Raw genomic sequence first — 72089 nt, forward strand, 5'->3', positions numbered from 1 at the left:
ACTCGGGCCGACAGACCCTTTCCGAGTTCTCATCGGATTCAAGCTTTGGGCTTTTCTGGTGACATTTGGATGCGCTGGACCCGAGGTGGATGGAGGTGCATTTTTTTGCACCAGCACTTTCAATTTTCGCATCTCAAAATCACAGGTAAAAAGTCCTCAGTTTGGGTGCAGGAGGCTTGGGAAGCTGCTGGTGACCTGAACTTGAATAATGATAAACTCGCACAAATGCTATTGGTGAATGGTCAGGCGGTTTGCTTTGTCAAATAGCAGGGTGGAGCAGGCTCTGGAGTCTCATGATTATTCAACTAATTTTTCTGATGTTGAGTCAGACTTGAAAAAACAGTTAGAGATTGTTTTGAAGTAGGAGGAGTTGTTTTGGTTCAAGAAATTGAGTGGATCAATAATGGGGATAGGAATACAAATTTTTCCATACTATGACACTGGTTAGACAAAGAAGAGATAAAAATCAAAGCTCTAGAAGATGACGCAGGTATTTAATTGGCGAAGGGATTGTTAGGTTTTGAGGAGTAATGAATTACTGTGTTTGATTGCAGTAAGTTTACGGTAATATACTTTAAGAATACAATAAAATTTAAAATCTGTAGACCGCAATTCTTGAAGATTTCACTTAAGAACTATTAGAGAGACTAAAAGAAAAGAAGAAGTATTATATATATGAATTGAAAAACTCATCTATATTTATAAAGAATGAAAAGTTATGGCAACTTTTCTAGATAGACACATCTATCTATCTCTAATAGATACAACTGTTTGTATTAAAGATATATTTATTTATTAACAAACACCTATACAAATAGTTGTGACTGTTTGTATAGAATAGACACGTCTGTTTATTAACAGATATCTATACAAACAGTTGTGACTGTTTGTATAGAATTGACATGTCTGTTTATTAACAGACACACATACTTGTTAATAAACATATCTGTTTGTAATTAATTTACGAAAATTACAATACGATAATTATTTTATTTCACACATATACGTGCCAAGTGCCATAATAAAATAATATATATTGAATTTTATATATATATATATATATATATATATATATATATATATATATATATATATATATATAATTCTATACATATTTCACTCTTACCGTTCCTTCGCTTTCTTATATTTTAACAATATATGAATTCTTTCTCTCTATACTGTCTAACACACAAGCTATTTATAACAATCCCTCACTTAGCTTGTATTGTTAAATCCCATTATTTCATGCATAATGAAAAGTATCTTTCGATTTAAACTTTTCCTTAGTGTAAGTATTTCAAATTTCTAAAAAAACCATGGTAGCCTTAGTTTAAATCTAGATTCCTATTAAATAGAACTGAAAATACTACACACACGAATCAATTAGTTCGACTTAAAAAGTTCACCAAAATTTTAGCATGAATATGGCCTTGTGCTACCTCCTGTTTTCATGAACATTTATGTCACGACCCAACCTATGGGCCGGACCGGCACTAGGACCTAGGCCAACTTAAAGCCTCCGAGGCCCGTAGTAAGCCTAACTATTCCTTAACCCAACTCTAAGGCCCATTTGGGCCCAATTTCAAGAATTCAACTAGACAGAGTCCGGCCATAAAGTGGACCTTTCAACGGGGAGTTTTTGACTCACCCGACCTGTAAACACAATATAATCAATTGGGGAGCTCAGCTCCCTCATCCAGTCCAACAAACATGCATATAATAATAAATTTACAGGTCCAACATGACAATTATATTACAGTCCCCAAAATAAATAAATATTTCTAACACATGCGAAAATTCTAGGAGTTAATAGAATTACACAAACATTAATAAACAACCTGCGAAAGAGAAAAGCAGGTTAAACAAAATCCTCCTGTAGCCTGAAAAATAATGAACAGGAGTGAGCGTTCGACTCAGAGAGTAAAATATCAATTTTAACCATAATCTCTATAACTATTTAAAGCTAATGCACCATGTAGAGTGAAATATAACATTAGTAATATTTTCACATCATAACAGCAAAAAGGTAATTTGGAGTACTCACACACCCAGTAATATGAAATCATAAATATATGGGAGCTGATCCCCTATACAGCTCTCTTTAATCCAACCTGTGCTAGCGAAGAACTCAAGCCGAACTTTCGCTTAATAAACCAAATCGAGGTCTCAGCGAATAACTCAAGCCGTGTCTACCCCGAAGGACTGGGTCCCAGCGAAGATCTCAAGCTGTGTCTACCCGTCCTGTCTATAGCCAACACCACACCACACGCACGCCAACTCACGCACACTGCTCTAAATTACCACAACAACATCCATGGCACTTTAACAGTTATGAATGCAACATAAAACGTGCCTAGAGTTTAACTACATAGATATTTACATATAAGTGATGCATGGGCATGCTTGAACATATAATAATATCGAAATTATAATTAAAATTAATATTTTACTCACAGACTTGACAGTAGTCACTGTGGCGGCTGGGCGAAGGAAGAAGGCTGTCCTGACTCACCTGACAATTTTATTATAATTATTTAATAAATTTGACTCAATACAAACTAAGAAAAAGACCAAAGACGTCCTAAGTCGTGTCGAAAATCCGGCAGAGTCTCTCCTATACCTAGGACCTACCCAACCTATAAATGGGTTTAAAACATACTTCTATATCCACCAACCATACACCCACAACTCAATCATATCACACAGCCCCTCCTGGGCCCATCCAAACAGTCATCAATCACAATATGTAAAATTACAGTTTAGTCCTTATAATTGACCATTTTTGCAAAAACTACCAAAATAAACTCTAAAAATTCTAAAACGTTGCCTCGCCGTCCTTAGCAATATTACTAGGCTAATGCAAAAAGAATAATAATTTTCTAAGCTACCACGAATATTTTATGGATTTTTAATCCCATTTAAGTACTAGAAAATTACGAAAAAGTAAGGTTCGGGTTTACCTATGCCAATTCTGATCTCCGGAACGCGCTCGGGGCATCTGACAACGGTGGGGTAGCCAAAATCTCGATCCAATTTCAAGACTTTTTTGGTAGCCGATATGTCTGGCCGAAAATTCACAAACCTAGACAACTGTCGAATTTCAGTGAATTGAAGGTACCTACACGAAGCCCACAACACGAGGGTTAGTATAAAATTTTTACAGAATTTTCTAAGCTCATTTAATGCTTGAAAAAATACTTCGAAGTTTCGTGGGATCCACCGAAAAACGATGTCGAAAAATTTTGAAATTTATATTACCGCGAAGCTCTCGACGAGTGGAGCGCTCTGATACTCTCGGTTTTTTCGTGGGGTTCACGGTTTGTAAGAAATCTAGCCCAAAAGTCAAAATGGGCTAAAACTTCCCAGACAAAAATTGGACAAACTGCTTGATGGATTTTGGTGTTCTTGGTGTCTATGGAAAGCTCTCGAGGTGTAGATGGTGTTTGACACAAGTCCCCGCCTGAATTTCGGCTAGGAAGGTGAGGCATTGCGCGCGCGCAGGGGGAGAGTTCGAGCGCGTTTTCCCGCCGCCTAGGACGTCGGCCGGCCGTGGGGAGGCGATGGGGCGGTGCGCGGGCGAGGTGGGGTAGGCTGGGTGGCGGTGGCGCGGCTTGGGGGTAAGGGAGGAGAGAGAAAACAGGAGAGAGAGGAGAAGAGGAAATGCTCGCAGGAAGAAAAAAAAGAAGAAGAGGAAGCTGGACCGATTCGGCCGGTCTGATCCGGTCCAATTTGATTCGACCAGTTCGATTCAGGATACCCGAAATTAAATTTTTACTCTGCCTTGGGATCAAAAACGAGGTCCAAAATTTCGGAAAAAATTCTAGAAAATTCAGAAAAATCCATAGAATCCAAATATATTTTTAGTTTTGCTACGTGGTCTTTAAATTAATTTTTAAAAATTATCAAAGTTTTACATTTTCAAAAAATCAAACCCAATTTCTAAAATCTGAAAAATTTCAAATAATTTCCTAAAATTTAAATAAAATAAAATATTAATATTACTCACAAAATAATAAATTTAAAAATTTGGGGTGTTACATTCTTCCCCCCTTACAGAAAATTCGTTTTCGAATTTTACACAAGGCAGAATAAAGTACAGAATTACACATTGAATAGATAAGGGTACGTGCTACGCATATCCCGCTCTGACTCCCAGGTGCACTCTTCCACTGACTGACTCCTCCACAAAACCTTAACTATAGGGATCTGTTTTGATCTTAACTGCCTCACTTGATAGTCCACTATGGCTACAGGTTGCTCCTCAAACGTCAAGTTTTCTTTCAGTTCTACTACATCCGGCTGTAGCACATGAGATGGATCAGGAATGTATTTCTTGAGCATGGAGATGTGAAATACAGGATGAACATAGGTTGGGTGGTAAATCCAACCAGTAGGCAACTGCTCCAACTCTATCCGTAACCTCAAAAGGTCCAATATACCGAGGTGCCAACTTGCCCTTCTTTCCAAATCTCATGACTCCCTTCATCGGAGAAACTTTTAGGAATATGTAGTTGCCTACTACAAACTCTACATCCCTCCATCTAGGGTCTGTATAACTCTTCTACCTACTAAAACCTGTTTTCAATCGTTCCCTGATTAAAGGAACTATCTCTGAAATATACTGCACTAAGTCTACATCATGCACCTTCGCTTCTCCCATTTCCGTCCAACACAGAGGAGACCTACACTTTCTTCCATATAGTGCCTCATAGGGTGCCATCCCTATGCTGGAATGGTAATTGTTGTTGTAGGCAAACTCCACCAAAGGTAGCTGATCATCCCATTGACCTCTAAAATCCAAAACAATCATGCGAAGCATGTCTTCCAGTGTTTGGATTGTCCTTTCGGACTGTCCGTCCGTCTGAGGGTGGAAAGCAGTACTAAAGTTCAACTGTGTGCCAAGTGCCTCCTGTAACTTTCTCCAAAACTAAGAAGTAAAGTGGGGCCCTCTGTCAGATATTATGGAAGCCGGAACTCCATGCAATCTGACTATTTCTCGAATATAGAGTCAAGCATACTGTGCAATAAAATATGTGATCTTCACAGGCAAGAAATGAGCTGATTTAGTTAGGCGGTCTACAATTGCACATATCGAATTATATCCTCGCGTGGTACGAGGCAACCCAGTCACAAAATCCATAGTAATCATTTCCCACTTCCATTCTGGGATAGGGAGCTCTTGCAGCTTCCCTGACGGTCTCTGGTGTTCAAACTTCACCTTCTGATAAGTCAAGCACTTGGACACAAAGTCTGTTGTGTCTCTCTTCATGCCATTCCACCAATAGCTATCTTTCACATCATGGTACATCTTGGTGGAGCCTGGGTGGACATTGTACAGTGTATAGTGTGCCTCTTGCATGATTTCATTTCTGAGATTGTCCACATTGGGCACACATATCCTAGAACCTTGCACTAGGGCGCCATCATTGGCAAATCCAAACTCACCACCTTTACCCTGCTGTACTCTTTCTATGATCTTCATCAATTGTTGGTCTCTGTGATGGGAAACTCTAACTCTATCTCGCAGGTCTAGTCTTACTGAAAAATGAGCCAACAATACCCCCTCATCTGAAAGATCTAGGATTAGACCTTGATCCATCAACTCATGTACTTCCTGAATCAACGGTCTCTTCTCCGCTGATATGTGCGCTAAGCTGCCAGAAGATTTTATGCTCAAAGCATCTACCATTACATTGGCCTTCCCAGGGTGGTACTGGATGGTGCAATCATAGTCCTTCAGAAGCTCCATCCGTCTCCTCTGTCTCAAGTTTAAATCCCTTTGTTGGAAGATGTACTTCAAACTCTTGTGGTTGGTGTATATCTCGCACACTTCACCATACAGGTAGTGTCTCAAGATCTTTAGTGCAAAGACTACAGCCGCCATTTCCAAATCATGGGTGGAGTAGTTCTGCTCATACCTCTTCAGCTGTCTTGAAGCATAAGCCACTACTTTTTCATTCTGCATCAAAACACACCTTAAGCCAACCCTGGAGGTGTCACAGTATACGGTGTATCCTTCACCACTCATAGGTAGTGTCAACACAGGGGCGGTGGTTAGACACTCCTTAAGCTTCTGGAAACTCTCCTCACAGTCATCTGTCCAAATGAATGGAACATTCTTCTGAGTCAACTTAGTTAGGGGAGCTACTATCCTGGAAAAATCCTGCACAAAATGCCTATAGTAGCCAGCTAGGCCCAGAAAATTTCGCACCTCAGTGACTATTGTGGGCCTAAGCCAATTAGTTATAGCCTCAATTTTCTTAAGATCTACTTGAATGCCTTCACTAGAAATCACATGTCCCAAGAATGAGATGCTTTCTAGCCAAAATTCACATTTTGAAAATTTGGCATATAGCTGGTGCTCCCTCAAAGTCTGCAACACCATCCTCAAGTGCCACACGTGTTCTTCCTCGGTCAGAGAGTATACCAAAATGTCATCTATGAATACGATGACAAAATGGTTCAGGAATAGCCTAAACACCCTATTCATCAAGTCCATGAAGGCTGCTGGTGCATTAGTGAGTCCAAAAGACATCACCAAGAACTCATAATGGCCATATCTTGTCCTAAATGCTGTTTTGGATACATCCTCATTCCTGATTCTCAACTGATGGTAGCCTGATCGCAGGTCTATCTTGGAAAAGAATCTAGCCCCTTGGAGCTGATCAAACAGATCATCGATCCGAGGAAGTGGATACTTATTCTTCACAGTCACCTTGTTCAGCTGTCTATAGTCAATACACAACCTCAAGGACCCATCTTTCTTTCTCATAAATAGAACAGGAGCGCCCCAGGGTGAAGTGCTTGGACATAAAAAACCCTTGTCCAAAAGCTCTTGTAGTTGCTCCTTTAGCTCTTTCAATTCTGCTGGTGTCATCCTGTAAGGCGGCATTGATATGGGGTTTGTACCCAGCACAACATCAATGCAGAACTCTATTTCCCTTCCTGGTGGCAACCCTGGAAGCTCCTGAGGGAAGATATCCATGAATTCTCTGAAAACAGGAACATTTTCCATGTTGACACCTTCTACAGATGTATCTCTTACCAATGCCAAATACCCTTGACATTCACGCCTCAACATTTTTCTAGCACTAATTGCTAACACCAAATTATATGGAGCCACGCTCCTGTCACCATCAAAGCTAAACTCTTCCACACCAGGTATGTGGAAATACACCTTTTTGTTCCTGCAGTCTAAAGTGGCATAATGAGTTGCCAACTAATCCATTCCTAAGATTACATCGAAATCCATTACTGGTAGAGGAACCAAGTCTGCTGGGAGGATCTTTCCATCCCCTACTACTAAGCTACCCGGAAAAACCATGTCTACATCTATGTTGTCACTAAGTGGGGTAGCTACAGACAAAGGGCATTATAAAGTTGTAGGGTTTCTACCCAATCTCATGGAAAACACAGGGGAGACAAATAAGTACGTAGCACCCGGATCTATCAAAACACGAGTCTCATAGGAACAGACTAGAAGAATAGCTGCCACAACTGCATTGGAAGCCTGAGCGTCCTGGTGGGTCAGGGTGAAAACCCGAGCTTGACCCCTACCTTGGGTGGCAAAACCCTGATATTGACTTCTACCTCCTGATCTGCCTCCAAATCCATGTCCCCCTTGTCCTCGGCCCTGTTGGCCACTGAACTGACTACCTGCCATGCTGAAAGCACCATGATACAACTAACGAGGAACATTTGCAATAGAACCCTGTGACCTCATGTAACACCCCAAAAATATTAAATTTATGAGCATTTTTGGTATTTTAATTTTATTTAAATTTTAGAAATTTTTTTGAGATTTTTCGGATTTTAAAAATCGGGTTCGATTTTTCGAAAATATAAACTTTGATGATTTTTAAAAATTAATTTAAAGACCACGTGGCAAAACTAAAAATATATTTAGAGTCTACGTATTTTTCTGAGTTTTCTGGAATTTTTTCGAAATTTTTGGACCTCGTTTTCTGTCCAAAGGCAGAGTAAAAATTCAAAAATTTTGTATTTCGAATCGAACCGGCCGAATCGGACCATTCTTCTCTTTTTCTTCCTCCCGCGCGCGTTCCTTCCTCCTTCTCTCTTCCTCGCGTTTTCTCTCTCCTCCCCACCCCGGCCAGCCACCGCCAGCCTCACCGACCGGACGCGCCGCCAGCCTCCTCCCGGCCAGTGGCCGCCCAAACGGCCGGAAAAACGCGCGCGAAATGCCCCCTGCGCGCGCGCGTCGATTCAGCTTCCCCGGCCAAAATCCGGCCGATCCGGCCACCAATTAGACCGGGTCTTGTGTCTAAAATCATCTACTCGGCGAGAGCTTTCCATAGACACCAAGAACGCCGAAATCCATCGAGCGGTTTGTCCGATTTTTGCTCAGGAAGATTTTAGCCAATTTCAACTTTTTGGCTAGATTTCTCGAAAACCGTGAATCCCACGAGAAAACCGAGGCTACCAGCACGCTCCACTCGTCGAGAGCTTCTCGGCGACATAAATTTCGAATTTTTCCGACACCGTTTTTCGGTGGGTCCCACGGAACTTTGCAGTATTTTTCCGAGCATTAAATGAGCTTAAAAAATTCTGAAAAATTTATGTACTAACTCCCGTGTTATGGGCTTCGTGTAGGTATCCTCGATTCGCGAAAATTCGACAGTTGACAGTTCGCAAATTTCGCCGCATGCACTGCATCAAAAAGTCTCCGAATTGGACCGAGGTTTTGGCTAGCCCCCCATTGTCAGACGTCCCGAGCGCGTTTCCGAAGTCGAAATCGGCAAAGGTAAACCCGAACCTTGCTTTTTCATAATTTTCTAGTACTTAAATAGGATTAAAAATCCATAAAATATTCGTGGTAGCTTAGAAAATTGCGATTCTTTTTGCAATAGCTTAGTAATATTGCTAAGGACCGCGGGGCAAAGTTTTATAATTTTTAGAGCTTGTTTGGGCAGTTTTTGCAAAAATGATCAATAATAAGGACTAAATTGAAATTTTGCATATTGTGACGGATGACTGATTTGATGGGCCCAGGAGGGGCTGTGTAATATGATTGAGTTGTGGATGTATGGATTGTGAGTATAGAAGTGTGTTTTGAACCCTTTTGCAGGTTGGGTAGGTCCTAGGTATAGGGGAGACTCTGCCGAATTTTCGACACGACTTAGGACGTAATTGGTCTTTTTCTTTGTTTGTATTGAGTCAGATTGTATTAAATAATTGTAATATAATTGTCAGGTGAGCCGGATGACCTTCTTCTCCGCCTCACCACCGCCACACAGTGATTGTCGTCAAGTCTGTGAGTAAAATATTAATTTTAATTGTAATTTCACTATTATTATATGTTCAAGTATGCCCATGCATCACTTATATGCATATATTTATGTAGTTAAACTCTAGGCACGATTTATGATGCATTGATAAATGTTAAAGTGCCATGATGTTGTTGTGGTAATTTGGAGCAGTGTGCGTGCGTTGGCGTGCCTGTGATGTGGTGTGGACTATGGATAGGACGGGTAGTCACGGCTTGAGTTCTTCGCTGGGACCCGATCCTTCGAGGGGTAGTCACGGCTTGAGTTCTTCGCTGGGACCCTCGATTTGGCTTATTAAGCGAAAGTCCGGCTTGAGTTCTTCGCTGGCACCAGGTTGGATTTAAGAGAGCTATATAGGGGATCAGCTCCCATATGTTATAATTGATGCTACAGGGTGCGTGAGTACTCCAAATTACCTTTTTGATGTTATGATGTGAAAATGATGTGGATGTTGCATTTCACTCTACAGGGTGCATTAGTTTTAGATAGTTATAAAGATTATGGTTAAAATTGATATTTTACTCTCTGAGTCGAACGCTCACTCCTGTTCAAAAATTTTTACGGGCCACAGGAGGATATTTTGTTCTGGGTTAACCTGCTTTTCTACTTCGCAGGTTGTTTATCAATATTTGTGTAATTTTATTTACTCCTAGAATTTCCGCATGTGTTAGCAGTAATTATTTGAATTTGGTCTGTAATATTATTATCATGTTGGACCTGTAAACTTAATATTCTATGTCTGTTTTGATGGATTGGATGAGGGAGCTGAGCTCCCGTTTATTATTATGTTGATGAGTATGTGGAGGGTGAGCTGAGCTCCCCAATTGACTATATATTGTGTTTACAGGTCGGGTGAGTCGAAAACTCCCCGTTGGAAAGTCCATTTTATGGCCGGACTCTGTCCGTTTGTTTTCTTGATATTGGGCCCAAATGGGCCTTAGAGTTGGGTTAATAAACAGTTAGGCTTACTACGGTCCTCGGGGGCTTTAAGCTGGCCCAGGTCCTAGTGCCGGTCCGGCCCATAGGTTGGGTCGTGACACCTCATCTGTGGCTCGCTGAACATGGGGCATTCCCTAGCAAAGTGACCTTGTTGGCCACATCTGAAGCATACTCCTAAACCCATTATACAAGGTCCTGAATGTCCTCTTCCACACTGTGCACAAGGTGTAAAGGAGGATCCTAAACCAGACTCAGAACTGCTGTATCCCGAACTATGACTACTGCTGGATCCGTACCCTAGTCTGAATCCTCGAGATTTGTGTCTAAAACCACTCTTCTTTTTCCTACTTCTTTCTCTGTAATTACTCTAGCCTCCACTATCCGGAGCACCCATGTGGGGAACACCTAAAGAACCCTCTGCTCTATTTTTCTTTGCCCTTCCGCTATCATTCACAGCATAGCTAATCTCAATCTGTCTAGCTCGATCAACAACCACATCAAAAGACTGATCAGACATTATGGCCAGGTTTGCATACCTCCTGTCAAGCCCCTTTAGGAACCTCTTCACCTTCATAGTTTATGTAGCTATTGCTGTAGGGGCATACCTGCTCATGTGACACCCCTTACCCGTCTACAGTATATCCGAGTAAGATATGTCACACGGTGTACCGGAACACTCTATTTTATCTTAATCATTTTTTATTCTACCTTAATTTATTTTTATCATAGTTTTGAATATAACTTGTGAAATATAATTTATTTAAGTCATTTATTGAAATTATAATTTATTTGAGGTTCCGAAAATTTTATAGAAAATCCGGCAGAGTACCGGCTAAAAATGGAGAAAACAGTTCTTCGGAACCTGTGAAAAACACTTCCAATAATCATATCCAATCTTTCTCAACTCCAATAATCATCAAAATCTCAATATGTTTTTCAACAACATTTCCATTTCTCAATCATTCATCTCATATGATAATCATGTAAAAGTCACAAATAAATATTCACAAACACAATTTCCACTATATACATTAATACCAAAATACTTTACATAAGCTCAATTACATATGAGAAAATAAAAGTTAGTTACAAAATACCAAAATGAACCTAGTGTCCTACCTATGCACTGAAGATGGTGAGGTGACACAGACACTATGCAGAGCTGCAGGAGGTCTCACCCAGTCTGTGGTCTACTGGGCTCTCGGTCAGTATCTCCAGAACCTACACGTGGCAAAAGCAACGCGCTAAGCAATAATGCTTAGTGGTGCCAATAATAAAATAAAAAGAAATAACAGAAAATAAATATGCAGTGAATGTATCGATGTCTTACTTATTTTGTACTTGTTATATTCATTATTTCGTTAAATTTATCCACTTTCATATTTGGTTGCCCAAGTAACCTATCTTTGGACGATCGATCGATAAGCGGGTAAACCGCACTGCGTATCAAGTACCTCAGGCCGTCACACCATCGGTCACATATGTATCTCCAGGTGTGCAACAGAACAGCTAACAAGCTATAATAACATCAGGCACAAGGCCAAATCTCAACACATCTAAAAGCCATGAAATCACAGAATGGCATAATGCCATGTGCAGTACTGCTAACTGAACCCTATTGGCATGCCAAACTATCCAAACCAATCTTGTTAGATATACTAGGGCATTTGATACTTTTGAATTTTACAATTTTTGAATTTCAAGTTTTTGTGTTACTATTCCCTTCATTAGTCAACAAAAATGTTGACTTTTGCATAGAAAATAGGTACATTGGTTTTAACACTCCCAACATACCACATTTTACATTCAAAATTTGTTGGTATTGGATAACAATACCATTTCTAAGCTTAACATTAATGGAGCAGAATTTTCAGTTTTCATACCCTATTTTTACTGTTCCATTAGTTGCTATTTCTGTGGGAATTTGGGAAAATGATAAACATGAAAGTTGTTCCTTATTTTGTCTAGTTGAATTTCTTTTTTTGAATCACTCTATTTGGAGTTTTGTAGCTCAAGTTATGGTCCAAAAACCACAACTGGCCGAATTGAAAATTTTCAGGGCTGACCATATTTACAGTGCAATGAATAGTGACTGCAACTCAATTGTTGGATAGGTTCTGGTCATAATTTGGGGTAGGTTTCTTCATGAAAGTTGTTGTTCTATATCTTAGCTTGTTGCTGGAAAAATTTCAGGTCAATTGGGCCATTCTACAATGAGTTATGGCTAAATGAACAATCACTGTTCATTTGCTCATTCTGCAGAAACTGGTTGCAGGACACCCAGATTGGGGCAAATTTTTGGTCCATTTGGTTTGGTCTTATGGGCATAGTTTCTTCACCAAAGTTGTGCCATTATGTGTCTAGTTTCATGTCTAATTGGCCAAACACCAATTGAACCTCTACAATTTAAGTTATGGCAGTCCAAACAGGCTGGACTCAGATCCAAACCTGCAGGTCACCATGGGCAGCCCACCCATACACAAATGCCAAGCCTCAACTCACCTTATTCCCTCCTCACACACATTCAAATGGTCACTAATTGACCATTACAATGTTCATATACCATTTCATGAGCAAACCCTAATTTTGTTCAAGTCTCCAAGTTCTCAAAGTTCAATTTATGCATTAAACTTACAATTTCAACTTAAATCTTGTTCTTAAACATGAATTGAGTGAGAGAGAATAAATTGGGCACTAACCTTAGGAGGGAAGAATTTTCCCTTCAATTTCCTTCACTTTCTTTAATTTTCTTGGCAGCCAAACACTTTCCCAAGAGGTAAAATCAAGTTTTTGTGAAGAAGACTAGAGCTTTTATGGTGATTTTTCAAGAGACTTTCTAGTGAGAAGTTTGGAATAACAATGGTGAAGGGAGAGGAAAGGGAGAAACAGCTTAAGAAGATGAGGAATGCAGAAATTGTTTTCATTTTTTTGTCATTTTATCTCTTTTTAATTTGGCTTGTTGAGTTGTGATTGGTGGAGGCCTTCCTAATGACATCATGTGATGTCATATTTAGGTATTTCTTTCATTTTCTTTTCTTCTTTTTTTTTACTCATTTTCAATTTACTTTTTAGTAATATTTATTCATATTTTATGTTATAATAATTATTTACTTAACTGGACAAGTCAGCCAAAAATCATCTCTGAAGACGAAATGACCAAAATGCCCTCCGTTTGGCTTAACGGGTCAAAATTGTCTGTACCGATTGAAAAATTTTTCTAAATATTTTCTTGGCATTCTAATGCCATAGGAACCTCAATGACCCTTCTCTGGAGTCCCAAAAATTATTTTATGAATTTTCTCTAGGGTCTAGGGCTCCTAGTTGCGAGAACCGCAACTTCCCACTGGGTTACCCATCGCTTGGGCATCGGCTCATTTAACTTGGTTGTATTTTATTTCTGAAATTTTTTCTAAATTTTTATTATTAATATTTGAGTTAATTATGGTTCCTCACTTTAGTTTAAATATTTTTCCGGACGTTCTAGCTGTCCGAACTAACACTGGTCACCGGAACAATAGAATGTACGGAGTTGCTACAGGGAGGGTGTTACAACTCTTCCCCTCTAATTTAAATTTCATCCTCGAAATTTACCTGATGCAAATAGTTGAGGGAACTGTTGCCTCATCGTCTCTTCACTTTCCCAAGTTGCCTCTTCAACGTTGTGGTGCCTCCAAAGCACTTTCACCAATGGAATCTGCTTATTCCTCAACTCTTTCACTTCCCGAGCCAGGATCCGTATAGGTTCTTCTTCATATGTCAAATCCGGTTGTACTTCAATTTCTTCTATGGAGATGACATGTGAAGGATCTGAGCGGTATCTTCCTAGCATAGACACGTGGAATACATTGTGGATCTTATCCAGCTTTGGTGGTAAAGCTAGCCTATAGGCCACTGGACCCACACGTTCAATGATTTCATATGGGCCAATGAACCTAGGGCTTAACTTACCTTTTCTTCCAAACCTCAGTACTTTCTTCTACGGTGACACCTTGAGGAACACTTTGTCGCCAATCACATATTCTATTTCTTTTCTCTTCAGGTCGGCATAAGATTTCTGTCTGTCAGAGGCAACCTTCAGATTGGCTTTGATTAGTTTTACTTTCTCCTCAGTCTGTTTCACCAGGTCTGGCCCTACCAGTTTGTCTTCGCCCAATTCAGTCCAGCACACTAGAGTTCTACATTTCCTCCCATACAGTGCTTCATACGGGGCCATTTGGATACTAGCTTGGTAGCTATTGTTGTATGCAAATTCTGCCAGTGGGAGGTATCTATCCCAACTTCCCTCAAACTCAATGACACAACCCCTCAGCATATCATCAAGGACCTGACATATATTCCATGTTATTATTATCATTTTAATTCAATATTTGTATTAATTCAATTGATTCAATTGTTTACCTGGATTACTCTTTCTGATTGCCCATCTGTCTGAGGATGGAAAGCTGTGCTGAAGTGGAGTTGTGTACCCAAGGACTCATGCAACTTCTTCCAAAATCTCGATGTAAACCTTGGGTCTCGATCAGATATGATGGAAAGTGGAATTCCATGTAGTCTAACTATCTCACTGATATACAATTCTACTAACTTCTCCAGTGAGTAGTCAGTCCTAACTGGCAGAAAGTGTGCTGACTTTGTCAATCTATCTACTATCACCCATACTGCATCATACTTCTTTTGGGTGAGAGGTAGACCACTTACAAAATCCGTGGTGACCCAATCCCATTTCCATTCAGGTATGCGTATAGGCTGTAGTAAACCTGATGGAACTTGATGTTCTGCCTTGACTTGCTGACATGTCAAGCATTTAGTCACATAGTCAGCTATGTCCTTCTTCATACCAGGCCACCAATACTGAAGTTTCAGATCATGATACATTTTTGTACTTCCTGGGTGCATAGCATAAACACTGGCATGTGCCTCTTTCAGAATATTGGCTTTTAATTCCCCATTATCTGGTACACATACTCTTCCTTTGTAGTATAGACGCCCATCTGCTTTCACTTCATAGTCAGTTGCCTTCCCTTCTAGGATTTTTCTCATAATAGCCTTTAGCTTCTCATCTACCTTTTGCCCATCTAAAATCTGCTGTAACAGGTTTGGCCTCACTTGCAACTCAGCCAAAATAGCTCCATCTCGAACCAAAGTTAGACGGGTATTCAATGATCTCAAAGCCATGATGGATTTTCTGCTCAAAGCATCTGCAACTACATTTGCTTTCCCAGGATGGTAGTCAATTACACAATCATAGTCCTTCAGGAACTCAATCCATCGCCTCTGTCTAAGGTTGAGCTCCTTCTGAGTTGGCAAATATTTTAGACTCTTGTGGTCTGTGTAAATGTAGCACTTTTCACCATACAAGTAATGCCTCCATATCTTCAGTGCGAAGATAATTGCTGCAAGCTCTAGATCATGGGTAGGGTAATTCTGTTCATGTGGCCTTAGCTGTCTGGAAGCATAAGCGACCACCTTCCCATCTTGCATCAATACACACCCTAACCCATTATGAGAGGCATCACTGTAGACCACGAAGTCCTTTCTTGACACTGGCTGTGTTAACACTGGTGCCTCTGTCAACATAGCCTTCAACTTCTCAAAACTGGTCTGACACTTATCATTCCAGTCAAATCTGACATTCTTGTGTAACAACTTGGTCATTGGAGCAGCTATTAAGGAAAATCCCTTCACAAATCTTCTGTAATACCCAGCTAGCCCCAAGAAACTTCTGACCTCAGTTGTATTCCTGGGAGGCTTCCATTCCATCACTGCTTCTATTTTCTTGGGATCCACCCTAATCCCAACAGCTGACACTATGTGTCCAAGGAATGCAATCTCATTCAACCAAAAGTCACACTTGGACAACTTAGCATACAGCTTCTTTTCTCTCAGAGTTTGTAGAACAATCCTCAAATGCTCATCATGTTCTTCACTGGTCTTGGAATACACCAAAATATCATCAATAAAGACCACTACGAACCGATCTAAGTGTGGATGGAAGATACGGTTCATAAGGTCCATGAATGCCGCTGGTGCATTTGTTAGGCCAAAGGGCATCACTAGGAACTCATAATGCCCATATCTAGTCCTGAATGCGCTTTGGCACATCTGCATCCTTCACCCTCAATCGATGATACCACGATTCGAGATCAATCTTAGAAAATACTCCTGCTCCCTTCAACTGATCAAATAGATCATCAATTCTAGGCAACAGATATTTGTTCTTCACAGTCACTTTATTCAACTGCCGGTAATCAATGCAAAGCCTCAAAGTCCCATCCTTCTTCTTTACAAATAGCACTGGAGCTCCCCATGGTGACACACTGGGGTGTATGAACCCCTTATCAAGCAACTCTTGCAACTGAGTTTTCAACTCCCTCAATTCAATGGGTGTCATCCTATAAGGAGCAATGGAAATGGGTGCTGTACCCGGCAGTGTCTCAATAGCAAATTCAACTTCCCTTTCTGGTGGCAAACCAGGCAATTCTTCAGGAAACACATCTGGGAAGTCCTTTACTGTGGATATGTCACACAGATCTGGCTTAGCCTGCCTAGTATCCACCACATGTGCTAGGTAGGCTTCACAACCTTTTCTCATCAGTTTTCTTGCAGCTATGGCTGAGATAACATTGGACAGGAAATCTGTCCTTTCACCCACAACAGTGATCTCATTACCCTCAGAAGTTTTCAAAGAAATCCTCTTCAGTTTATAATCAACCATTGCCTGATGACGTGACAACCAGTCCATTCCTAAAATCACGTCAAACTCATGGAAAGGCAACTCAATCAAGTCTGCCAAGAATTCATACTCCTAAATCCTTAACGGGCAACCCTTGTACACTTTGTTCACTACCACACTGTGGCCCAATGGATTAGTGATCAAAATGTCTTGGTCACTCTCCCCTACTAGTATCCTCCTTTCTACGGGTAAGTTGATGCAGATGTATGAATGAGTGGATCCTGGATCCACTAATGCATGAACAGATGTATTGTAGAGGGAGAACATACCCCTGATGACGTCCGGGGAATCTTGCTCCTCCTGAGCTCTCATGGCATAAGCTCTGGCAGGTGGTCTGTTATCAGGCCTCTCTGCTGGCTCAGATGCAGGCCTCTGTGATGGTCCCACTGCCTCAGATTTGCCAGATTTCCTACCCCTTTGTGGTGCAGGAGCAGGTCTGTCTGCTTGTGTTAGAGCAGCTGTAGTAGTTCTGCGTGGACAGTTCCTCAACTGATGCTCTGTTGACCCACACCTATAGCAGTGCACCGCCACTCTCCAACACTTCCTTATGCCACTTCGTGCAATGTGGACATGCAGAAGATGCCGGGCTGGTCCTCAACCCCATCCCTGGAGAGCTGCCCACTGATGGTGTGGACTGACCTCTCCTAGGGGTAGACTGTGGCCTGGGCCCTTGAGACTGACCCTGACCTTGTGGCTGACCTGAACTCTGTGCAGGTGGACCCTTGAACTTCTTCCCAGGTACAGGAGATGAACTAGACTGCCCCGGGCCCCTCTTCTGCTGTCTCTCCCTTCTAATTTGCTCACATATTCTTACTTTTTTAACTTTTATTGCAGCTTCCACTAACTTGGTGAAGTCTGTGATTCCCAAGGCAGTGATCATGATCTTTATATTGTCATTTAATCCTTCTTCAAATCTCTTACACCTTTCAGCCTCATTAGGGACTATCTCCCTTCCGTAGCGGCTCAATCTGACGAATTCCTTTTCATACTCGGCCACTGACAGCTGTCTCTGCCTCAGATTAATGAACTCTCTTCTTCTCTCTTCCAGGTATACAGTACCCACATATTTCTTCTTAAATTCGGAGAGGAAGAAGTCCCAAGTTATTACTTCTAGCTGTACTTCATTGGACACCGTATCCCACCATTCATATGCATTATCTTGCAACAGAGATACAACAGCTTTTAGATTTTGCTCTGGAGTGCAGTGTAGTTGTTTTAAAACTCTGCCTGTTCTGTTCAACTAATTTTCGGCTGCAACAGAATCATCTTCTCTCTTGCCAAAGAAGTCCACTGCTCCAAATTTTCTCAATTTTTCCAGGTGTGATTTTGGTTGTGAAGGTGGTGGTGGTGGCATTACCCACCATTTGTTTGAAGAATTCGCCATTTGTCGGAACACTACTGTGGAGGCCGAGCAGACTCGCTTGAGTGGCGAAGCAGTTCTCCCCTACCCCGCCTCACCCTGCAGTGGAGCATGACTCTCCACTTCCTCCTCAACTGCCCTCTGAGATGTAGGGTCCATATCCTATTTAAAATAAGAAAGACAAACAGATCTGCATTAGTGTCACCTCGACTCTTACAAATACAATGCATGGTATGGACTCAATCTAGGCCCAGAAACGCCTAAACCGTGCTCTGATACCACTAAATGTGACACCCCTTACCCGTCTACAGTATATCCGAGTAAGATATGTCACACGGTGTACCGGAACACTCTATTTTATCTTAATCATTTTTTATTCTTCCTTAATTTATTTTTATCATAGTTTTGAATATAACTTGTGAAATATAATTTATTTAAGTCATTTATTGAAATTATAATTTATTTGAGGTTCCGAAAATTTTATAGAAAATCCGGCAGAGTACCGGCTAAAAATGGAGAAAACAGTTCTTCGGAACCTGTGAAAAACACTTCCAATAATCATATCCAATCTTTCTCAACTCCAATAATCATCAAAATCTCAATATGTTTTTCAACAACATTTCAATTTCTCAATCATTCATCTCATATGATAATCATGTAAAAGTCACAAATAAATATTCACAACCACAATTTCCACTATATACATTAATACCAAAATACTTTACATAAGTTCAATTACATATGAGAAAATAAAAGTTAGTTACAAAATACCAAAATGAACCTAGTGTCCTACCAATGCACTGAAGATGGTGAGGTGACACGGACACTATGCAGAGCTGCAGGAGGTCTCACCCAGTCTGTGGTCTACTAGGCTCTCGGTCAGTATCTCCAGAACCTACGCGTGGCAAAAGCAACGCGCTAAGCAACAATGCTTAGTGGTGCCAATAATAAAATAAAAAGAAATAACAGAAAATAAATATGCAGTGAATGTATCGATGTCTTACTTGTTTTGTACTTGTTATATTCATTATTTCGTTAAATTTATTCACTTTCATATTTGGTTGCCCAAGTAACCTATACTGGACGACTGGACTGGATAAACGGGTAAACTGGCACTGCGTATCAAGTACCTCGGGACGTCACACCATCGGTCACATATGTATCTCCAGGTGTGCAACAGAACAGCTAACAAGCTGTAATAACATCAGGCACAAGGCCAAATCTCAACACAATGTCAGAATGGCTAAAAGCCATGAAATCACAGAATGGCATAATGCCATGTGCAGTACTGCTAACTGAACCCTATTGGCATGCCAAACTATCCAAACCAATCTTGTTAGATATACTAGGGCATTTGATACTTTTGAATTTTACAATTTTTGAATTTCAAGTTTTGGTGTTACTATTCCCTTCATTAGTTAACAAAAATGTTGACTTTTACATAGAAAATAGGTACATTGGTTTTAACACTCCCAACATACCACATTTTACATTCAAAATTTGTTGGTATTGGATAACAATACCATTTCTAAGCTTAACATTAATGGAGCAGAATTTTCAGTTTTCATACCCTATCTTTACTGTTCCATTAGTTGCTGTTGCAGTGGGAATTTGGGAAAATGATAAACATGAAAGTTGTTCCTTATTTTGTCTAGTTGAATTTCTTTTTTTGAATCACTCCATTTGGAGTTTTGTAGCTCAAGTTATGGTCCAAAAACCACAACTGGCCGGATTGAAAATTTTCAGGGCTGACCATATCTACAGTGCAGTGAACAGTGACTGCAACTCAATTGTTGGATAGGTTCTGGTCATAATTTGGGGTAGGTTTCTTCATGAAAGTTGTTGGTCTATATCTTAGCTTGTTGCTGGAAAAATTTCAGGTCAATTGGGCCATTCTACAATGAGTTATGGCCAAATGAACAATCACTGTTCATTTGGTCATTCTGCAGAAACTGGTTGCAGGACACCCAGATTGGGGCAAGTTTTTGGTCCACTTGGTTTGGTCTTATGGGCATGGTTTCTTCACCAAAGTTGTGCCATTATGTGTCTAGTTTCATGTCCAATTGGCCAAACACCAATTGAACCTCTACAATTTAAGTTATGGCAGTCCAAACAGGCTGGACTCAGATCCAAACCTGCAGGTCACCATGGGCAGCCCACCCATACACAAATGCCAAGCCTCAACTCACCTTATTCCCTCCTCACACACATTCAAATGGTCACTAATTGACCATTACAATGTTCATATACCATTTCATGAGCAAACCCTAATTTTGTTCAAGTCTCTAAGTTCTCAAAGTTCAATTTATGCATTAAACTTACAATTTCAACTTAAATCATGTTCTTAAACATGAATTGAGTGAGAGAGAATAAATTGGGCACTAACCTTAGGAGGACAGAATTTTCCCTTCAATTTCCTTCACTTTCTTTAATTTTCTTGGCAGCCAAACACTTTCCCAAGAGGTAAAATCAAGTTTTTGTGAAGAAGACTAGAGCTTTTATGGTGATTTTTCAAGAGACTTTCTAGTGAGAAGTTTGGAATAACAATGGTGAAGGGAGAGGAAAGGGAGAAACGGCTTAAGAAGATGAGGAATGCAGAAATTGTTTTCATTTTTTTGTCATTTTATCTCTTTTTAATTTGGCTTGTTGAGTTGTGATTGGTGGAGGCCTTCCTAATGACATCATGTGATGTCATATTTAGGTATTTCTTTCATTTTCTTTTCTTCTTTTTTTCTACTCATTTTCAATTTAATTTTTAGCAATATTTATTTATATTTTATGTTATAATAATTATTTACTTAACTGGACAAGTCGGCCAAAAATCATCTCTGAAGACGAAATGACCAAAATGCCCTCTGTTTGGCTTAACGGGTCAAAATTGTCTGTACAGATTGAAAAATTTTTCTAAATATTTTCTTGGCATTCTAATGCCATAGGAACCTCAATAACCCTTCTCTGGAGTCCCAAAAATTATTTTATGAATTTTCTCTCGGGTCTAGGGCTCCTAGTTGCGAGAACCGCAACTTCCCACTGGGTTACCCATCGCTTGGGCATCGACTCATTTAACTTGGTTGTATTTTATTTCTAAAATTTTTTCTAAATTTTTATTATTAATATTTGAGTTAATTATGGTTTCTCACTTTAGTTTAAATATTTTTCCGGACGTTCTAGCTGTCCGGACTAACATTGGTCACCGGAACAGTAGAATGTACGGAGTTGCTACAGGGAGGGTGTTACAGCTCAGTTCCAGAAATTCTGTAGCATATTCATCTACAGACCTGCCATTCTACCTTAAGGCCTCAAAGGCCCACTGCTTTTGATTTCTAAAACTTTCTGGTACAAACCGGTTGATGAACAGTTCTACAAACTGAGTCCACGACAAACCCTCCATCTGAGGTAATATATAATCATTCATCCATTGTCTAGGCATTGGCCCCATGACATATTGTATACACTCTATAAGTCTTCTATTAGTCAACTGCAACTCTGTTCCTGCCTGTTTGCAGGAATTCAAAAACCGATATGCATCGTCTGACACATCATAAGTACCAAGCACCAACTTCTTGAAATTGATTATCTGTTTGTAGGGTTCCCCTCTTGGTGCGGTGGACTGCTGCTGCTGGGGAGGATGGACCATATACTGTGCCATCATATCGATGCTTCTCTGCAAACCAGCTAGAGTAGCTGCCATTGGGTCCATGGGACCCTGTGCCATAAAAGACTGATCCTGAACTGGTGGCAGCTGCTCTTCTACTTGAGCAGCTCTAGGCCTCCTACCCCGCCTCCTCGAGGCAGGTGCCTCATCCTGTGCCGACACCTTGTCAGGCACATCTGGTTCTGGTGCAATGGCAGCTCTCCTGTTTCTACGCATTTTCCTGAAATTCAGCAGCATTAGCCCACAAAATTCAAAACAGAATGTTACACAGCTCTATAGACTCATATTTATACATAATTATATGAAGCAGAAACTAGAAGCAAATATGACAATGCAAGACGAATATGGACCCTATTTTCCGCATGTAACTCCTAGTAGACTCTTCCCAACACTTTAGACAATTATTCCCTATGAATCTGGAGCTTAAGCTCTGATACCACATTTGTCATGACCCAACCTATGGGCCGGATCGGCACTAGGACCTAGGCCAGCCTAAAGCCCCCAAGGCCCGTAGTAAGCCTACCTATTCCTTAACCCAACTCTAAGGCCCATTTGGGCCCAATTTCAAGAATTCAACTGGACAGAGTCCGGCCATAAAGTGGACCTTTCAACGGGGAGTTTTTGACTCACCCGACCTGTAAACACAATATAATCAATTGGGGAGCTCAGCTTACCCTCCACATACTCAATATGTCATAAAAATAAATGGGAGCTCAGCTCTCTCATCCAGTCCAACAAACATGTATATAATAATAAGTTTACAGGCCCAACATGACAATTATATTACAGTCCTCAAAACAAATAAATATTTCTAACACATGCGAAAATTCTAGGAGTTAATAAAATTACACAAATATCAATAAACAACCTGTGAAGGAGAAAAACAGGTTAACCACAACAAAATCCTCCTGTAGCCTGAAAAATAATGAACAGGAGTGAGCGTTCGACTCAAAGAGTAAAATATCAATTTTAATCATAATCTCTATAACTATCTAAAGCTAATGCACCATGTAGAGTGAAATGCAACATTAGCAATATTTTTACATCATAACAGCAAAAAAGTAATTTGGATCACTCACACACCCAGTAATATCAAATCATAAATATATGGGAGCTGATCCCTATACAGCTCTCTTTAATCCAACCTGTGCCAGCGAAGAACTCAAGCCGGACTTTCACTTAATAAACCAAATCGGGGTCCCAGCAAAGAACTCAAGCCGTGTCTACCCCGAAGGATCGGGTCCCAGCAAAGATCTCAAGCCGTGTCTACCCGTCCTGTCCATAGCCAACACCACACTACACGTACGCCAACTCACGCACACTGCTCCAAATTACCACAACAACATCCATGGCACTTTAACAGTTATGAATGCAACATAAAACGTGCATAGAGTTTAACTACATAGATATTTATATATAAATGATGCATGGACATGCTTGAACATATAATAATATCGAAATTACAATTAAAATTAATATTTTACTCACAGACTTGAAAGTAGTCACTGTGACGGCTGGGCGGAGGAAGAGGGCTATTCCGGCTCACCTGACAATTTTATTACAATCATTTAATAAATTTGACTTAATACAAACTAAGAAAAAGACCAAAGACGTCCTAAGTCGTGCCGAAAATCCGGCAGAGTCTTCCCTATACCTAGGACCTACCCAACCTGTAAATGGGTTTAAAACACACTTCTATATCCACCAACCATACACCCACAACTCAATCATATCACACAGTCCCTCCTGGGTCCATTCAAACAGTCATCAATCATAATATGTAAAATTACAATTTAGTCCTTATAATTGACCCTTTTTGCAAAAACTACCAAAATAAACTCTAAAAATTCTAAAACTTTACCCCGCGGTCCTTAGCAATATTACTAGGCTAATGCAAAAAGAATAATAATTTTCTGAGCTACCACGAATATTTTATGGATTTTTAATCCCATTTAAGAAAAAGCAAGGTTCGGGTTTACCTATGCAGATTCAGATCTCTGGAACGCGCTCGGGGCGTCTGACAACGGTGGGGTAGCTAAAATTCTGATCCAATTCCAAGACTTTTTTGGTAGCCGGTCTGTCTGGCCGGAAATTCACAGACCCGAACAACTGTCGAATTTCCGCGAATTGAAGGTACCTACACGAAGCCCACAACATGGGGGTTAGTATAAAATTTTTACGAAATTTTCTATATGATGTGAAAATATTGCTGATGTTGCATTTCACTTTACATGGTGCATTAGCTTTAGATAGTTATAGAGATTATGGTTAAAATTGATATTTTACTCTCTGAGTCGAACGCTCACTCCTGTTCATTATTTTTCAGGCTACAGGAGGATTTTTGTTGTGGTTAACCTGCTTTTCTCCTTCGCAGGTTATTTATTAATGTTTGTGTAATTCTATTAACTCCTAGAATTTTCGCATGTGTTAGAAATATTTATTTATTTTGGGGACTGTAATATAATTGTCATGTTGGGCCTGTAAACTTATTATTATATGCATGTTTGTTGGACTGGATGAGGGAGCTAAGCTCCCATTTATTTTTATGACATTTGAGTATGTGGAGGATGAGCTGAGCTCCCTAATTGATTATATATTGTGTTTTCAGGTCGGGTGAGTCAAAAACTCCCCGTTAAAATATCCACTTTATGCCCAGACTCTGTCTGGTTGAATTCTTGAAATTGGGCCCAAATGGGCCTTAGAGTTGGGTTAAGGAATAGTTAGGCTTACTACGGGCGTCGGGGGCTTTAGGCTGGCCCAGGTCCTAATGCCGGTCCGGCCCATAGGTTGGGTCATGACAAATAATATTAATAATTTGAAAAGCATTGTACTATATAAAATTATAACTACATAGAATAAATATATAAATATATTGTAACTTACTTGATTTCTTATTATAGCAATAAAAGTGTATTAAATAATTTATAATTTACATATATATATAAATGGAAATTAATAACTTAGTTATAATTTAAAGGAATTGAGCTACTAATTAATAAAAAATAATAGAGAAAATTCAATAAAATTAAATAAATTATATTTTATAAATAAATTGCTACTTGTTTTGTCATATAGGCAAAAAGTTTATTTAGATCCTTTTAAAATTATGCTAAATAATTACATAAGTTCTTAAAATATTTTAAAGTCTAATTAAACTCTCTAACTTAAAAAAAAAATTAAATAAGTCGTTTAAATTCTAGAAATAAATTAATAAGTCGTTTTACTATTTTGTGAATAAATAAATCTTTTAACTTTTAAAAATAAATAAAAAAGACTGAACTATAATTTGTCTCTAATATAAATCCTGCCAATGTTGTACACAAATATTTTATAGTGCAAGGAGTTCTCATATGCAATCCTGCGATTTGATTTGCAACATCCTAGTAGAAGCTTGCTGTATCCTAAAACAAATTGATAATTTGTTATTTACTAAATGGGTCAATAAAATTATCTATAAAAGTTTCTTGAACCCACCATTATGTAGCAAATACCTATTAAAATATTACAAATTAGATATGTGGAATTGCTGATAAGGACCCTATAAGTTAAAAGATGAATGTGTACGACTTTGACTGAATTTATATTAAAGATAAATTATAGTTTAGTTTTTTTTTATCATTTTTTAAAATTTAAAGGACTTATTTATCCTTAAAATAATTAAAGGGCTTATTTGACATATTTCTAAAATTTAAAACACTTTTTTAATATTTTTCAAAATTTGAAGTGCTTGTTTTGACCCCAAAGTATTTTAAAAACTTATGTGACTTTTAACTCATATTTTAAGGTTAAAATAGGCGTTTCGCCATATAATATATGAAGAATAATATTAATTAATATTATTTACTAATTGTATTATAAAATATAAAAAAAATAATGAAAATTGAAAACTTCTTATTCCCATAACCACGTAAATAAAATTTAATTCTATCTTCTCCACACACATATATATATAATTGAAAATATATTTTTATTAAACACATGAAAATAAAATAATATTAAAATAAATAAAAATTTATTAAATGTATATAAAAAAGATAACTTTTAAATATTCAATGTGATTACTTTTTATAATATAATTTTAAATAATTTTATTAATTTTAAAATATATAATTTTTAAATTTTTAAATTTAAATTAAATATTAAAAAATTTATGAAACAAAATTTATAAAATTTTAACAATGAAATAAATATTTACTAAATATATTTAATATTTTTTTATCGTAATAATAATACTTAAAAAATAAAAAATTAAATAAAAAATAAAATTAAATATTTAATATAAAAAATATTAATTATTATATTTATGAAATATAATAATTTTTATATAATAAATATAACATAATAACACTAAATAAAAATTTATACACATGGCAACACAAGAGAGATTAAAGTTAAAAAATATTATTAAAATCACCCTCAAAATTAAATTAAGATAGATGATGGCAAGAGCACATGGCAAGAGCACTAGTGATGTCTTGTCAAAGTGTCAACGTGCTCACCCTATGCACCGCACTCGCTTATAATTCCCTTTACCATATGCTTCTCCAATAAAGCCTTTAAGCTTTTCTTCTTTTTTATTATTAATTACAAATACCTTTTAATTAATTATTAAAAGAAAACCACTAATGCTTGCTTTGAAAAAACACTTTAGTTTTTTTTTTTGAAGTTATTATTTTAGCTTTTGTATTATTATAAATATAAATAAATTTTAAGAAATTAAAGTATTTTGTGATATAATAATTTAAAAATTAAAAATTAACTAAAATTTAAAGTTTTTTTTAAAGATTTAGATTGATCTAATTCAAAATTTTGAACACTAAAATATAAGAATTTATAATTAAAATGCTAAAAGATCAAATCATAGGATAAAATTATTAATTTTTAAATAATAATAATGTAATTAATATATATATATATATATTTTTTTATAAAAAAAATCCTTTTTCTTGGAATTCCAATTTTTCATATAAATAATGAGGAATTACTTAAAATTTCATTAAAAAGTATATAATAATATATGTCAAGTCAAGAGAAAAGCATATAATTGGACTATTAGGATTATTAAATTATTTTTTCTTTTCTATAAAAAAAATGCTTAACCTCTACAAAAATAGAAAAAGGCACAACTCAAAATATTAATATTTCTATTTTAAACATTCTCTCATTTATTTTTAATATTATGTAAAGTTAGCCAAATTTAGTAATTACTTCTTTTAAGTTTAATTTCACACTCAACTTTGACGATTATATTACAGTTTAATTCTAATTTATATTATAAACAATCTATATATATAATGTATAAATAATTTTTAAAACAAAATATGCTTAATAATAATAATAATAATTTAAAATTGAATGTTTTATTTTGTTAATATAAAAAAGAATGAAAAAAAAATACATATTATCAACTTATATAAAAAAAAAACCATTCATAATTTTTAGATATTAGTTAATATATTTTTTAAAATATAAAATTATATAATTTTTTTAAGGAGAGGGGTTAAATAGTAATTTTATTAAAAAAAAATGGGATTAAAATAGGCGATAATGTGGTCACCGTCAATATCATGCTTGTTGTCCCCCATCTAATTACTTTCCTCTCTTTACTCCTTTAAACACTCCTGGGCAGGCGCGTGTACGACAGGCGTGACTTGAAAAGTCAAATTTAGTTGGACTTGGAGGAGCATCACAAAGTTCATTGCAGTCCAATCTCTTTCTTTCTTCTCACATGACCGACCAACCAATTTTAAAACTATCTATTGCTTAGTTCTGAACTATCGCTTCCCACCTCCAACCCAACGCACACGCACTGATTTCTTCATTCTTGGATTGGATTCCGTGACCGCCGTTGGCGGTGGACATACATCCCCACCTCACTTTCCTAGAATATTACACCCTTTCTTGGGTTCATGGAAACAGGCAACAACGCCAATAAGTTGCAGAAGAAGCACAAATGGTTCCTTTTGTTAATCTTTTCTCTCTTATTCTCTACTCTTTTGATTCTTATTACGATTACTTCTTCATCCACTTCTACCCAGTTTCTCTTTCGCCGCCAGCGTGGGAACACTAATCATCTCCGCCCTCGGTTTCCGCTTTTTGTGGAATCTAAGTTGCCTAAGCCTGTGGTTTCAGAAAGAACAATACCTCGTCTCGCGTATTTGATATCTGGGTCTGCAGGGGATGGAGTGAGCATGAAGAGAACGCTGAAAGTGTTGTATCATCCGAGGAATCAGTATGCTTTGCATTTGGACTTGGAGGCGGCGGCGGAGGAGAGGTTGGACCTGATGATGTGGGTGAGAAGCCAAAAGCTTTTTAAGGAGGTGGGGAATGTGAGAGTGGTTGTCAGGTCTAATTTGGTGACTTATAGAGGTCCTACTATGGTTAGTAATACCCTTCATGCTGCGGCCATTTTGTTAAGAGATGGTGGGGACTGGGATTGGTTTATCAATTTGAGTGCTTCCGATTATCCCTTGCTCACTCAAGATGGTATGGTTCTGGGCTTTTTAATAGTTGCTTTTTTAATCCCCTGCTTATTTTGGAATCGATGGTTTGATTCGTAAAAGGGTAGCTGGAAATTTCTTTTTTTTTTTCTTTTTTTATATTTTGTCTAATGGGTACTTTTCAATGAAGATAGAATTAGAAAGGTTTGAATTGACACATAAGAACAATTTAAGTTTTCCCCCCTACTTTTTTAACTGGTTTGGTGGTCTAGTTCTGCATTTTTTAGTGCAGTAAGGTTTTTGCTCATTGGGTTGTTCATGTTTGTGAATTTATCAGTGATACTAATTTTGCTAATTACCTGCATCATTAATGCTAATTCCATTTTTTGTGTTTTCTTTTGGATTGATTCTGTGGGTCAGTTACATTGTTACTAGCTGGCATTCTAAGCAATTGCCAACTTTGGTATTAGTACCACCAACCTTACTCAGTGATGCTATTTTGTTCTATTACTAATTGTCTGTATGTTTTTGTTTCAGTGGCAATGGTGGCCCAAATCCTTATGTAACTATAATTAACTAACAAAATGTCACATCATTTACCAGCTCTAATTTCCCCCCAATTTTATTTATATCCCTATGCATTTGATTTCTTGCTTCAAATTCACAACTTTAAAAGTGCAGCTGATTCTATCCTTCAGGCTGTGCATCTAGTTCTTTCAATAAAATTTTCTTTTATTAAATAAATAAAGCGTCTGCATACCTCTATTTGATTTCTAATGGTTTTAATGGGTGATTTTCATTTTTTTGTGCCACAGATCTGCTTCAAACTTTGTCTACCATTCCAAGAAACCTTAATTTTATTGAGCACACCAGTGACATTGGTTGGAAGGAGTATGTGATTCATCCATTCTCAACTTGTTCTTATTTTTCAGTTTTTACTGCATATCAAGTGAAAACTATGTAGTTTAATCTGCAATATTATGTATACATCATGCTTGGAGACGAGTTTTTCTTGTGCTCCACAGGTATCAGAGGGCCAAGCCTGTTATAATTGATCCAGGGTTGTATAGCCTGCAAAAGTCAGATGTTTATTGGGTACCAGAGAAAAGGAGTGTGCCAACAGCATATAAGCTGTTTACAGGTAAGATAAAGGACTAATGCAATGAATTTTATGTCTTTGGTGTCCAAATAACCAAAGCATAATTTCACTTCTAACCATTCAATAATTAAGCACACAAGGATGAATGATAGTCCATTGCTTATCTTGTCTTATTTGGATGATGTAGGGAATATTTATGAATTTAATCTCATTTTTGCGGCCTATTTGATACCTTGTAAAAATAGCATTTTTCTTGTTGAAGTTTGTTGTGGTTTTGAATTAAGGACATCCATGTGTACCAGTAAACTCTATTTGTTTCCCATTTTCTTGGTACCCTAGATGATGGGCCCTGACAAGCTCTGAGTCAATAATATAGTGCCCCTTTTGGAGTATAAACAGGGAGCCCGCACACCCACCACCCACCACCCACACCACCCACCACACCCCCCCCCCCCTCCCCGCCCCTGTGTTATTGTTTGCTTTTATCTTTGTGATATCTCCTCAATATGTGAAGTGTTTCACATCATATGAAATTTTGTTTTTAGTTTCAAGTCTCAACCACATTAAGTTTGTATTTTTTGCAATACAGATCTAGTTGTACAGGAAATCATGCGGTTGAATTTTCTTAATGTTCTAAGTGACAAGGTATACTAGAACAATCTCTATCAAGAAATGGCTGGCCAGTGAAATTTTTTAGGTGCAACTTGTTGGAGAGATATCATGAGAAAAGGCACAAATACCTAATTCATTTTGACTTTCGTACAAAATGCTGCATAAGGCACCAAAGGTCTGTTGCCATGTGCTTCCTCAAATTATATGCTTGTAAATGGTAAAGATATTTGCCATGTTAAGCAACTTAGTAACCAGAATAGAGATATTATAATTGCTTAGTAGCAGATATATGGCTAGGAACTAGTCATCTTAATACAGAACTATTAAGTCTAAAACACAAACAAATTTTAAATTGGATATCGAGTTCAGATATCTTCTAGGGAATTTGTGATGGTAATCTCATTCTTTTCCATTTTCCAACTTTTTGGATGCAACTGAATTTTGCTGCATTGTACTTAAAGTCCTGTGCTCAAAATGAATAATTAATCTGTAACCAAATGGATAATAATATGAAACAGAAATTGTACCAGGAAATCTTGATAAGTAAAGTCTACTCTAGGATTTTTGGTGTGATTATAGAAGGAGAAAACGATGTTTTACTATCTTCTTTTCTGCAAAGAGTTATCTCAATGGAGGAATTTTCTTTTAGACAGTACCTTTTTTTTTTCACCCTCCTTTCTTCGAAGGGTAGAACATTGATCTCATATTAACATTTTGTCAGTTTTTCCCATTGTGTTGGTAACATATATTTTTCTTTGAATTTTGTTTGGAGTTGACCTGTCATGGCCTCATGGGCACCTAACCCTATTTCTAACATAAAAAAAATGGTAAAAATAAGATTGACCTGATACTGAGTTTAACCATGTATTTTGATGATGAATTTCCTCAGGTTCTGCTTGGATGATGCTTTCCCGACCTTTTATGGAATATTGCCTATGGGGTTGGGACAATCTCCCAAGGATAGTCCTCATGTATTATGCGAACTTCCTCTCTTCTCCTGAGGGGTATTTCCACACAGTGATCTGCAATGCTGAGGAGTTCAAGAACACTACTGTTAACCATGATCTTCACTTCATATCTTGGGACAACCCACCGAAGCAACACCCACATTTTCTCACTGTTGATGACTACCAGAGGATGGTTGACAGCAATGCTCCATTTGCAAGGAAATTTGGCAAGAATGACCCGGTTCTTGACAAGATTGATTCTGAGATTTTGGGTCGCATGGCTGATGGGTTTGTACCAGGTGGGTGGTTCAGCAATGAAGGAGATGCAAATGGGACCATCCCTGATAATATCAAAACAAACACTACTGAACTTAAGCCTGGTCCTGGTGCTCAAAGGCTCAAGCATCTGATCACCAATCTTTTGTCTGCAGAAAATTTTCACTCAACTCACTGCATCTGACTTGGTGATATTCTGATGTCCAGAGAAACAATGACGCAGAAAGGCACCATTTTTACTTTGTCATTGATGGATCCTTTCCATTGGTAACAGAAGACTGCTAATGGGACAAATAACAAGACTATAGGAACAAATGGGTGAAGGAAAACAATGTGTCGTCTGAAGTACATGTTATACACATATTTTTGTAGCTAAATATACCTGGATAGGCCAAATGTATATCATTTATAAAATGTCAGCCATTCATGCTTTATCAATTAATTTGATCATTCTAATGTGTTTCTTGTTCTTTAGACGATCATTTAGAAGGATTGGAAAAATCTTCAAGCCAAAACTTAAAAAGTAGAATGCTTTTTGGGCAGGGTGGGATTCAAACCTCACATCTCCTTTCACCATTTGGTCTTAAAATTAAGGTGGTGACTAATTAAACCATCTTAATTGATTATATAATGGTGATTGAAGCTTTAATGTGGGTTATTTAATTTGTTTTACGTATAAATTTTTTTTCCCTTTTATGTACACCGAGCTGATGTTAACTGGAGTAATGAATCAGTTGAGCTGAAGGTTCGGTTCAATCTGGATAATTATGCTTATGATTATATCTGAGATGTTAAAAAGCTGAAGTCACAGAACCTGAGTAAATATGTAGAAGTTCTCTTTCAACGCGCACAAGAACGATAATCATGTAAGACAATAACAGAATAAACGTATAAATGCAAGAGGCAAAAACTGGGAAGTCTGAATAAAAAACTCAATATGCTTAACATGGTTCTCTCGATTCCCATCAGATTAACTACCATGTGGAGTTAAATATTCACAAAGCACTGATCTTTATGAACAGACTTATTTTATCTTGCTTGCAGTTGTTCTGCAATAAGAAGATACGAAATCAAACAAGTATAATATCCATATGTGATATACAAATTCTCGTCTGATACAAAAGTTGCATTCCACTCTCATGATCTCTTCACTTCTTCATAAACATGCAGAGATATGTCAAAGAAGGGGCAGTCAATTCAGACTGCTTTTAAATTGCATCAGAAAGCAACATCAAGCAAAATGTCAAAATTTCCCATGTTCACCAATTTGAAGAAAGAATCAAGCGTCCTATGTACTTCATTTGCTTTTGGATGTTCAATATCACCAGCTAGGAACTCTTCAACCACACCATTCAACTCTATGACGCTGCTCCCAGGCTGCTTCTTCACTCCTGCTTCTGAGATTAATTTCCTAACTCTATTGGCTCCCATCTCCCAGCCAGCTTCCTTATAGATATTGTATGAGACTAGATGAGTACCAGAATCTACTATTCCCATATCAGCTAGCTTTTTCCAAACTCTGTTTCCTACTTCAACATTCCCATAAATTCTACATGCACCCAAAAGGGCCCCCCACACATTAGCGTCCTTTCCCCCAAGCCCTCCCATCTTCTCATCTATAAACTTTTCAGCTTCCTCTACCATGCCCGATCTCGCCAAAAGATCAACAATGCAAGCATAATGCTCAACCTGAGGTTTAACCCCGTACACACTACCCATTTTTGCAAACAAATCAAGGCCATTTTTAACCATCTTAGCATGGGTGAAAGCAGAAAGGAGAGAAACGAATGTGGTCTCCGTGGGTTGAGTCCCACTAAAGATCATCCCATAAAACAATTCAAGGGACTTCCTTGCAACTCCATTCATTGCAAATCCAGAAATCATAGCATTCCAAGCTCCAGCATCTTTAATAAAAATACTCTTGAAAACTGACAGAGCTGAATCCACATGACCACATTTCGAGTACATATCAACTAATGCAGTAGCCAAGATTGGGTTAGCTTCAAGATTAAACCGCTTCACATAAGAGTGTACCCATAATCCTTGAGTTATAGCACCAAGATGAGCACAAGCAGTGAGAACACTAACAAGAACCGACTCATTAGGCACCATGTCAGCTTCTTGCATTCTCCTAAACAGACAAAGCACCTCTTTGAAGTCTCCAGCCCTAGAATAAGCCGCCATTATTGCACTCCACGATATCACATTTCTCTCCGGCATTTTCTCAAACAAATCTCTAGCTTTCTCAATGTCCCCCACCTTTCCATAGCCATCAATCATCCCAGTCCACATGACGACATCCCTCTTAGGACTTCTGTCAAACAGCATTCGTGCAGCTTCAATATTATGAACCAAAGAATAAAACTCAATCAACGAACTCACACCAAAGGGATCATTAGAAAACCCAAATTTCACTACATGGGCATGAACTAAAGTACCCATTAATTTGAAAGAAGGAACAAGAATCGAACACGCTTTAATCAAGGGCGGAAACGTGTAGGCATTAACGCCAAGGCCACAACTTAACATATCCAAATAGCATAAAATCGCAGGTTTTGGCAAATTTGTTTGAACAAAACCTCTAATCATAGTATTATACATGAAAGTGTTACGGAGACAAATATAGTCGAAAACTAAGCAAGCGTAGGAGAACAAAGAGGGGTTGTTGGAGGTGGCAGCAACAGAAAGGAGAGGTCCAATGGCAATAGGGTTCTCGGGAAGGAGGGTTTTGAGGATATGAGCATGAATTTGCTTCAGTTGGGTTAGGGTTTTGCATTTGCGTGAGAGAGAAATGACAGTGCTTAAAGGCTTATTTGTTGCAACGGTATTTTGGATCATCGGAAACTGGCGGCAAAATTCTTAATACGCCCGCAAGGGTGCTGATATCTGCTCGGCTATACGGTTGGGTTGGTTATACGACGTCGTTTCAATGAGTCCACTGTTCAGTCCTTCAGGGTAAATAATAGTACATTCTCCACCCTGTCAAAGTGCAACTTACGTAAAATGGAATCCAATGCCCATAGGGACGAGGATGACACTACACTCTTCCAAATAGTGTCCCACAACCAAGTCATCCTTATCAAACTCAGGATTTCCAGAAAATTACAAACTTTTGCCACACCATTTGCTTCAATAGCCTGGCCACAGATCAATTCAAATAAGATCATAAACTGATCATAAAATAACTACAATATATTTTATATAGTTACTTACTTGACCTGCAACGATGGGAAATTGTGGCCTTCTGTGAAGAGCGGTAGGATAATGTAGCTGGAAGCCTGGAACTGGCTCCACCCACAGAGCAAGATGTTCAGCCTAGAGCTCAAAGTCGGACTCTTTTGGTGCACCATTGTGGTGGGTCTTTATTGTATGCAGGGAAGAAGAAGCTAGCGGAAGAAGGTAGCTCGAAGACTAATGTTTAGAAGACAAGCCGTAAGCGTCTCTACGCTGCCTTCACCTTATAAATGTATATATATTGAAAAATTTTGTCAAGATTATAGCCAAATCAAAAGATTAATTACATGCATCATCAACCACGTTATTTAGAAAAACTAATGCAATTGACATATTTTTTAAATAATAAAATATCAAATTTTCAAAGTAAATTATAATATCTATACATTTCAGGGTTTTTTTTTTGTCTTTCAAATTTTATTGTTATTATATATATATATATATATATAAGAGAGGAGAGTTATAAATCAAGATCTTTCAGGTTGAGGATACATGTAATTATTATTGAGTTATACCCGCTACTATAAATCTCATTATAACTATGTTAATAACAATATTTCCGATAAATTTTAGGAAAATATTGTTTGCATTTTCATCTTGTAAGGTATTAATTAGTTTTATGTTATATGTGTGCATAATCTCATGGTAATGCAGCAATAAGAGAACACATTTGTAAATTATTGAAAATAACAATTTTTTCTTTAAATTTTTTTAGTAAGTACATATATTTTTTACTCTTTAACTTTTAAAACAACATAAAATAAAAAGACAATTATCAAGGGTAAAATCTGACATTACACTATTTAGTAATTACATTTCTCTATTTGATTGCAAAATAAAAATATAAGTAGTGTAATTTAGTGATAATTTTTATTTTAATATTTAATTTATTTATAATGTTAATAATAGTGGTAATAGTGGTAATAGTTGCAATAATTGGTAGTTAAGTGGCAGTAGCGACGACAGCGATAATTAGATGGTGGTGATAGTAACAGTTAAGTGATGATAGAGATGACAATTACTAAATAGTGATAACGGTGGTCAAGTGATGGTAATACCAATAGTAATAACAAGATGGTGGTGGTGGTGATAAAGTAGGAGCAGTAGTGGTGAACGAGTATTAGTGATAGTGATAGTGTTGATAATAAATAAAAAAACAAAATAAGTAATCATAATTATATTCATTTTTGTATGTATTGATCATTAGATTATTTTAAGTATAATTAATTATATTACGTAATCATCATTTCATTATGTTAAATTTTTTTGTATTACCAAATAACGTAATTAAATATGCAATGTTATTACGATTACATTATAACTTTGATTACGATATACAAAAAACGTAAACACATACCATCAATTTAACATTGTAACAAATAATGAAAAATATTTTTATCAAAAACATTTTCTTAGAAAAAATATCTCTGTGAAATACTATTTATTTTCCATGAAACAAATGAAGCCTAAGGAAGTGTTTAGTTCACCTGTTGGGTGCAGCTAATAGCTGATAGACACCCAAATAGGTAAATTATAGTGTTTGACAAGCTTCAAAAAATAAAGCTGATAGCTGATGAACAACTGATATGGTACCCATCAACTGTAGTTTGTATCAAGAGCTGTTTCTTATCAGCTGGTAGCTGATTTGATTTTATTTTTTATTTTGACCATATTATCTTTTTTATTTAATTTGAAAATTAATATTATTAATATTTTTATCTTTTTTATTTATAATTTTAACATTTTAATTAACGTATTCCAATTTTGTTAAAATATTTTTTATTAATAACATAAAATATAAAATATTTATTTATACCTAAAAACTTAAAATTAATTATAAGTTTTTCTATTAACAATAATAATTACTTTATTTTTTATCTATATTTTTAAAGTTATTTAATTATTTAAAAAATATTTATTTTCTTATTTCAATAATAAAATAAATAATATAATATAATAGATTAATAATTATATATTTATTTAAATAATATAATAAATGATATAATATATTAATTTAATAATTATATATTTAATTTAATAATAAAATAAATAATATAATGTAATAAATTTATAATTTTATATTTATTTAAATAATAAAATAAATTATATAATATGTACCTTTATTAGTCATTTCACATATCAATAGCAACAGTTAAATATAATTTTACCAGACACTTAAAATAAAATAGCTATCATCAGCTAACAGTAACAGTTATCAGCTAACAGCCATGAGCTGTATTTAACGGTTAAATCAAACAGGCCTAAGTCTTAGTTAAGGATTTTCAAACCTCTATGTCAATTGGACTATATGCTAATTGAACTATCTTCTTCCCAATATTATGACCACTAAAAAGTCCAATTAATGAGGAGGGAATGCTCTCCACACCAGTTGAGATATCTTCAAGTGTGTGCCTCTTGCCGGCACGAAGATGATCACAAGTGGTTGAAATGAAATCAGCATAAACATTCAAGAAATCGCTAGCTAAAAACCCTTGGATTTTGATTCTCCTATACACAATATCTATCATATCAGGTGCAGCTTTTCTTCCACTATCTGTGTACTCAGAAATTACCCCACAAACTGCTACTCTACCAAACACATTCATGTTAGCAATTGCCGCCTCTTGCATTTCTGCCCCAACATTGTCAAAATATATGTCAATCCCATCAGGAAAGTACCTGTAGAATCATAAGCAAGCACGAAAATTAAAACAGGTGAATTTAATTCATTTTTCAAAGTGTACTTAGGTTCCAAAATTTTATCCATACCAACCTTCTGAGAGTTGCCTTCAGATCACTTTCTTCCTTGTAGTTGAATGCATCATCAAAACCAAGCTTTTCTTTCAGGATTTGTACCTGTTTCGCACTCCAATTAAGAACTGCTTTTTTTTGGGGAAAAACCAATTTAGATGAAGCAGCAAGAAGTATTTTAAAACTGTTCGTTTCCTATTTTGGAATTCTGTAACTTAAGTTGTAAAATCATTCTCAAAAGCAAGTTCCGTTTGCTTTTTCAATAGCAACTGCAACAAAAATACCAAATAGATACAAACTCTAACAGGTTACAGAATTAGACCTTTTCTGTGCTTCCGGCGGAGCCAACTACATAGCAACCAAACAGCTTTGCATACTGTCCAACCAAATTTCCAACTGATCCAGAAGCAGCAGATACAAACACCTTCTCCCCCTTCTTGGGTTTGCATACTTCGAAAAACCCAGCATAGGCTGTAAGTCCACTAAATCCTGCAACAGCAAAACCAATGAACTTCTGCTGCTGGAAATGAATCCCTAACTAGTCATTTTGGCTGCACATTGCAGGGCTTATTTATTTTAATAATAATTTAATATTTATTTTTATAAAATTTTATATTTTAAAACCATACTATAAATTTTTGTTAATGATAAAATTCTTAGTCAATTATATTAAATACAATTAAAATTTTGAATCATTATATCCCTATTAAAATTAAATTTAATTTTTGTTTCTAAAATGATTATTAATTATTTTTCGCTAAATATTTTTTTATAAAAATGTAATAATATAACATTTTTACAATATAATTGCATTTAAAAAAGATCATATATTATTAGAAATAGTTTGTCCATAATAACTATCATAATAAATATGTTAAAAAAATTCTTAAATATTGTGGTAATATTCAAGAAGAAATAATAATAATAATAATAATAATATGTCAAACAATTTCTTAATTTATGATTTGTATTTTATTCTTTTCTTTTTTTTTAGGTCTCAAGTTTGTTCTTATAAAATTAAATTTTTTATATTTTTCAGCAATTGCAAATCTTCATTATTCAATTTTCCTATATAATATTTTACATTTTTTAAAATAACATTTATTTTTTTATATAAATTATTGAAAAATTACATAGTTAATGTTATATCTTTTTATTCTAGTCATTTGATTTTCGAACTCTATATCCTTTGTTGAAATGTTTACTTTTTAAGTATAATCTATAATTATGCACACAATAAAAAATATTTAAAAAACAAATTATTATTATCATATATATAAACATAATAGATTTGAAAACTAAAACATAATAAATAAATAAATAATAATTAAACAAATTTAAAAAAAAATATAAAACAATTAAATTATTAATATAAACAGATAAAAAAATAAGAAATTTTAATAAGTTGTATACTCAATATTCAAGAGAAATAAAAAATAAATTTATTTTATAGTATTAAAAAATAAATTATTTAATAGTAACTGATATAAATACTATTTTATTTTGAATTTTAAAATTTAATAAATAATTTGTATTTATATTTTAAATTTGTTCATGTATACCAATCAAAGGATTAAAAAAAAAAAGAAAAAAATAAAAATAGAAATGTTCAAACTTTAAAAGAAGTAAAATAGATAAAAAGAAAAAGGAATATGTAGATTTAATTTTTAAAATTAAAGAGTATAAATTGAATTTTAAAGTAATTAATTTTTATGTCAAGTAGATATTATTTGACAAGTCATTATGTAGATTATAAAATGTGACACATGACAAATTTTTAAGTACATTAATAAGCCTATACAGTATTTTGCATTTTTTAAAACAACATTTATATCTCTTTACTCTAATCATTTGATTTTCAAACTCTATATCTTTTATAAGAATGCTTATTTTTTAAAGTATAGTCTATAATTATGCACACAACAGAAAAAAAATTAAAAAAATTGTTATAAATATGAGCATAATGAATTTGAAAAATAAAACATAATTAATAGTTAAAAAATAATTATACAAATTTTGAAAAAAATATAAGACAATTAAATTACCAATACAAGCAAGTAAAAAAGTGATATTTTAATAGGTTATATACTTAATATTCAATATAAATAAGAAATGAATTTATTTCTATTAAATAATATAAATATCATTTAATTTTAAATTTTAAATTTTGATAAATGATTTGTATCATATTTCAAATTAGTTTATGTATATCAATATAAGAAAAAAGCAAAAAAAAAGTAAAAATAAAAATGTTACAACCTTAAAAAAGTAAAATTAATAAAAAGAAAAAGTAAAATGAGGTTTTAAATTTTAAAATTAAAGAGGATAAATTAAATTTTAAACTAATCAATATCTATACCAAGTGGATATTTTTTATTCAATCATTTAGTCATATAAGTGCATTAATAAACCAAACAGCTATATAGATTCTTAATTTCCGTTGGCATATCTTTTTGGCTTTTATTATATTTATAGTTCCATGAATAAACAAGCTCAATCTATGATGTTCTGCAATAAAATTTCAAGTCAATACCTAGAATTCCAACATGGTGTGACAATGGAAATCCCATAGGATCCAATTTCCTCAGCATGCCACCTGGTTTTATGACACTATAATCCCCCCATGTAATGAGCCCTACAACCAAGTCATCTTTCTGGAATTCAGGATTCCCAGAAACCAAAACTTTTGCCACTCCATAAGCATCAATAGCCTGCCCATGAAAAATCAACTCAAATTATTTGCCAGATGATTAGCAATAGTTCATTATAATATTACATCATCAGGAGTCAGGACTTACCTCGCCAGGATTAATTGCAGCTGCAAATGTGGAATATATTTGTGATGAACTCTGACTCTTCATGCGGTTTAGCTGGTAAGGGTCTATGGATACAAAGAGATTTTTCACTATAACATCATTGGAACCAGAGTCAAGCAACAGGGAAATAGACTCAGATTTGAGCTCAAAGTCACTCTCTTTTGGTGCACCATCTATATGAGCCTTGGTCACCACGTACCTGCTGCTCACTTCCATTGTTGTTGCCCTCCCTTACTAGTGAGTGATTCAGATTTATAGAGAAGAAGCCGGGCAAGAAATGGCATGTGCTTTTGGGGATACTACCATTATGTACAACTACTACTACCACAGGGAAACTTTGCAGGGAGAGAAAGCTGACAAAAGCGGAATCAATTGTATGAGATGACTTTGCTAAGCGGAGATTCTAAAATCTTAAAAGAAAATGAATAAGACAAACTTATAAGAATATTAAACCACTTATTATTGTTATTTTTTTTTTTACATAGAGATTCTAAAATCTTGAAAAACAAAAAGAATAAGGCAGAAACTTACAAGAATGTTAAACCTTTTTTATTTTAAACATAGAGATTTTAAAATCTTAAAAAAGAAAGGAATAAGACAGAAACTTACTTAGAATGCTACACCTTAATCACGTCCTGAATTGCTGTCATGAACTCGTAATATTCCACTTACTAATTGTACTTGCCCTTATCAAGATTCATTCGGCTACTTATAATGACTATGCACAAAAGTTCACCGGAAACGGTAAGAGCCCAAAACTGGAACCATTGAGGGCCAATCAAAGCTTGCATTGCTATATACTGTCAAATTGAATAAATTCACTGCTGCTGGAGACATTTTCATATAATTAACTAGTCTTTTCTTTTTTTTTTTTCTTTTTTTTTTTTTTAATTGAGTTCTGCATTGATTTACCTGTCCAATTTTAGATGCAACTGATAGGCTTTTATGGGAGAACAATTCCTCCAGTGAATATGGGAAAACAAGAATATCAAATTTTTTTACCATGTCTACTTTTAGCATCCACTTGAAAGCCCAAAGAATAAGATGAGCCAAGATTTTTATAAATATGCAAATTGGCGGCTTCAGCAATATGCATCTTCGCAAACAAAATATCTATGAGTTCTAAAATGTCATTTTGGAAATCAAATAGGCCGAATTAAAGATCTTTTTAGATTCATATTTTATACCTATCTTTCAAGTAGCAAAAGCTCACTCTCATGCTTGATTTTCTGGCTGTGACTTTTTCTCCTTACAATAACATTAGTAAGCCATCTTTCTTTAATATTCTTTATTCAGGACTACTGTTAAAAAAAAAAAAAAAAAAAAAAAAAGGTTGCCAAGAGCTTTGAGAGGATTCAACGTAGTAATTTAAAGGTTTGAGCCTGGAGAGAATGGAGACAGATTCAGATTAAGATTGACCTTTCCCAGACAAAATCAGTGAGGCACCTGGACAGTATGTTACCAACTTACTGTCACAACTGACTCACTTTCACTCATAGTTATCAAAGGCTCAAGGCGCACCGAGGCGCCAAGGTGTCTTGGAGCCTAGGCGCAAGGCGCAGGCGCGCGCCCGAGAGAGCCGAGGCGCAAAAATAAAAAATATATATTAAAAATAAAAAAAATTATAATTATGCTATCACACCTCAAGTAACATAAAACTATATAATAATAACTAACAAATATGCAAGTAATAATTAGTTTATAATCCAAAAGAGATAAAAATAAACTACTAAAAATTAAAGTTTAATAAACTAGTAAACTACTAAATGTTCAATCCCCATCAATAGAAATATCAAAATCCTCTTCATCTTCTTCATCTTCTTCATTATCCTTCTCATACTCATCTTCCAAATTAACATCTTCTTCATCATCATTTTCTTCCTCGTCTTCAAGAAGTGAAGAAGTACGAGTGGATGATACTTTTTTTTTTTGCTGTGATGTAGTTGCATCATTTTTCCCTTTGCTTAATCTAGTGTTGTAGGCATTCTCTTCAGCTCCAGTAGCTGCAGCAACCACATTCCATGTCAAATCATCATCTTCAAAAACAAGTTCATCTCTATCAATCTCTTCCTCCATTTGACCCATCAACCATTCATTACTATCATCAATGTCTTTCAATGAGATGGGGTCAATGCGGTCACGTGCATCATATCTACGCTTTAATGACCGATTGTACTTGATAAACACCAAATCATTCAAGCGATTTTGAACTAGTCTATTTCTTTTTTTACTGTGAATCTGCAAAATATAACAATTTTAATAAGTATAATTTTTGAAAGAACAAATGAAAGGTATAATTCTAAAGGGAGATGTTTTGTCACTTACATGCTCAAAGATGCTTCAATTACGCTCACAACCAGATGCACTACAAGTGAGGCTAAGCACTTTAACAACAAAATTTCTCAAATTTGGAGTTGTTGCTCCATAAGTTTGCCACCATGTAGCTAATGAAAAAATAATGCATATTAATTATTATTTAAAAATATTGCAATATGAGATTACATGCTTATGGATAAAATTATATTACTTGGAGATACTTTCTTTCGATTCCTAATTGCCATATCCATCCCAAAGATACCTTCAGCATTTTGATAAAAAGGCAATTGTGCCATTATTTTGTCTTGCTCTTCTTTGCTTGGAATCAACCTTGCTACAACTTGGAATAAACCGGTAACAACCTCAACATCTTCATTAATTTTCTCATTTGAATAAAAAAATTCATGATTCAAATAATATCCAGCTGCGTGCAAAGGTCGATGGAGTTGGCTTTCCCATTGTTTATCAATAATCTCAAAAATTGTCCTGTATTTTTCTTCATTTTCATCAAATGACTTTACAATTGCTTCTTTAGCCCTATCCATCGCCTCATAATTATATCCCATTGCAGGCATTTTCTCACCATCAACTAATCTAAGCACACGAACTAATGAACCAAATATCTTTAAGATATAAACAATATTAGTCCAAAAAGTAGGCATCATGATAATACTGTATACTTTTTTACCAGACAGTTCTTTTGCCCACTTACTTTTGGTCCATTTCTCTAAGGTAAACATCTTTCTCAAATTCGCCTTGTGCTTACGTATACGTTGAATGGTGAGAAAAGCAGTTGCAAATCTTGTGACAGCTGGCCTAATTAGCTCTCTTTCACCAGTAAAGTGCCGCAACATGTTCACCACACCAGGACGAATGTAAATATATACATTCAATGTCACTGCCCTTTTAATTGTGTTATGAATTTTGGGAATTTTTCCAATATCTTCTAGCATCAAATCTAGGCAATGAGCAGCACAAGGAGTCCAATACAAATGAGGGCACTTTGTTTCTAACAACTTCCCTAAAAACAAAACAAATATGGTAGCAAGTAGCATAAATATTAAATACATTATTTACTTACAATTAAATTAAACTATCTAATAATAGTAAGAATAAAAATGCTTAATTACCTGCAAGCACACAATTGCTAGCATTATCTGTCACAACTTGAACCACATTAGCCTCTCCAACACGCTCTACAAATCTATTAAGCAGGTCATACATCTTATCACCAGTTTTTGAGTGCTCTGAAGCATCAACAGATTCCATGAAAACAGTTCCCTTTGTAGAATTCACCAAGAAATTAATCAAAATCCTTTGTTTCTTATCAGTCCAACCATCTGCCATTATAGAACAACCATACTTTGCCCATTCTTCTTCATAGGACTTTAATGAATTCTTCACCTCAGCAACTTCTTCATTCAATAAGGGAACCCGCACCTCATGAAAACTAGGTGCTTTCATACCAATCCCAAATTGTCCAATAGACTCCACCATAACTTGAAAACTTGGATAATTGACAGCATTAAAAGGAATTGCCGCATCATACATCCATCGAGCTATATCCTTACATGCTTTTTTTCACAATTCCTTTATATGCCTCATTAATAGTGGTTTGCTTCACTTTGAATTTTTCTATCTGTCTGCATCACTTTTTGCAAAATATAAATCTATTGGACCCTTTGTCCTTGCCTTCTTTTGAACCTTACTATTTCCTTTTGAGCCTCTAAGAATTGTCCCAACATCATCTTCATCTTCGTCATCTCCAAGAATTTCAACATCCTCATAATCGTGCAATTTATCTAAGGTCTTTCTTTGAAGCCTTTTCTTGCATATACTCTTGTAGCTCTTTACGCACATGTGTTGGACACTTCTTACACATTGTAGCATTTCAAATCCTCCAACTAAATCTTTGTTTAGCTCGAATATCCCTCCTTTTGTAACTTTGCTACAAAAGTTACAAGCAACATCATTTCTATTGTTTGGATTCACCAAGTGGACATATTTCCATGCGGGATCTTTATTGCTATTGTCGGTTTTAGCGGTAGATGCTTAGATTCCATCTTTGCAAAAATAAAATAAAAAGATAACAAAATTAATAATTTAACAAGTAACAACAAGCCAACAATAATATGCATACCAATTTATAGAACCATAATCCAATTATAATAATAGAAATTAACAATTTATGATAACACAAACTCAATTACAATATTTCTAATAATTTCTAAGAAGACCTAATAACAATTAGCAATAAGAAAATAAAGTCATAAAACATTTTTAATGCAATAATAAAACTAAAAGCTAATAAGAGTAATTGAATTAGCATATTATTAGCATCTCAAGTTGTCAAGTCTCAACTCTCAACATATTTTCACATATTCACAATAAATAATATGTCAAAATCACAAATTTATACTAAAAAGAAAAGGAAAAGAAAAACATTGCAGGGTAAGGACTAAGGAGAGAGCATGGCATTGGCAGCCAAAAAAAAGATGCAGAAGAAGAATGTAGTGCGAATCGGTGCAGAAAGAGAGAGAGAGAGCATGGCAGCCAAAAAAAGATGCAGAAAACAAAGTGCAGTCTGAAACACTGCAGGAGAGAGAGAGAGAGCATGGCGGTCAAAAAAAAAAAAAAAAGAGAAGCGAATGAAAGTGCGGTCTGAAACACTACAGGAGGGAGGGAGAGAGAGAGAGAGCCTGACAGTCCAAAAAAAAAAAAAAAAAAGGAAGCAGAAACAGAAAGTGTAGTGCAGAAGAGAGAGCATGGCAGTCCAAAAAAAAAAAAAGGAAGCAGAAACAGAAAGTGCAGTGCAGAAGAGAGAGCATGGCAGTCAAAAAAAAAAAAGGAAGCAGAAACAGAAAGTGTAGTGCAGAAGAGAGAGCATGGCAGTCCAAAAAAAAAAAAGGAAGCAGAAACAGAAAGTGCAGTGCAGAAACACTACAGGGAGAGAGAAAGAGAGCATGGCAGTCCAAAAAAAAAAAAGAGAAGCAGAAAAAGAATACCCAGCACAGGAAAGGGAGAGAGAGAGAGAGAAGATGAAGAAGAAGAATAAGAAAAGAATAAGAAAAAATACATACCAGGTTTGTTTGATCTCTCCCTTCACTCCTCTTCTTCTTCTTCCTCTTCTTCTTCTTCTTCTTCTTTTCTTCTTTTCTTCTTTTTGCTGGCTGCTGGTTGCTGGACAAGTTTAAAAAAAAAAACCCTAGCAGCCCACCCTTTTATAATGCGCCTTGCCTCATTGGGGCGCGCCTCGGTGCGCCTCGCGCCTCGGTGCGCCTCGGTGAGGTCTTGTGCCTCAGCTGCCTCGAGGCCCCAAGGGCTGCGCCGGGTGCGCCTTGCGCCTGAGGCGCGCCTGATAACAGTGCTTTCACTTGCATAATCAATTTCCATGTCACGTATTTAGATCGCATTTCACACTGCAATTTACTTAGTTCAATTGGTGGAAGTACATATACTATTTGAATTCATCTCAAATTCAATTACAATATATAGTTTATTATTTCAAGCTCTCTCATATCCAATTACCTATATTCACATAATACTCAAATCCAAATATGATATGAGCTAACGTGAAACGATAGCATATGGGATTAATAAAACAGGCTGAGAAAGAAGAGTTAAAGGAAACTGAGTCTGGTTCAATAAAAGGGGAGGGCGTCTGGAACAAGAAGACAGAGGCGGGAAGAATAAGAAGAATATACAGATGGCAGCAAGGAATTGGCAGAGTTGTTAGGTTCTGTTGTAAAGTTATTGTGACTGAATTGTTGTTAGCTGTACCTGTTATAAATGTTAAGCTTTTCTTGTAATTATTCTCTAATGAAATCAAATGAAATTATGACTCTTAATTCTCTTCTTCTAATTCTGTCTTTCCTCTCTTTTCTCTCTTCTCTCTATTTTGTTTCTTCTAAAGAAACAAGAAACATATCCAGCATAAGCCAACAGCATGCCAACATCTATTAAAATTTAATAAATTGTTATCAAATAAAATAAGTTTAAATAGAGTTCTAGAATCTGTGCGGCGGACAGCCAATAAAGATGATAATCTACCTCAAGCCATTTTACACTCTAATCTAATTATAACCATTTAAATTATACCATTTATAAACAAAATAATAAATCTAAGCAGCAGAATTTAATTATACCTATTTTGTCAGTAACCTAAACATATATGGCAGTACATGGAAAAACAATAACTTAGACATGGAAACAAAACATCTGTGTATGAAAAATAACAATAACATGAAATCCAATCATCTGTGAAGTGAAATCCAATCATCTCTGTACTAAAAATTGAACAGCCACTCACTGTGCATCGGGAAGGATGAGTAGGCGAGCATGAGATCCACTCACTGTGCAGCAGGAAGGAGGCAAGCTTGAGATGCGAAGTCCGTCCTTCTGTGCTTCGGCGAGCTTGAGAGAAATGGGTGGTGAGTGGTGTCTTGAGCTAAGAGGTGATAATATAAGGGAATCGGGGTCCTTGAGCTGAGAGGAATGGGTGGTGAGCGGTGACTGGTGCCCCACTGAGTTGGGAGAAATGGATAAGATTTGTGATTTTTGAAAGGTTTTGATTATGGGAGACTTTTTTTGTTGTGATATGGAAATAAATGACACGGTGCGAATCGTAAAAGAATGAAATGTTGGGCGTGATTGGTTGGAGCGTTCTTCACAGGATTGGCTAGCATATATTGTGGCTGAATCTACGGGATTCTAGAGCTAGTTACTTGGGCGGGAATTGTAAAAGCTGTTAGAGTTGTAGTGATTTTTCATTCTTGACTCTTAAATAAAAAGTGATTGAGATTTTCGTCTTTTTCTTCTGTAATTCAATTCTTCTTTTCCTACCATAACAATCATGCCGTCACTACTTCTATTTGGGATCTCATAGAGCTTCCAACATAAGGAAGAGACTTTCTTTGTTGAAAAAATAATTTGCAATTTCTTATATATATGTCTAGATTAATTTGTCTTTTAGTTTTTTCTTGATGGTTAAATATAATTAATGTAATAGTTCAAAGTATATGTCTTTTAGATTTCTTATATGATTCATGAATGGATATTAATTTAGGTTCACTAATTAGAATTTGAATGATTGCCTAAACTCTACATATCCCATTGTATTTGAAAGTTAGAAAGTTTGAAATTCAAAAATAATATTTTCTCTCTTCTTTCTTTTTAATAAAGTGGTATCAGAGCCTCTTTTCTCAATCTTAAATATTTTGAAAAATGGCTAGCAGTGGTTTTTTTCTTTTCAATTCCCTCACCTTACAAAAGAAAATTATGAGAGTTGGTGTATTCGTATGAAAGCCTTACTTGGCTTATAAGATGTGTGGGATATTATTGATAAAGGTTTTACTCCACCCGAAGATGAAGCATTGTTATCTCAAAATGAGAAGGATGCTTCAGCAAAAGTAAGGATGAAGGATCAACAAGCCCTTGCTCTCATCCATCAAGGTTTGGATGAATCTATGTTCTTGAAGGTGGCCGATGCTACTAATGCAAAGCAAGCTTGGGAGATTTTGAAAAATTCCCTCTAAGGGTCTGTTTGGGTGGGGTTGAGGGAAGGGTAAATAAGGATAACGAGGGGTAAGTAATTATTATATCCCTGTTTGGAAAGGGGTGAGCTGGTGAAGGGTAAGGGTAAGTAAGGGTAAGGTTCACCCTCCCTTACTTCTCAAATATCAATTTTTCTTACACTCCAAATTGGGGTGTAAGCAGGGGGAGGTGAGAGATGAAAATTATTTTATTTTTTATTTTCCCATTATGTCCTTAATTTTTTATTAAAAATCCAATCATACTCATTAAAAATAAACCTAGCTTACCACTATAAATAAATATCTTCTCTCTGTGGCCGTATCTAATCTTTTCGCTCTCTCTCGTGGATTTTGAATTCTTACAGAAAAAAGATTAGTTTTATCTTTTTATTTAATTTTAATTATTAAATCATTTATTTTTTCAATAATTTGCTATAATTATTATGTTCTAATTATCAATTTTTTCCTAAATGATTTATTCTTTATTCAATCCTTGTTTGATTTATTCATTATTATTTTGATTTATTAATTTTGTGATTTATTCATAATGAATCATTACTGTTTATAAATTTAAGATTTATCGTGATGAATTTACTATTTAATAAATTATCTAATCACAAATTAGGCGTAATCGTTGACACTATAACTTTTTAGTTTTTAGTTTTTTGAAAACTAAAACGTTGACAATTTTCTATTGTTTGTCTTTTATAAACTGTTTTTTTTTTCTTTAGTTTAATGAAATACACTCTAGCTAATTGCCAAAGCCTATACAAACCTCTTCACGTGGTCTCTGATGATTCTGGCACTTAATCCACTAATTTAAGATTAAAAAATTGGGTACTAAATGCCAAGAAAGATTCGCAGACTTCAAGTATGGTGCAGTACTATTGCCTTAGTGACTGCTCCCATCCGGAGAAAGCTTTTCTTTAATGCACAAATTAAACTTAAAGATTAGGTGAGCCTTCCCTTCTTCCAGTTTTGTGATAAATATTCCATACTTTATTGCATATATTATAATATAATATATAAATGTCAAAATATAATAATATTAGTGAAGATTAGAGATTAGATGGGGACATTTAAGTGACATTATCAATTATGGGAATGATCTATATATTTTTATTATATATTATTCAATTATTATTTTATTATATTTTTTTCATATAATATATAAATTATGCAATTAACCCATTGATTGTATATATGAGACTAATAGTACAGCAAGCTTATGATTTTATTATATTTTGTTCATATAATATCTATTTGGTCTCTCTAAAAGCATATTATATATTAAATGGATGCCTACTTGATGAATTGATTTTTAGTAACCTAACAATTCTTTTATGTTTTAATACATAATAGATGGATGCTCGCAAGTTTGAGAATCATGCTTTTCTAAAGTTGAAACAAAGATATCATTCATCAGTTGCACACATTATTTGTATAATTATGTATTGGTATGGGTTAAGAAGGCGAGAGCTTAAAAGATTAAAATTAACCCATAATGTTCGTTTAGAAGGAGAAATAGTAAGAACCGAGTTACTCACAAACATCCTATCTAGTGATATTTGTCGTAGTATTATAAGAATGTGTCCAACAGCTTTCACAGGATTATGTGAAATTCTAGTTAAAGATGGGGGGCTTCGACCAACATTACGAACAACTATTGAAGAACAAGTTGTTAAATCACTATACCTTTTAGCACATAGCGTTACAAATCGTGAGCTTGCTGTTTTTTTTTTTTTGTTGATCTAGTGAGACTACCAGTCGCCATGTTCATAATGTCTTAGGAGCTATACTAGAGTTGGAGGACAAATTTATCAAGGAACCTGTAACACCCTAAGCAAATCTCACATCGGCAAAACACAGGAGAGATACTGAGTTTATAAGTTGGTGGTTCGTAACCCCTAGTGACGCGTTTTAAAACCGTGAGGGCTTCAGCCCAGAGCAGACAATATCACTAGTGGGCCAGGCCATTACATTTGTGGTATCAGAGCCACTCCGCGTGCAACCTTGAGCGATGGTGGGGCAAACCTCAGCGAGGACACTGAGTCCCATAAGGGGGGTGGATCGTAACACCCTAAGCAAATCCCACATAGGCAAAACACGGGAGAGATGCTGGGTTTATAAGTTGGTGGTTCGTAACCCCTAGTAACGCGTTTTAAAACCGTGAGGGCTTTAGTCCAGAGCGGACAGTATCACTAGTGGGCCGGGCCGTTACATTGTCCATTAGTGATATTGTCCGCTCTAGGCTGAAGCCCTCACAGTTTTAAAATGCATCATTAGGGGTTACAAACCACCAACTTATAAACCCAACATCTCTCCCGTGTTTTGCCGATGTGGGATTTGCCTAGGGTGTTATAGAACCAGATGGATCACAAGTTCCATTAGAAATACTGAACAACAATAGGTTCTATCCATTTTTTAAGCTGAAAGCAATTTCTTAATTAAATTTTAAAGAATGAATCTCCATAACATATTTTATTAATTAAAAAATATATATTTTCAGGATTGTGTTGGGGCTATTGATGGAACACATATTCGTGTGAAAGTTTCACCTTCAGAAGCTCCTAAGTACCGTGGTAGGAAAGATTATCCAACACAAAATGTGTTGGCTGCATGTACTTTTGATTTGAAATTCACTTATGTCTTACCTGGGTGGGAAGGTACAGCTTCTGACTCAAGAATTTTGAAAAAGGCTTTAACAAGACAATGCCCTATTAAAATTCCCAAAGGTAATATTGATAACTCTTATGAGTTAGGTATTATTTGTTCATAAACTTTTTTTATGACAATTGTAACTGTTTTAGGAAAATACTATCTTGTTGATGCTGGATTCATGTTGAGAAGTGGATTAATTACACCTTATAGGGGAGAACGCTATCATTTGAAAGAGTATTCACGAAATCCACCACGAAATGCACGTGAATTATTTAATCTTCGACACGCATCACTACGCAATGCAATTGAACAAGCCTTTGGTGTAGTTAAGAAACGATTTCCTATTATTGCAAGTTATACATAACCACATTATGGAGTGGAAAAACAAAAGGAAATTATTCTTGCTTGTTGCATTTTGCATAATTACTTGATGAATGTAGATCCAGATGAAAATATACCTACAGAGGTGGATGCAGAACTTATAAACAATGATATTTATCAAGATCAACATCGCAGTAACAAAGAAGAGTCAAAAGATGCATTGAGAGGATAATTACTAAGGGAATCTATTGCCACAGCTATGTGGGCTAATTATATTGAGTGAACATGTTTGTCTTATATATATATATATATATATATATATATATATATATATATATATATATATATTCCAAGTTTCTATGTGTTACACATAATTATCTTTCTTGTATTAACATTTTAAGTTGTTAATCTTCTATTAAAAATAAATGTGAACTTTTTGTATTGTGTTTTGTATAATTATTATTGGTTACATTATTGCTGGAATTTTTTATTGTGTTTTGTGCAATTATTCTTTTTGTCAACTTCTCTTGTGTGCTTATCAATTTCGTGTAGTTCTAAGGATGTCAAAAAGAAAGCAGCCACTAAATAATGAAGGGAAGTCAGTTGGTGGGAATACACAATGCTTTTGGAGTAAACCAATGGATGATACTCTAATTGATGCATATGTACATCAACATCAACAAGGCTTTAGAGTGAATGGAACTTTCACTGTAACTGCTTTGGAGAATATTGCAAAGGAAGTGAAACAAAAATTTCTTGATCAACCTATTGATAAGGAAAAGGTTAAGAATCGTATGAAGCATATAAAGAGATATTGGTTTCCAGCTTATGATATTTTCAAGAATGGCATGAGTGGTTTTGCTTGGGATCCAATATCTGAAATGTTTATAACTGAGCCAGAAGTTTGGGAGCAATTAATTAAGGTTTGCATCATTCTTATTCATATAGTATATCATAAAACTTATATATCATGCTTATTTTAATTTTGAGTTTATTAGTTTGCTAAACCTTGTTTTTTTTTTTTTTGAATTTTTTTTGGGTTAAACCTGAAGTTGCTGCTTGGATGAACAAACCAATTCGAAACTATGAAAAGTTGTGTCTACTTTATGGGAATGATAGGGCTACTGGAAAGCATGCTGAAACTGCAGCAGAGATAAGGCAAAGGAGGGCTAGAGAAGGAGAGACAAATGCTTCTCATGTGAATAACATTGATGAAGTTGATTTCTTGGTATCAGAAAATGAAGTCGCCTTAGAAAATTTTAATGGACCATTTGAAAAAGCACAAAATATAGCATCTGAGGAACCTATTGGAATGGAAAGATCCCAATCTCATTCTCAATCTGAAAATTCATTAAGGAATAAAACTGCTAAAAGATCAAAGGTTGATGAAGAAGTTGTTGTATTAAAGGAGGGACTTGATAATGTTGCCCAAGCACTTATGAATTCTACAATTGAGTTTGTCAAAGCCACCAAGCTTCCAATTTCAGAGAATGAAACATGGACTTTATTGGAAGAACTAGGTGTTGAGTCACATCTCTTATCTACTTGTTATTTGTTTTTGATTCAAAAGCCTGACATGTTACGAGGTTTGCCTGGATGTCCTCCTGCATTTCGTAAGAACTTGTTGATGAAGATGATGGGTGGTTCTAATGCCTCACAGAATTAGGCTGTTGGTTATCTTTTAATTAGCATCTCCTTATTGTGCCCATAATAATATGCATTTTTGGTAGACTATTTTGAGATTTATGGACATTAGTTAAGTCATATATCTATTTTCGTTAAGTGTGCTAGTTATCTTTTGAGTAGCATCTCTTTTATTATGCTAATGATAATATATACTGTTGGTAGACTATTTTGATATTTTATGGACATTAATTAAGCTATATATCTAGTTTGCTAATTTTTGTGACCTTTTGTCCCTTTGAGGTTGTAAGGATTCTTTTTAGCTTAGCCTTATAAATTAGTTAACTTATTAATTCGCTTTATTTTTACTTTTAAGTTATCAAGTAATATAAAATCTTTCTATTGTTATTGATAGTAATTCTAAGTGCTTCTCCTCTAATTTTAGCGATTCAATTTCTTTCACACACACACACACACACACACACACACACACACACACACACACATATATATATATATATATATATATATATATATATATATATATATATATTCATGAAGTGGAAGATAAATTCATTTCATACTGTTAAATTTTAATATCACCCATTAAAAAATTCCAGGTATAAAATGATTAATTGATACCATTCAAGGTTATTAATAAATAAAAAATTACAAAAGTTTGTTTTATAACAATAATATTTTACCTACCTATTAAAAAAATAAAATATTTTAAAATATGCAAAATGACATTTGTATTACTTTATAAATATCTAAGTTGAATGTTGAAATAGTATATATCATGGTATAATATAAAAATACAATAAAAAATATAAATTATAAGCTATTAAACTAAAAATAAAATGCCTTAATTTGTATATTAAAAAAAATAAAGAATAAATTTTATCTAATAGAAAAGGGTATTTTTATAATTTTAATAATTATTTACCATTCTTTCACCTCTTTCTATACATAAAGAATAAGCATTACCTCTCCTTACCTTTCCATTAATTCACCTCTTTCCAAACATGATAATTTTCTCCTTACCCTCCCTTACCCTCCCATTAATTACCCTTCCCTCACCCCATCCAAACAAACCCTAAGGAGTTCACAGAGTGAAGAAGGTGTGACTCCAAACGTTAAGAAGTGAATTTAAAGCTTTGTGAATGAAGGATGTTGAATCCATTTCAGATTTTTGCACAGGGGTGAAGTTTATAGTGAGCCAATTGAAGAGATTTGGTGAGAAGGTAGAAGATGTTCATATGTTAGAGAAAATTCTTTGATCTTTGACACCAAAATTTGATTATGTGGTGTGTGCCATTAAAGAATCAAAAGATTTAGACTCCATGACAACTGAGGAGTTAGAGGGGTCTTTGCAAGCTTATGAAGACCAAATGAAGAGAAGATAAGAAGAGCCTTTGGAGCAAATCCTCAAAACCAAGGTTTCTTTGAATGATGATGGAAGCCAAAGAGGACGAGGACGAGGAAGAGGTAGGGGACGCGGTCGTGGTCGTGGTCATGTTCGTGGTAATGGTCGTGGTCAAGTACCTAAAAGAAGAAGCAATCAAGACCATGCCAATAATGAAGATAAAAGCCAACAATCAAGTAGAGGTCGTGGAAGAGCAAGAGGAAGAGGAAGAGGCAACTATTATAGATTAAATGTAACACCCCGAACCACCGAGCTCTGAATAGTACCATTTTTTGTCTGTGACTTGTACTATTCAAAGACACCTTGAGGGCCAAAAATAAAATGAAAATTTATTGAGATAGACACAATAAAAATTCAAGTGAACCAAAAGTATAAGGACTCATCAGGTATTATGAAAAAGAAGGACTATGACCCGATGAGGGGTATTTTGATCAATTTACTTTAAGAGTTGATTTTTAACCAAAATATTAATTAAATTAAATAAAAATAATGTATTGAATTAAGGAAAAAAAATTTAGGAAAATTCAAGTAAAAATGTGTGAAGGAAATTTTACATTTTTAAAATTAGAATTATGACATTACCATGACACAATTAAAATTTATAATTTAAATAAACTAAAATTGGGGATAAATATATAAGAGACAAGATACAAATTTTCTAAAAAGAAAAACTCATTTTCCTCTCTTCTTCTCCCTTGGTGCGCCACCCATCCCCCACACTCTCTCTTTTCTTTCTTCATTCCACCATTAACAATCTCTCTCCTAACCCTTGATTCCCTACTTTCCTTCCATGGGTTCTTCATCTACTTAGTAGGAAACATCAAAAAAAACTTTGATTGAGAGATTTAAACAAGAAGAATAAAAAATTTGAAGAGATTTGAAGTGGAAAAAATCATCAAGTGAGGTAAGCTCTCTCTTTCATGCTTGATTAACCAAGTATGCATTGAATCAAGTTTGGGTGTGATGAATTTACAAGAGAAAGCATGAAAAACATGCATGAATCTTGATAGGGATTTTTTGCTAGCTTGGGTAATCTAGGGTTTTGATGGTTTTGATTTAAATTTAACATGAACCCTAACTTAAATGAGGTAATATGTAAGATTTGTGAAGGAAAATTAAATGGAATTTGCATGAATTGAAAAATGAAAAATTAGAGTTCATGGGAAAATTGAGGCTTTTAATGTATGAAGTGTAATTAGTAGTTATAATGACAAATTATAGTTATTTGAAGTCCCTTGAATATGAATTGACATTGAGTTGATAAATGGAAGTAATGAAATTGTAGGATTGGGGAAAATTGCAAACTAGGGTTTTGAACAATTAGAGGTTTTGTGCTAGGAAGTGTCATAGATGTGTTTAATGTTAAATTATGATCATTTGGGGGTGCATTAAATGTGAATTGAGGTTGGTTAATAGAAGTAATTGAATAAGTGAAAATTTAACCATAGGCAGCATTTTGCACATTGAGTTCAGTGTGCTTGGCAGCCCATAAGTTGAGTTACACAACTCTAATTGGTATGAAACTAATTGAGAATGAAACTTAAGACATAGGGCTAGAATTTTCATGAAGATACCTTGCCCAGAAAATGACCATAAACTGCCCTAAATAAATCTAGAAACTGGAAGTGAAATTCTGGAAATCTGCAAATTGACTATATGAACAGTAAAATTTTCAAGGCTATAACTTTCTCTAGAAAATCCCAATTTAGGTGATTCTTGAACTGATAGAAACTTAAAAAATATTAGAACATTTCATTTGTAGAACTTAATGTCAAATTATGAACTTAACGTAATCAAATTACTAAACAAAATTGAGTCACCAAATTTGCTAAAATCTAGAAATCTGCAAATTGACTATATGAATAGTAAAATTTGCAAGGCCATAACTCTCTCTAAAAAACTTCAATTTAGGTAATTCTTAAACCGATAAAGACATAAAATATAGTAGAACATTTCGTATGAAGAACTTGAAGCCTAATTATGAACTTAACCCAACCAAATTGCCAAGCAAAGTTGAGTTGATAAATCTGCCAGAACATTAATAGTAACGTAAATAGTAATTTTTGCATAGCCATAAATTTCTCAAGAAAACTCCGTTTTAGGTGATTCTTAAACTGATGGAAACGTAAAACATAGTAAAACATTTCATATGAAGAATGCAAGGCCAAATTATGAACTTAACTCAATCAAATTGTTGGATAAAGCTAAGTCACCAAATCTGTTAGAATCAACCTTACATGAACAGTAAAATTTATTTAACTATAACTTTGGCTACACAAATCCAAATGAGGTGATTTAAAAAGGGAAATAAATATGAGACTTAGAGGGACAATTTTCATGCAGAACACCTTACCAAATTATGATTGGAACTAGGCAAAAATTGGGTTTAAAGATTAGGGCACCAAGTTATCTAAAATCCAGAACTCTTTAAAATTCATAAAGCTAACTTGGGATACATTAGACATTCATGTAATGAGTACTTGCATCAATTGAGATGAGTATTAAGACATTCTACTTATATATTTTTAGTAGAAAAAGAAGTTGGGATGGACAAAGAGAAGTAAGTAAAGATAAAGGAGTTCATTGAATGTTTGTGCACAACTAACCTTTTTATTTGTTTTAACATTGTAAATTGATTTGAATGAGTTTGATTTGAATGAATTTATTTTGAATGATATATGATTTTTCTCTTACATTTGAGAAATTTGTGTGTTGCCACCCCTTTATGGGTTTTATGATGATTTGAATATGTTTATTATTTTGTAAATGTGATTATTGATTTAGAAACTCTTAAAAATTGTTTTGAAACCACAGTTAGTATGACAGTCCCTTCAGAACTCCCCAATAGTAATGGCTACTTGGGGTTTGATATTTGATATGATTATGTCCCCCAATTAATAACGGTTAGTGGGGTGAGACTATATGAGTACTCATTAGCTAGCTAGTCCTTCCCTCATTAATAATGGTTAGTGAGGTTGAAATTGCTTTATCGTGGTGTACAACACAGCATTAATCGCAAAATTTTGTGTCATGCTCTAAACTACGTGTTGATGTTGGCAACACTTATGCTTTGTGAATGGTGATTTGTAAAGTATGATTTCTCATTCAAAATGTGATTTCAATAAATGATTCTTATGGACTTAGAAAGTTTTGTGATGCTATCATGATTATGCAAATATATGATTTCTTGTATTTTGACAAGTTTTATTTTACCTTAAGTTCTTAAAGTTATTAGTTGTACACCACTTAGTGATATACTCAGCGATAGCTTATTTATGATGTCGTAGGTAAGGGAAATGAGAAGGCTGCCGAGTGAGAGACTTGGAAGTAGCATTTTGATTTTCACTGTGGGTATATATCGTAGGTATACCCCTGTAATTTCTTTTTAATGTATTTTATACCTATATGTATTGATGTATGGACATTGAGCAGTTGTATTTAAAAGCATTACATTGCTATCACATTTTGAGTTTGTAACTATTTCTATTTTATTTTGAGACTTATGCAAAATGTATCTTTTGTAATAATAAGTTTATTTCCTTTAATGAATGTCTACTTGAAATATAATAGAATTTATTATGCTTGTGAAATGGGTAGGAGCAAATCTTTTACTTGGTTTACTATGATTTCAACAGGTTATATAATTGGGTTTTGCTAAACTTTTAACTATCTCCATGCAGTTTCCGCAAAAGAATTGATAAGATAAAAAGGCTATGTTTGTTTAAAATCTCTTACAGCATAATTAATGGGTTATCGATAGGTGTAGTTCGATAATTCATTAAGTATGCTACGGGAACATATCATGTCTTACAAGGGATAAGGTGTGACATCAAATGAAAGAAGGTTTGAAAAGTCTAACATTGAATGTTACAATTGTCACAAATATGGTCATTATTCTTGGAAAAGTCGTGGCACTTCAAATGATAGGGAGGAGAAAGTCAATCTTGTTGATGATAAATAAGATGGAGAAGAACCAAGCTTATTGCTAGCACTCAAAGATGGAGATCATGATAACGTTCATAGTACTTGGATAATAGAGCAAGCAATCACATGTGTAGCTATAAAGAAAAATTTGTGGAACTTAATGAGAAAATCAATGAAAATGTTTCTTTTGGAGACCCTTCAAAAGTACAAATTCAAGGGAGAGGTACAATTCTAATTTCTTCTAAGGATGGTGGGCATGTACTTATTACTAATGTTTATTATGTGCTAAAATTGAAGAGTAATATTTTTAGTTTGGGCCTGTGACACCCCTTACCCATCTACAGTGTAGCCAAGCAAGATATGCCACACAGTGTGCCGGAGCACCACATATTATCTTATTGATATTTATCATTTCTTAATTTATTTAATTATGAGTCACTAAGTGAAATTTATGAAATTGATATCATTTATATTATTTATTGAAAATTTAAATTAATTTGAGGTTCCGAAGAATTTTCAGAAAATCCGGCAGAGTGCCGACTAAAAATGGAGAAAACAGTTCTTCGAAATCTGTGGAAAACACTTCTAAATATTTTTTCAATCATTCTCAACTCCAAATAATTAACATCATCTCTATATTTCTCAACAATTTTCATTCATTCAATTCATATCATATATAATTCAATTCACACCCAAATTTATGAAGGCAACACTTAATTTCGTTAATTTACAATACAAAATAATGCAGGTGTTTGTAATTACATGATAATATGAAGATTTAAATACAAAATATAATTTACAAAAATACAAAAGAGAATCCTAGTGCCCTACCAAAATACACTGCAGATTAGAGATGACACAGGACACTGACAAATCTAACTCTCACCCAGTCTGGGGTCTACTGGGCTCATGCTCCGTATCTCCTGTACCTACGCGTGGCAAAAGTAACGCGCTAAGCAATACTGCTTAGTAGTGCCAATAATAAAATATATAACTAAAATGAAATAAACATGCAAAGTGTATGCTGACTTTTGATGCAGACTGAGCTTCTTGCAATTATTTGTAGTAATCTGATACTTTTTATGTTAACTATTTGATTAAAATTTGTTAAGATTTTTTTTTTTTTTTATTGCCCAAGTAACCTATACTAGTCGAGTGGACTGGATAAATTGGTAAACTGGCATTGGGTGTAACACCCTCACTGTAGCAATTTCATACATTCTACTGTTTCGGTGACCGATGTCTGTCCGGACAGTTAGAATGTCTGAAAAAATATTTAGACTAGAGAGAGAAGTCATAAATAACTCAAATAATAATGAGAAAAATTGAGGAAAAATTTTAGAAATAAAATACAACCAAGTTAAATGAGCTGGTGCCCTAGCGATTGGTAACCCAGTGGAAAGTTGCGGTCTTCACAACTAGAAGCCCTAAACCCGAGAGAAAATTCGTGAAATAATTTTTGGGACTCCAGAGAAGAGTCATTGAGGTTTCTATGGCATTAGAATGCCAAGAAAATTCTTAGAAAAATTTTTAGATCGATACAGACGATTTTGGCTCAATAAGCCAAACGGAGGGCATTTTGGTCATTTCATCTCCAGAGATAATTTTTGGTCAACTTGTCCAGTTAAGTAAATAATTATTATAATCTAAAATATAAATAAATATTGTTAAAAATTTAATTGAAAATGGGTAGTAAAGAAAAAAAAAAGAAAATGAAAGAAAATAGGAAATATGACATCACATGATGTCATTAGTTAGGTCTCCACCAATCACAACTCAATAAGCCAATTAAAAGAGATAAAAGAGACCAAAAATTGATAAACAATCTGCATCTTCAACCTTTGGGTAGCCAAAAACGTAGAGAGAGAGAGAGAGAGAAGAGGTTCCACCATTTTCAAGCTTAAAAGCTTGAATTTCCTCTCCATTTATTCACCAAAATTGCCAAGTCCCTTCACAAAAATTTGATCTTTCACCTAGAAAAAGCTATTGGCAGCCAAAGAAGAAGAGATTAGGGAGGTTTAATGAAGGTTAAGTGAAGCTCAAAAAGGTTAGTGCCTATACTTACTTCCCTCTCTTTTTAATCTTTGTTAGGAAGACAAATTAAATGAGAATTTGTTGTAGAATTGAACAAAACAATTATATTAAAGTATGTATGAGAATTAGCAGCCATAGAAGAAGGATGAGATTTGTTGATTTGTATGAATTGAATTGTTTATAAGTGGTTTGTGATGAGAAAACTTGAGTTAGATGTTGAATTATGTGTGTTGGATGTGTTAGATGGCATGGATAGCATGAAATGGACACTTTGGAAATTAGGGTTTGTAAAAAATTAGAGTTTTGCTTATGTATGAAGGAGCGGAAGCATGAAAAACACAAGTTTATACCATTGAATTCAAAAATTTTTACCTAGGGTCACATGCATCATGCAAGATTTATTTTTATCTATCTGATTTCAATGATAAACAACATATTAAAATACTTTTAATATGTTTTGGATCTGTATTTGCCATTCAAGATTTTAAAAATTAATCAGATTAATTTTAGAATCCTATATGAGATTAAGAATAAATACACTAACCTCTTGATGCACTGCAGTATATTTGTGCCTTTCAGATGCGTCTTCAAGACACCAGATGTTGTCCCTCTAGCTTGTCCACACCAAGAACACCTATGGCAGCCCTTGAACAGCTTCTAAAGCTTTTTCTATTAATTAGAAAATTAAGTTTTGCCTTTTAAGAGATTAAAGATGTAAACAGGACACTAGAAACAATTTCTAGTATTTTTAATTTAAGAGATTGTTTGCTAATCTTTTGGAATTGGTGAGAGATGACGAAGAAGAGAAGGGGAACTTCAAGGTGGTGGCACAAAGGAGGATAGTTGCTGGTTGTGTTGTTTTCTTTTCATAACAACACTTATATAGCTAGGTCAACACATTAAACCCTTGCCACATGTCACCCTCTAATTGGTTATAGGTTTAATAGACCCAATCATATTGTGTCAAGTGTCAAACCTATATTTAATCTTAATTTTAATCATCTTACATGATTAAAAGACATTTGGCAAGCTTATGTATAATGCCAAGTGTCACCATCTCATGGTGCCATATGTCACCCTGTGAAATGATCAAAATACCCCTGTGTCTTAATTTTGAGTTCTCAACCCAAAATAATTATTTCTCTTCTTCTAATTAACAATTTATATCAAATATAAATTAATTAATTAATCTTTATTAATTAATTTCTCATTAATTAAATTCATATTTAAACACTTTAAATATAAATTTAACTTATACTATACATCCAATAATCTAGATTTGGTTTCAAGTTATGCTAGAGACTTTGCAATCTAATTGCAAACCAAACCTATTTAATTAATCAATTAAACTCTTTAATTAATTAATTAAATCATATTTAAGTAGGTGATAACTTGTGTATGTATGTGACTTACTAGGCTCATCACTAATTGGCAATGAGACATGATATCAACTTTTAATATCATCAGAACTCTTTCTTACCATAAATGATTTCTTTAAATCATTTTATGCGCCTCATAGATCATGGTTAACACTTAGCATAGCATGCCATGGCCACCCAATTAGTAATAAGGTTTACCTTAAATGAACATATAATCATATGTTACCATGCACTAGAATCTCTCTGTTACAAAATCCCAACTCAAGCTGGAGTCATGGTTTATGTCAAACTCCATTTGCTATGAATATTATGTTCTCTTTTAATTCCAGTTCTCAATTAAAAAGATTTTCTTATCAGAAACTCTTTCTGAATAAATCTATCTGTCCTGGCCAGGAACTTGAAACATCAAGAACAATTAAATGAACATAGGATTTTATCTCTATTTACTTAGAGGAACAGATTCCATCTTGATCAAACACCTACCTCTATATATAACTAGTAGGAGCCAACACATGTCCATATACCCATACACAGTACAAGTATGAAAGCAGTATCAAACTCAAACCACCTATATACAAGATAACTGTGCTATCTCAGGTCTAAAGGTTATATGCACTGATATAATTTATGACAATGCATTGACAAGAGTAAACTCCATGTGCTTGTCATAAGTGTCACTGGTTCGGCCTGCTTATCATATATAAGTGCCTATCATGTTTGTTATATGGCATGAGACTCACCATTTCATCTTATTTATATCTCATATAAATAACTTGGGAATAAATATGAATACAATCTTTCTAGATAAGTCATGTCCTTATTATGAAGTATCCTCGATTCTGAACCTATTTATGATACTTTGTACTAGAAATACTGTCACTCATATTCTTAACAACTTAAGAATAGAATTTCTAATAAAATATCAATGGACCTTTTCTATTACACATAAATATATTATGTAAACGGAAAAGTGGAAATGCCTTTTATTAATAAAAACATGTACAAGATACATACTAAATGATATGCTCTAGAGCATACTACTAACAATGTAATGGTATATTAACATTGTAATAGTCAATTAGTGACCATTTGAATGTGTGTGAGGAGGAATTGAAGTGAGTAAGGATAATGGAGTTGAGCTTAAGCATGCTGCCCTTGGTGACCTGCAGGACTGGGTGTGAGTCCAGCAGGTTTGGGCAGCTATAACTGGAGTTGTATAGGTTCAATTGGTGTAAGGCCAATTGGAAATGAAGCTAGACACATAATGGCACAACTTTGGTGAAGAAATCCTGCCTAGAAAATCAAACCAAGTTGACCTAAAAATTATCCTAATCAGGGTGACCAACATGCTGTCCTTGGAAAATGACCAAATGAATAGTATTTGTTCAAATAGTCATAAATCAGCGTAAAAAAGTTCAATTGATCTGAAATTTTACCAGTAGAAAACTGAGACATAGCCCTACAACTTTCATGGAGAACACAAATCCAAATTCTAACCATAACCTAGTCAAATTGCCAACCAAACTTAGGTCATCAAATCTAGCAGAACCAAATTACCCAGAAATTCTGGGTACAGGTCAATCCGGCCAGTTATGGTAAAATGATCATAACTTGAGCTACAAAACTCCAAATGGAGTGATTTAAAAAAAGAAATGTAACTAGACACAATAAGAAACAACTATTATGCAAACAATTTTATCAAATTCCTACTGTGCAAATGACCAATGGAACAGTAAACCTAGGGTATGAAATCTGAAAATTTTGAATAACATAAGTTAAGCTTTGAAAAGGTATTGGAAATCAATACTAACAAAAATAAAATGCAAAATGTGGTATCTTGGAGAACTTAGGTTCAATAAATTTATTATGTATTAAAAAGTCAACAATTTGAGTGAATAGTAATGTAAATAATAGTACAAAGACACAAAGTGTAAGAACTAAATTGGTAGAGGAAATTAAGGTATGAAATTTGAAATCCATGAAATGTTCATGGATTACTTGGAATATAAGTAGTAATTTACCTAAATGACTTAATGAACATTTAAATTATGTGAATATATAATTAAGATTTGTATTCCCATTACTAGTAGGTCTAATAAGACATGAGTGATACTACTTGAATATGAAATGAAATTAACCTAAATGGATTGTTGAGACTTATACTCCCAACACCAATGGAGTTCATAATATATTAGCAATACAACTTGAAGTATGAAATGTACTTTACATGAATAGATTGTTGAATGAATAAATGTGATAAAAGTGTCATTTGGGATTTAGGTTCCCATCAAGAGAGAAAAGAAAGATGTTTTGAATGTGAATGGTACATGAGATTAAATGAATGTGAAATGTAATTAGTATGAATATTATGATGAATGCATAAATTACCTAGAAATGTGAACTTAGAAATTATGTTTCCATTATAAACAAAATTAGAATGCTATAAAAATATAAACGAAAAATATAATGAAATGATGAAACATATAAACTCTTAATGGTACTATGTGCCCATGTATTGCCTAGACACGTGTGTCAGATTGGATAGATTGGCATGCCAATAGGGTATTATTTTAGCAGTATTGTGAAAGGCTTTATGCCTGTATTCATGGCTTTATGCCTGTATTCATGGCTTTATGCCCGTATTCATGGATTTATGCTCGCATTCATGGCTTTATGCCAACATTCATGGCTTTTATATCCGATTATGTGTTATCATGGCTTTTTGGCCATACTGAATGCATACGTGGTTGACGTGCTGCGTCCCATGGTATGACGGCCCGAGGCACCGCGGTGTCCAGTGCCAACAACTCTTTATCCAGTTTAGTCAGCCTGTCATAGGTTACCTAGGCAGAGAAAAAAGAAAAAACTTATTAAAATAAGTTAAAAATATTATAAACTAAATAAATCAGTAAGAAAAATCTGAAAGGTATTAAACTAGTATTAAGAATTTAATTATTACGAAATGATCCACAACACATAGAAAATATTAAGAGAGTAAATGAAAGACTAGCAAAATAAACATAACGTAAGTAATTATTAGAAATGCATCCTCCATAATAAAATAAACATAAACTAAATATTTAGATTTATTTGTACATTATATAAATGATTATTGTAAACTTATGACAAAAGAGATTCTAGAGAGCAACATAAATGACGAAAAATATATTGTATGGCAAATTTCATATGAACCCAGTAAAATTCTTAAGTATAGAAAATATGCTCCAATTATTTTTATTTGTATACATTATTTCTTGTTATATTATTGCACCACTAAGTAGCAATGCTTAGCGCAATGGATTTATTTCCTTCGCACAGGTACTGAAGCTAAAACCCAGTGGAAAGTTGACTGGGATTTTTGGAGTCCAAATCTGTAGAAGTGTCAGTAATTTACAAGGTTGTCACCTCCTCAGCAATGCTTGTAGATAGGGTCCATATAGATCATATTATGTATTTTGTACAATATAATTAGTTATTATAATTAGTTATTATTTATAATGTAAACTATGAATTGTATGTTGAAATATAGATTATGGAACTGTAAATAATTTGTAGATCATGTAAATTATGAAATTATGTAATTATTTTGTAAATTATGTAAATTAAAGAAATTTAAAAATTTTGCTTATGTAATTTGAGAATGTTTACATATAAATTGGGTATGAATAGATTTGTACAAATGAGTATATGAATTACAAGAATTGAATGTGAGATGACTATGATGAGCATGAATAATATTTTTATTGTAAAATATTATTGAAAATTTCAAGCAGGTAAATAGTAAAATACGTCAACTGATAATAAAATAGGGAAAACTCCGGTGGTTTCTCTCTGAAAAAATATTTGATATTAAAATATAACGAGATTAAATTATTAAAATAATAAAAGTAAGACAAGATAGGGTGCTCCGGCACCGAATGTAGCACACTTCGCTCAGCTATACTATAGTCGAGTGAGGGGTATTACACTGGGTACCAATTACCTCGGGCCGTCACATCATCGGTCACAATATGTCTCCCGGTGTGCAATAGAATAGCTAATAAGCTGTAATAATTATTAGGCACGAAGATAAGTATAGTAATCTCAATCAAAATAGCCAAAGGCTATTATATCACAGAATGGTATGAAAGGCCATAAAACACAAAATGGCGTGAAGCCATATGCAGTACTGCTAACAAAACCTTATTGGCATGCCAACCTATCCAAACTAATCTTACTAGGTCTATTAGGGCATATTACAAAGCTCTTAGTTGAATATTTAGGTTTAACATGTAAGGTTACTATTCATTTTACTATTCAAGTCAAAATATTGACTTTCTCATACATAATAGTTATATGAGTTATAACCACATGAAATTACCATATTTTGGTTCACAAAAGTGTTGGCATTGGTTGCCAATCAATACTTAAAATCAATAGAAAATAAATAAAAAATTTTAGTTTTGGGTGCTAGAGTTCACTATTCCATTAGGCAATTCTACAGTGAGAATTTTGTCAAATGTTCTTAATCAAAGTTGTTCCTTTATGTGTCTTCTTTAGTTCTCTTTTTGAATCACTCCATTTAGAGTTTTCTAGCTCAAGTTATGCTAATTTCTTTAAGGCTGGCCGGATTGGTATCTACCCAAAATTTTTGAGCAGAAATGGTTCTGGTAGTTTTGATACCCTGACTTTGGTTAGCAATTCAGATGGGTTATAATCAGAATTTGATTTGGTGTTCTTCATGAAAGTTGTTCTAAATTGTCTAAGCTTTTCATTGATATAAATTTCAGGTCAATTGGACTTTCCTACACTGAGTTATGACCATTTGAACAAATACTATTCATTTAGTCATTTTCCAGGAACAGCATGTTGGTCACCGGAATTAGGGTAGTTTTTAGGTCAACTTAAGTTGGTTTTTAGGCAAGGTTTCTTAATCAAAGTTGTGGCATTATGTGTATAGTTTCATGTCCAATTAGCCTTACACTAATTGAACCTACACAACTCCAGTTATATCTATCCAAACCTACTGGACTCACATCCAGCCCTGCAGGTCCTATGAGGTAGCATACCCAACCTTAAATCCAAAGCCACAATTCACTTCAATTCCTCATCAAACACAACCAAATGGTCATTAATTAACCATTAGGACTTCCATTCAGCAACACATGAGCAAAACCCTAATTTTTCTAAAGTCCCCAAATTCTCAAAGTTCAATTTATGCATTAAACTTACAATTTCAACTTATATCATGTCCTTAAACATAAATTGAGTGAGAGAGAGAATAAATTGGGCACTAATCTTAGTTGAAGAGTTTCTCACACTTACAAAACCTCTTTGTTTCCTTTCCTTTTTACTGCCTCAAGTTTACAAAAGGTATAAAGATCAAATTTAGTAAAGACAAGGTAGGGCTTTATGGTGATTTAAGGTGGGAATTGGAGCTTTATTGAGATGGCAATGGTGGAACATCATGAAGTTGGTTCAACCAGCTGAAGAAGAAAGACAATTCTGATTTTTTTTTTCTTAATTCTTATCTCTTTTATTTGTTTTAAGAAGACTTGCTAAATGGTGATTGGTGGAAGGTTTTTAAATGACATCATTATGATGTCATAATTAGGTATTTTATTCATTTTTCTTTTTCTTTCATTTCTACTCACTTCTAATTAAATTTTCATCAATATTAATTCATATTTTATGTCATATAATTTATTTACTTAATTGGACAAGCTGGTAAAAAATCATCTCTGAAGACGAAATTATTAAAATGCCCTCCGTTTGGCTTAACGAGCTAAAATTGTGTACCGATTGATTTAATTTTTCTTGTATTTTTTTAGCATTTTATTATTATTGAAACCCCAATAATCGTTCCTTGAAATCTCAAAAATTATTTCATGGAGTTTTTCCTAGGTCTAGGGTTGCTAACGGCCTTTACCGTCTCTTCCCGTTAGGGTCACTAATCGCTGGGGCTACGGCTCATGTAACCTTACTAAATTTCATTTTTAAAAATTTTCCAAATTTTTTCTTATTATTATTTGGTTTATTTAAAGTCCTCACTCTAGTCTAATTATAATTCCAGATATTCTAGCTGCCCGGACCGACATTGATCTAAAGTGAGGATGTTACAGGCCAACTTCTTTAAAAAGGGTATGAGATTCATATAAAAGATTGTTGTCTTTGGCTTAGAGATCAAAGTGCTAATTTGATTGTTAAGGTGCATATGTCAACGAATAATATGTTTGTGTTGAATCTCAAGACTATTGAAGCAAGATGCTTAAAGGCTAGTATGGAAGATGAAGCATGGTGTTGGCATATGAGATTTGGCCATTTAAACTTTGCCGCACTCAAGGTGATGGGAGAAGAAAAGATGGTGAAAGGGATGCCTTTGATCAACCATCCAAATCAACTGTGTAAAGCATGTCTACTTGGGAAGCATTCAAGAAGTAATTTTCCAAAAGAAGCCACTATAAGAGCATCCAAGCTACTCCAACTTGTGCACACCGATGTTTGTGGGCCAATCAATCCACCTTCATTTGGTAAAAATAAATATTTCCTACTTTTTATTGATGATTATAGTTGGAAGACTTGGGTTTATTTTGTGAAGCAAAAGTCGAATGCATTTGTTACTTTTAAAAATTTTAAGGTACTTGTAGAAAAAGATAGTGGCTATGAGATTAAATCTTTGAGAACCGATAGAGGAGGCAAATTCACTTTCGAGGAATTCCATAATTTTTGTGAATCTCATGAAATTCATCGTCATTTAATAGTTCCAAGATCACCACAACAAATGGTGTTGCTTAGAGGAAAAATAAAACAATTCTTAACATAGCTAGATTTATGTTAAAAGCCAAATGTATGCCCAAGGAATTTTAGGCCATCGCTATCTCTTGTGCAGTATATTTGTCCAACAGAACTCTAACAAGAAGTGTGAAAGACAAGACTCCCTAAGAAGTATGGAACAAAAAGAAGCCTTGTGTCGATCATTTGTGAGTTTTTGGAAGCATTGCATATGCTCATGTTCCATAACAAGAGAGATCCAAGCTTGACGATTGAAGTGTTAAGCATGTCTTCATTAGCTATGATGTGAATTCAAAAGGCTACAAATTGTACAACCCAAGTAATGGCAAGATTTTGGTGAGCAGAGATGTAGAGTTTGATGAAGAAGCAGCTTGGAAATGGGAGAAATAAGAAAAAGGTGTCTATGATTTCTTTCCACGCTTTGGAGAGGAAGATCAAGAGACCATGGTGCCTTTGCAAGAGACAACTCCACCTCCTTCTCCAAATCATGTTGCATCACCTACCTCTCAAGAAAGTTCAAGTGAAAAGCCACAAAAGATGAAGAGCATTCAATAACTTTATGATGAAACCTAGGAGATAATTAACTTTGACATAAATGATTTGTTTTGTTTTTTCCTTGACAGTGAGCCCATGAATGTTGATGAAGCCATGAGAGATACAAGATGGAGACAAGCCATGGAAGAAGAGATTAATTCCATAAAGAAAAGCAACACGTGGGAGATAAAAACTTTTCCTAAAGGACATGAAGCTATTGGTGTCAAATAGGTGTACAAGACAAAGAAGAATTCTTAAGGAGATGTGGAAAGATACAAGGTAAGGCTTATTGCTAAAGGATACAGGCAAAAGCATGGAGTTGATTATGAAGAGGTATTTGCACCAGTTGCACGCATGGAGACTATTCGCTTGCTCATAGCTATTTCAGCTTAAATGAAGTGGAAAATCTTTCAACATGATGTGAAGTCATCTTTTCTCAATGGCTATCTTGAAGAGGAGGTTTATGTAGAACCATTGGGTTGCGTGGTTGAAGGGCATGAAGATAAAGTGTTAAAATTGAAGTTGTATGGGCTAAAACAAGCACCGAGAGCATGGAATTACCGGATTGACAAGTACTTTCAAGATAATGGGTTTGTACGTTGTCTTCATAAATATGCTCTTTATGTGAAGTTGCATGCTAATGGTGATATTTTGCTTGTTTGTCCATATGTGGATGATCGCATTTTCATGGGCAACAATTCAAACTAGTTTGAAGAATTCAAGAAAATGATGACACTTGAATTTGAGATAATCGACATTAGCCTCATGACTTACTATTTAGGCCTAGAGGTGAAGCAAATGGAAGATGACATTTTTATTTCTCAAGAAGGCTATGCAAAGAAAATTTTGGGGAAATTCAAAATGCTTGACTATAATCCTGTAAACATGCCTATGGAATGTGAAGTTAAGTTGTCAAAGTTCGATAGTGGAGAAAAGGTAGATCCCTTTTTCTTTAAAAGTCTTTTAGGAAGCTTGAGATACTTGACATTTTCAAGACCCAATATTCTCTTTACAGTTGGGTTAGTAGGTCATTTTATGGAAGCTCCTGCCTCTTCTCACATGAATGTTGCTAAAAGAATTCTACGTTACCTTAAAGATACCATTGATTTTGGGTTATTTTATTCTTCATCTAATGAGTTCAAGCTTGTGGGATTTTGTGATAGTAATTTTGCTAGAGATGTTGATGACAGAAAAAGTACAACTGGTTTTATATTTTTTATGGGTGATTGTGCAATTACATGGAGTTCCAAAATGCAATCCATTGTTACATTATCAACTTATGAGTCAGAATATGTGGTAGCAACTTCTTACACTTGTCATGCTATTTGGCTTAGAAGATTATTAAAAGAACTTCATTTAACTCAAGAGAGAACCATAGAGATTTGTATTGACAATAAGTCCGCACAAGCTCTCGCTAAGAATTCGGTGTTTCATGATCGAAGCAAGCATATAGATACAAGGTATCATTTTATTAAAGAATGCATTGCTGAAAAGGAAGTAGAGCTCAAGTATGTGAAGTCTCAAGATCAAATTGCTGATATCTTTACCAAGCCACTCAAGTTTGAGGTTTTTCAAAGATTACGTGCTAGAATTGGAGTGAAAAAGAAAATTGCAAATTAAGAGGGAGTGTTGAAAAAATAATTTGCAATTTCCTATATTTATGTCTAGGTTCATTTGTCTTTTAGTTTTCCTTGGTGGTTAAATATAATTAATGTAATAGTTCAATGTATGTGTCTTTTGGATTTCTTAGATGGTTCATGAATGGATATTGATTTAGGTTCATATAACTATAATTTGAAGGGTTGCCTAAACTCCAATATATATCCCTTGTACTTGAAATTTAGGAAGTGTGGAATACAAAATAGTATTTTCTTTCCTCTTTCTTTGCAACACTCTTATCCCATAGAAGCTCAAATTGAGCAAACACAATAACCACAAATGCAGGATCTTAACCAAATGATTCAAAGCCTCCACACAATCGCACCATGCTTACAACTCTGCAAAGGTGGCGTGGTACATCTTGCCAGCGTCTCAGTCTTGTATAGCCTAAGGGTCCATCTTTCACATGAAGAGGAGAGTTGTTAAAGACTCTAGAGAGATAGACGTCAAAGTAATGGCGACCCTTCCAAACAAGTCTGAGGCGTCTACTAGACCCATGAGCCAAACCAAACCAAGAGAAACTTCTTCAACATAGCTCCCTTGGACAGATCTTTAACATGTAACCCTCCTCTGGAAGCCCCAAGATCTGAAAAATTTAGAAACTAGACAAACACATATCTATAGCCAACTTGGGTAGTGAGAGATACCCATAACCAGGCTAGACCAAGACAAGGAGAAAACTTTCCCTAACCTGAACCCAAAGTGCAGAGGAAGCCCACCGACAACAAACTCAAGAGGAGCAAGCAGTAAGACATTAAATATGAGACAAAAATTCTCTCTAGAAATATAGAGAGAGAGGGGGCTATGACCTAATTTTTAACTGTTACGTAATTTTAGATTATTGTTTTTAAATTTTAACCTATTATTATCATTTATTTATCTTAATCATGTTTTAGATTAATATGGTTTAATTTATCTAATCTTTTAAAATAAGTTGAATTCTAAATTAGATATCATTAATACAATATTATAAAAATTTATTTATAAAAGCTTACAATTAAAAAATTAATATTTATAAATTAAATTTAGACTAAAGTTAAATTTTATAGTATATAGCTAATAAAAATAAATTTTAATAAATTTGAGAGAAAAAAGGATGGATAATATTATAAGAGAGAGCATTAAAGGATGATAGTACTTGCTATGTATAAAATTTATGATTTCGATTGATTTATTTAATGAAATTATTTTCTAATAAATTATGTCTTAACATGCATTAATTATGACATTTTCCTCAACAATATTCACAACATTTATAATAATTCACAACATTTATAATAAATATAATATAATTAACCTATAACAACTTTTATGTAAGTTTCAAATATTGTTTATGTAAATTAATCTTCAAAAAATATTGTAATATGAATAAATTTATTAATGTTTGTTAAAAAGTTAATTAAATATTATTTTTCTATTTTTAAATAACATTTTCATAAAACATTATTATAAAAATTTCATCATAAATTGTTGTTGTCACATATGGTGACTTCCTACATCATTTTGGAGGTTTACGTCCTCTTTATTAAGGGTGAATGTTTTGTTTTTTGTTTGATCTATGTGCAGTGTGCGAAACTTATTTGTGGAGGCTAATTTTCTTCTATTGGAGTCTGGTAGTATAGCCCATTCCTCTAATTGAAATCGTGGTTCTTGCACTTTATATTCGTTTATTTGTAGCTATTCCTTGGATATTCAAGCTAAGCACACAAGATCCAAAGAGCTGTTCAGTCACATGAAGATCTGCTTGTTTACTTTACTCATAGT

General features: G+C 34.6%; 4 protein-coding genes across 7 annotated transcripts; 1 reads left to right on the forward strand and 3 right to left on the reverse strand.

The window, feature by feature from the left end:
- The first annotated feature begins 27673 nt into the window (after positions 1 to 27673).
- Positions 27674 to 31801, forward strand: LOC110646537 (beta-glucuronosyltransferase GlcAT14B). Its single transcript, XM_021800009.2, has 4 exons — positions 27674 to 28457; positions 29227 to 29302; positions 29437 to 29552; positions 31012 to 31801. The coding sequence occupies exons 1-4, from the start codon at positions 27881 to 27883 to the stop codon at positions 31527 to 31529; spliced, it is 1287 nt and encodes a 428-aa protein (XP_021655701.1). The 5' UTR covers positions 27674 to 27880; the 3' UTR covers positions 31530 to 31801.
- A 464-nt stretch (positions 31802 to 32265) lies between these two features.
- On the reverse strand, positions 32266 to 34817 carry LOC110646533 (pentatricopeptide repeat-containing protein At5g66520). The gene is made up of 2 exons (XM_021800005.2): positions 34559 to 34817; positions 32266 to 34482 (listed from the first exon to the last, which is right to left on the reverse strand). The coding sequence occupies exon 2, from the start codon at positions 34181 to 34183 to the stop codon at positions 32564 to 32566; it is 1620 nt and encodes a 539-aa protein (XP_021655697.2). The 5' UTR covers positions 34184 to 34482; positions 34559 to 34817; the 3' UTR covers positions 32266 to 32563.
- A 1914-nt stretch (positions 34818 to 36731) lies between these two features.
- On the reverse strand, positions 36732 to 47034 carry LOC110646534 (2-alkenal reductase (NADP(+)-dependent)-like). 4 transcript variants are annotated; one of them, XM_058139625.1, is made up of 8 exons: positions 46772 to 47033; positions 40756 to 40864; positions 40346 to 40499; positions 40129 to 40211; positions 39864 to 40041; positions 37653 to 37819; positions 37353 to 37435; positions 36732 to 37258 (listed from the first exon to the last, which is right to left on the reverse strand). In XM_058139625.1, exons 4-8 carry the CDS (start codon positions 40189 to 40191, stop codon positions 36862 to 36864), a joined length of 888 nt encoding a protein of 295 aa, XP_057995608.1. In that variant the 5' UTR covers positions 40192 to 40211; positions 40346 to 40499; positions 40756 to 40864; positions 46772 to 47033; the 3' UTR covers positions 36732 to 36861. The 4 variants fall into 4 exon arrangements, with proteins under 4 accessions (XP_057995608.1, XP_057995606.1, XP_057995607.1 ...); XM_058139623.1 differs by having other exon boundaries at positions 40129 to 40499; XM_058139624.1 differs by lacking the exons at positions 40346 to 40499; positions 40756 to 40864 and having other exon boundaries at positions 46772 to 47034.
- LOC110644471 (uncharacterized) lies at positions 41795 to 44046 on the reverse strand. Its single transcript, XM_058139626.1, has 4 exons — positions 43593 to 44046; positions 43175 to 43483; positions 42472 to 42590; positions 41795 to 42384 (listed from the first exon to the last, which is right to left on the reverse strand). The coding sequence occupies exons 1-3, from the start codon at positions 44011 to 44013 to the stop codon at positions 42487 to 42489; spliced, it is 834 nt and encodes a 277-aa protein (XP_057995609.1). The 5' UTR covers positions 44014 to 44046; the 3' UTR covers positions 41795 to 42384; positions 42472 to 42486.
- Positions 47035 to 72089: the final 25055 nt, after the last annotated feature.

The sequence above is a fragment of the Hevea brasiliensis genome, chromosome 17 (assembly GCF_030052815.1).
Source record: "Hevea brasiliensis isolate MT/VB/25A 57/8 chromosome 17, ASM3005281v1, whole genome shotgun sequence".
NCBI classification, from domain to species: Eukaryota; Viridiplantae; Streptophyta; class Magnoliopsida; order Malpighiales; family Euphorbiaceae; genus Hevea; species Hevea brasiliensis.

Excerpts from the sequence above, each read along its gene's own strand:
- LOC110646537 (XM_021800009.2), top strand. The coding sequence starts at position 27,881 with ATGGAAACAGGCAACAACGCCAATAAGTTGCAGAAGAAGCACAAATGG. Across the intron at positions 28,458-29,226 it reads TCCCTTGCTCACTCAAGATG|ATCTGCTTCAAACTTTGTCT; the intron begins GTATGGTTCTGG and ends TTTGTGCCACAG. Across the intron at positions 29,303-29,436 it reads AGTGACATTGGTTGGAAGGA|GTATCAGAGGGCCAAGCCTG; the intron begins GTATGTGATTCA and ends TGTGCTCCACAG.
- LOC110646533 (XM_021800005.2), bottom strand. The coding sequence starts at position 34,183 with ATGATCCAAAATACCGTTGCAACAAATAAGCCTTTAAGCACTGTCATT.
- LOC110646534 (XM_058139622.1), bottom strand. The coding sequence starts at position 40,362 with ATGGAAGTGAGCAGCAGGTACGTGGTGACCAAGGCTCATATAGATGGT. Across the intron at positions 37,436-37,652 it reads CCGCCGGAAGCACAGAAAAG|GTACAAATCCTGAAAGAAAA; the intron begins GTCTAATTCTGT and ends AGTGCGAAACAG. Across the intron at positions 37,259-37,352 it reads CTGAAGGCAACTCTCAGAAG|GTACTTTCCTGATGGGATTG; the intron begins GTTGGTATGGAT and ends ATGATTCTACAG.
- LOC110644471 (XM_058139626.1), bottom strand. The coding sequence starts at position 44,013 with ATGTATGATGCGGCAATTCCTTTTAATGCTGTCAATTATCCAAGTTTT. Across the intron at positions 43,484-43,592 it reads TAGCAATTGTGTGCTTGCAG|GGAAGTTGTTAGAAACAAAG; the intron begins GTAATTAAGCAT and ends TTTTGTTTTTAG. Across the intron at positions 42,591-43,174 it reads CTTAGAGAAATGGACCAAAA|CTACATGGTGGCAAACTTAT; the intron begins GTAAGTGGGCAA and ends TTTTTTCATTAG.